At 39.9% G+C, this 72,089-nt stretch overlaps 2 protein-coding genes across 4 annotated transcripts; both read right to left on the reverse strand.

The window, feature by feature from the left end:
* Nucleotides 1–2,684: 2,684 nt before the first annotated feature.
* TICAM2 (TIR domain containing adaptor molecule 2) lies at nt 2,685–20,123 on the reverse strand. 3 transcript variants are annotated; one of them, XM_057540076.1, is made up of 2 exons: nt 19,902–20,123; nt 2,685–6,711 (listed from the first exon to the last, which is right to left on the reverse strand). In XM_057540076.1, the coding sequence occupies exon 2, from the start codon at nt 6,693–6,695 to the stop codon at nt 6,060–6,062; it is 636 nt and encodes a 211-aa protein (XP_057396059.1). In that variant the 5' UTR covers nt 6,696–6,711; nt 19,902–20,123; the 3' UTR covers nt 2,685–6,059. The 3 variants fall into 3 exon arrangements, with proteins under 3 accessions (XP_057396059.1, XP_057396058.1, XP_007192181.2); XM_057540075.1 differs by having other exon boundaries at nt 2,685–6,822; nt 19,902–20,121; XM_007192119.2 differs by lacking the exon at nt 19,902–20,123 and adding an exon at nt 19,776–19,842 and having other exon boundaries at nt 2,685–6,822.
* A 6,524-nt stretch (nt 20,124–26,647) lies between these two features.
* Nucleotides 26,648–48,402, reverse strand: TMED7 (transmembrane p24 trafficking protein 7). Its single transcript, XM_007192118.2, has 3 exons — nt 47,844–48,402; nt 42,425–42,670; nt 26,648–32,798 (listed from the first exon to the last, which is right to left on the reverse strand). Exons 1-3 carry the CDS (start codon nt 48,036–48,038, stop codon nt 32,562–32,564), a joined length of 678 nt encoding a protein of 225 aa, XP_007192180.1. The 5' UTR covers nt 48,039–48,402; the 3' UTR covers nt 26,648–32,561.
* Nucleotides 48,403–72,089: the final 23,687 nt, after the last annotated feature.

Genomic DNA, 72,089 nt, shown 5'->3' on the forward strand with positions numbered 1-72,089 from the left:
ATTCCCAATTAGTTACGAAACTGATTAAACGCAAGTTATTTGCTAACAAAGGCATTCCTATTTATTCACCTCAGAGTAAAGTGACTCAGAATTGACTCTATTTGGAGAGAAGGGAGGCATGCTATACCAAATAAAGGAGCTCTTTTCCCCCAGAACTATTCTGGCTCCTGCCAGAAAGGGAGGGAGATGTGAACCAGGGGAGAGGTTGGAGTAAACAGTTGTGGAAGCCAGGGCACTGGCAAAGCGGAGGGGGGGCCACCACCATCTTTTATTTTCCTCCGCAGGTTAACTTGTTGTGCTTTTCATCAAATCATTTTTGTACTCTGAGTTATTAATTAATGGCACTTTCAAGTATTATTTACTCCATCTCATACCTAATGTGTTAATTGTCAACGCAGGTCGCCAAGTATGACTTGGAATACAAATTTAGGTAAGAATATTGTTCCCATCTAGCCACTAGGTGTTCAAAATCGAACACATTTCTTTCTACTTGGAATCTCCTGAGAAACATCAGTTTCATGGACAAAAACACTGGTCTCTTGTATTCATTCATTCCTTTCAGTCATTGCTTTAAGGACGTCAATTTTCAGATACTATGGTTTCATTTCATCAGGTGCCTGGCAGCTTTCTGAACTCTCCTCCTCACCCTTCAGCCCTTCCCACAAGTACAGAGTACACAGTCATGTTCCGTGACAGCTCATCAGGTGACACAGACCGGGCAATGTTAGAGTGTGATGTGTTGGAGAGGCACAGACACGGGGCTGACACCCAGGGCAGACGTGTTAGATCTCACCTCACCAGCTACGCAGGCCTGTGACTTAGGAATGAGCTGCATGGGTTGGGAGGACCCAAGGAAGTTGTTTCTGTAACTAGTTCCCTTGATCCTTACATGAGGAGGCCTGAGGCTCTGACAGGTTTTGGGTCCACTCCAAGGCTCGACTAAGGCTTTAGGACCTGCAAAACTGAACGAACGACAGGGGACTGAAGTGGAAAACAGCCCTGACTTGCACTGGAAGGGATTAAGCCCAGCAAGCAACCTTGAACTCAGGGCAGAAATCCAGTTAGTCAGGGCAGGAAGGAGCAAAGCAGATGAGTGCTTCTCTCACTACCCCTCCACCCACCCCGAGGGGAAACGATCTAACGAGGCTTCATCCAGCCTGTATTCCCAGCCAAAACAAACTTATCTGGCACTTCCTGAGCCCCAGCAGAGGGCTGAGTTAAAGGGGTGACCCTGCTCAAATGCAAATATATGCAAAATATATCTACCTCTTCTGAGCATCAAGAACAAAAAAGCACAGCTGAAGTCATCCGCACCCCGGCCACTCCCCTGAACCGGCTTCAGAGCTGGCACTTCTAGACTCCACTTTCCCGCTTTTCTAGTCTATGGCCCAACTTCCCTAACTTGTTACAGTCACGGGGCCCCGCTGCCGCGTTTACCCTGCCCCCAGCTTCCTCCACGCCAACAGCTATAGCTCACACACCCCCTGCAGATCAGGGCGCTCCTCTCAATGTTCAGTGCCTGGACGGGAACTGTCCTGCACACGGAAACAAGGCCCAGCATCTCGCTTCCTCTTTGTTTAAAAATCTATTCCTTACAAGCTACAATGGTTCCAAGAACAAGGTTGTGGGTAATTATATTTTCCCTCTGCCCCATCCCATGTTGCAGAGTCAATGTGTGTAGGCCACAACAATAGTTCTAGTAGGATAGAACTGGTATGGTAGTTATGTGTGAGGTACTATGTGAGTACCTCGTAGGTATTATTTCATCTAATCCTCAAAATAACCCTACCAGGGAGGCACTATTATCTTCATTTTTGGATGAGAACACTGAGACCCGGGAAGATTATGTGTCTTGTGTAACATCACAATTTATAGAGGACGCAGGTGGGATTCAAACCCCAATGTTCACTGCAGGACTATTTACAATAGCCAAGACATGGAAGCAACCTAAATGCTCATCGACAGAGGAATGGATAAAGAAGATGTGGTACATACATACAATGGAATACTACTCAGCCATAAAAAAGAATGAAATAATGCCATTTGCAGCAACATGGATAGGCCTAGATATTATCATATTAAGTGAAGTAAGCCGGACAGAGAAAGATAAATATCATATAATATCGCTTATATGTGGAATCTAAAAAAAAAAAAAAACATACAAGTGAACTTATTTCCAAAACAGAAAAAGTCATAGACATAGAAAACAAACTTATGGTTTGTTTTCAAACAGGAAAGGGGAATGGGGGGAGGGATAAATTAGGAGGTTGGGATTAACATATACACACTACTATATATAAAATAACCAACAAGGACCTATGGTATAGCACAGGGAACTCTACTCAATATTCTGTAGTAACCAATATGGGAAAAGAATCTGAAAAAGAATGGATATATGTATATATATAACAATCACTTTGCTGTACACCTGAAACTAACACATTGTAAATCAACTATACTTCAATATAAAATTTAAAAAATTTAAAAAATATATCTGTAAAGATGAAAATGTAAATACTCAAATACCATAGAACTGAGAATACACGGTGAACATCAAAGAAAAAAAAACCAGGGCGTCTGACTCCACAACAGTGTGAGGGAGGGGGGAGGTGATGGGAGTAGTCCACCTGGATGCAGGTGGAGAGAATTTTAAAATAATAATAAAACCAATTAGAAGTCAGATGGCTTTTTATTATCACCATAAGCAATTTTCAACAATGCAGTGAAGAAATATTTTTCCTCACTTGGGTGAACCACTCCCACTGTCTTATTAGGCTGCATGCTTCAATATCTGTGCCTAACATTGGTGCAGCCATAGTACAACTCTAAGGAAAGCCCAGCTGGGACACTGAGGATGGCAGAGCAAAGAGATGGAAAGACCATATGGGTTTTTAAAAAATCACTGTGGTAAAATATACATAAAATTTACCATTTTAACCATACAATTCAGGGGCATTAAATACATTTGCAATGTCATAGAACCACCACCACTACCCTTTTCCAGAACTTTTTCATCATCCCACACAGAAACTTTGTACCCATGAAACATGACTCCCTATTCTTCCCTCCCCGCAGCCCCTGGTCACCTCTCTTTTTTTTCTCTATGAATTTGCCTACTCTAGGTAACTCATATAAATGGAACCGTACAATATGTGTCATTTTGTGTCTGTCTTTTTTCACTTAGCATTGTGTTTTCAAGGTTCATCCACGTTATAGCATGTAACAGAATTTTATTTCTTTTCAAGGTGGCACAATATTCCACTGTATATAAAGAACTGTTGTTTTTTTTAAATAATTAATTTATTTATTTATTTTGGCTGTGTTGGGTCTTCGTTTCTGTGCGAGGGCTTTCTCTAGTTGCGGCGAGCGGGGGCCACTCTTCATCGCGGTGCGCGGGCCTCTCACCATCGCGGCCCCTCTCGTTGTGGAGCACAGGCTCCAGAAGCGCAGACTCAGTAATTGTGGCTCACGGGCCTAGTTGCTCCGCGGCATATGGGATCCTCCCAGACCAGGGCTCGAACCCGTGTCCCCTGCATTGGCAGGCAGACTCTCAACCACTGCGCCACCAGCGAAGCCCAAGAACTGGGTTTTTAATGACACCTTTGAGGCACCATACCTTAGGGGACCTCTTGTTAGGTTAGATAGTAAGTTTTCCTTATAGTGCAAAAGTCACATGGCATTGGCTTTTCTGTTCCTTACAGCTGAAAGAATCCTGACACACAAGGCACAACTCAAGTTCTTCTGTGAAGCTCCAGGCTGGGCAATGAGACCCGCAGACGATCAAAATGGATGCTCTCCAGCATGTGGCAAAATTTTACAGAATTTCCCTGTAAGTCTAAATCTATACACGTGTACATGCGTATACACACACTCACACGACCAGGGCCACACCTTTACCTCTTCTCATCCTCAGTTTAGCTATTTTGATAATCCCTTATTATGACAGTTAATTTCAGCATAGACAGTTATTCAGTACTTAACATTTTTATTCATCATAAAAATATATATATGTAACTCCAAATCGAGTGAGACATTGTGCCTGGTGCTCTGTGGAGGAGTACAGATTGATGCCTCTTTTCAAAACACTTTTCCACAATCTTCACTGGACTTGGAAATAATCAAGCTTATTAGTCAAAGGTAAAAAATAAAAACACTTATTTAAAAATTACCATCCAGCATTAAGGGCTCCAACTTTGGCAGGCAGGCAGGGCAGGTGGTTAATGTTTTATTTGTATATGAAATTGGAGATACAGGAAGCAGTGTGGCAAAAAAAAAAAAAAAAAAGAATGCTTATCATTAGAACTGAAAAAAAAAAGTGAGTAGTACGCTAATATGATAGAAGGGAACTTTAAGTCACCACACAATGAGAAGAATCTCATCTTTGATAAGTACTAGTAGTGGGGGAGGTTTGACTTATTTGCAGGATTACGAAACGTGTTGATTCATGACTATGAAGAGGCGGACTGTAGAAAGCTGTGAGCAGACCCTAGTGTTAGTAGGGGATATGTAGAAGTGGGAATAAAGAGAAAGAAAAACAGGGCAGAATGTTTTTCCTCGAGGGTTCCTAGAAAAAATTTTAAAAATTAAAAAAAAAAAATCTGAGTAAGCACGTATTGTAATATTTTTCTGTGACTATAAAAGTGTAATGGGAAGCATCAGAAATCAATTACTGTAAACATATACAGTAGCCTTTCATTGTGAGCATATATATGAAGCCTCCTGCATCTATTATATTATAAAATCACGTTATACAATTCTACCTTTTTTTTTTGCTTGTTCCCTTTTCTGGTTCCTAGTTATTCACATTCTGGGAGAGGACAAAGGCCTTTACAGATTCATCAATCCAATCCTTTCTTTTCACAGATAAAGGAGGGTAAATAGCTTGCCCACGGTCCCATTCATCCTCAGTGAAAGAGACTGGGCTAGAACCACCAGGTCTCCTGATCCCCATCTGCTGCTTTTCTCATTACAACGTGACCTGATTCACACTCCGCCTCGTCCCTGGTCTGTATCTGATGGTTCTCCCTCAACCTCAGCTGGGGCAGAAGGGTTGTGAAAGACAGGACCCGGTCCTCTTGGGGCCTCGGGTTTGCTATGAGTGTGGGGCACTAGAAGAGGATGCCAGAAAACGCACCTCCCACTTCTATCCCAAGTCTGAAAGTGACCTACAACACACACACACACACACAGAGTCAGGCTCTGTGATCACCTAGCTGAGAAATATTTCCTTGATAGGGCATTGTGTGAGAGACCAATGTTTAACAGCTGCCATAGGAGAGGTTATTGATTTTAAGGGAGAACATATGGCCAAGGATACATACACCTTTCAGAAGCTCCTGGTCACACACAATGACCAACAACGGAGAGCTTCCAGCTCCAGGGGTCATGTCAACACCAGGCACGAAGTCCCTGACCACAATACCATCAAATGGGCCACTAATCAGTGGTGGGAACTGCCTCCAAATATACAAATTCCAGCAGAAAGGAAACACATTTGATTGGATTCTTTTAAAGAGCCCTACCATTCTCGCATCTATTTTGGGTTTCATATTTTTCCGCACTCAACATTCTAAATGTTCTAGTCTGGCTATCCCTATTTCTGGGTGACAACACCGGGAATGCTTTATTGCAACATTCATGAGAGGTGCCTCGAAAGTGAGGGCGGTTGGATCTCTCGAGGCCATTTTTTTCTGCGGTTCCTTTGAGAACAAAATCAAAGTGTTATTGTATTTTTAAAATGTCTATCATAGAAGGTTTTGATCAAGTTCAATACGAGGAATATGAATTTAAAATATCCCTTGTTATAATCATGAACTAGGAAAACTATGAGAGGAAACAGAGTTCTTGAAACTTTGACAATTTCAAGTTTATGGAAACATCGAAAAGTACCACAGTTCTATAGACTGTCCTGCAGAAATTTATCTTTCTTGGACTCCATAAGTTTCTGTAAGAGTAAGGTTCTCTTTCATCTAAACTCTTCCGAGAAATCTGCTTTCTCAAGTGAAGATAAATCATTTGTTTCACAAAACAAGAGCCTGCTGTGTGTTGTGCGTTCCATCTCAGGCAATAAACTGCCTTTGTACCGTATTTCTGGTCTCTTTCCATATAGCTTGCTGTATCCTATACACAGAATCCTGAAAAATCCTTTCCACTTGTGTAGGAAAGCCACGACTTTCTTCCTCCAGGGCGTTGATGGTTCGCAGAGCAAAGGGAGTCCTTTCTCGGGGCAGGGGGTTGTTCAGGGGCCGCATGGGGATGACGGAGTTGTATTTGTGCTGCCGGTTAACAGAGTTCATGAGGGACATATAGAACTGGAACTTACACCAGGTATCTCTTAAAAAGTTTTCGGTCAATAATAAGATTGTCCAGGCAGACCCATTGACAGCATCATCCAAATTCTGTAAATGCTGCCTGCCACATGGCATCTCAGCAAAGATTATTCCAGGTTTGATGCCGAAGTCATTTTCCAGCAGATTCTGGACTCGGAGGGCTTCGTCTGTGTCTTCTTCAGCATGCAGTATCACAAATTTGAGGAACACCTCTTCTTCTTCTTCCTCTTCTGGCATCTCCTCCACTCCCTTGGCTCCCTCCTGCTCCCCTGTTGGCATCTCCGCTGTATTGCTATGAGCAGCAGCATTACTCAGGGAGATTTCTTCAGATTTCTTGGAATCTGACTTGTGATGTCTTTGACTCATATCCACACTGTGGCTTCTACCCCAAGAGAGAGAAAGAGGGCAGGGATCCGTTTTAGACTTTCCGATACCCATTATAAAGATCCAAATCAGAATAGGAAAGCTGTATTTCTCAGCATTTCATTTCATTCTAAAAGGAGAAATAACAAAGCAGAACACCATAAACTTAATCAAAACATTAAAAATGGAAAATTTCATTCACCCCGAAAACCTCAAAAAGATTATAATATAAAGTTCTCTAAGAAAGAATTGCCAAACAGATCATTGGGAAATGAAATCACTGGTCTTTTTTGAGCTTCACAAGGGCTACCACAGGTAGTGAAGGGTAAGTTAAACAGAGGGTCCAGTTTAATATAACAGGAGATATGTGGAAATTTTAAATGGTATTGTAATCACACTATAAACCTCCAAATTAAAATAAATTACTTTGGTATTTTAGAGAAAAGGTACCATATCAACTCTACCCATATGGAGTTTAAATCCAACTTCTCCATAACCAAATTACTGTGTAAGCTAGAAACACGAAAACCTAAAGAAACAGAATATTCCAACATTAAATACAAAATTTATTTTTGTATCAAACACAAATACAAAACAGAATACAGATATCCTAAAGATGGCTAGCAGGCAGCTCTACTGACTCAAGAAGAGAAGATCTGAAATGTCAAACGACTTGTTGCCCAGAATTCACGGGTTCAGAGCTTTTTTGTTTGTCTAGGATCAGGCCGTGTTGTAGTGGGGCTGGTGGAGAAACTATAATAAGGATTGTGAAAAGTAAGGAATATCTCTTCCAGCTAAACTTGGGAATACTTACGAAAACATTTATTCACCTAGGGAGAAATTAACATCTTGGTTTGGAAGTGAAATCTGGAAACAAAGCCTTGTGATTTTCTCCAGTGAAATTAACAAATAATCATTGTAGTCTATACTCGTTCTTTTATTTTAAAACTCCTAAATTCAGAGTGGAAGAATTAGATCAGCTGTGAAAGAAAGGCACTCCATGTGAATCTAATTTAAATAAATCTTCAGATAATGTCGGCAGTGTTGTGAATATAACCCCCAAACAGGCAGTTTCAAGGGGGGGGGTTCTTTTTTATCAAAAGACAGAAAATTTAGAATAATTATAAATTCCATGTTTTCAAACTATGGGCCCATAGGCTATATTCTAAAGCATTTTTATTTATTGTTCATTGGCAAAGACCAGAGTTCAAGAAGAAATTAGAATTTTATTCATTATGACCTAAGTAACATAGCTACGTATGCCAAAATATGTCAGGTTTAGAAGCAACCATTCAGCAAAAATGGTGAAAAACTGTTATGGGAAGAAAAAACAAGGAAAAACACAGAGAATTGTTTTCTAATGTATATAAGGAGTGAAAGGGTTTGCTACTGCCTCTGAATAGTGAAGGAACTGCTGGCTATTGCCTGTCATTTATTCTGTCCGTACTTCAGGTTCTGATCCACGGTACACCGTGCCAGCCACCAAGTGGTAGTCTAAGGCATGACAACCCTCCAGTGCTATTGCTATCCCACTTAATAAACCTAAATGAACTCAGACTCTCTTCGCTGGTTAGGATTAACTGCTGACTTTTTTATTGTATCATGAAAAAAGTTTTACTATGCAGAATTGCGAAAGAAGGTTCCCCTGAATTAAAAAAAAAAAAACTATCCAGAGAAATCTATTAACGTGTCAATTAAAATGATCTTCACTTATTCGTTCAGATAGGTTTGTTAAACCAACTTCACTTCATTATCTTAATCACCAGCTGCTGCAGATGAGTGCATGTGAAGTAATATAAAAGATTTTCACTAGAAAGTGTTGAAAACTTCTAAGGTAAAATGGTGTGTTGAGTCCAAACACAGAATCTTTTGAGATAAATAAAAATAAACAACAAAAGAATTACATTATGAAGAAAAATTACAATTTTACGTCTCATCTTTCTTAAACGCTGGTCAGCAAAAAACAGCAAAATACTCCAGAAATCTATGATGTGCTGTTCCAACTTCCAAGCACTCCTGCCCACCCCCACCCGAAGCAGACCAGCGAGGAGAAAATTAGTGACAATGTCTGAAAACTTCACCATAACCTTCTAATTTGGAGAGGAGAGTCAGGAGGTAGCCAAGGGGAAAAGATGTGGGAAGCTTTGCGCTGGATATCTGCCTTTCCCACCACCACGTGAGTCAGAGATGGGGAAGTGGTCCAGATTCTTCACAGGGGTTCTCAAGGCTGGAAGGAAGGGGGAGAACCTGTGTTCACCCGGAGCTAATTAACTCCATCAACAAAGAGAACAGCAGGAAGGCGGGGAACGCAGAAGGAAATAGGAGAGGGGAGAAGGCTGGCACGGAGAATCCTGCGAAGCCTCTTCCGTGCTCTCCTCCTCCATCAGGGACAGTTAGCATCAGGGTTAAAACACTGAGGTTTCAGCTCCTTCCCCTCAGCGAAGCAGGAGGAGAGTGAAGGTGGCTGCAGGGGAGAGGCACACAGGACCACTGTTCACAGGAATAAAAACGTGTGTGTGTGTGTGTGTGTGTGTGTGTGGACATTTCTTTATTTACTTTTTTAGAAGGGTAAACTTTGAAAATATTTATATGGAAAAGCCCCACTCCCATCCTTGTCTTCCCCATCCATCCTGTTGCCCCCATGGCCTCTTACTGGTGACCGCTTTTATTAGTTTTTCCTATATCCTTCCAATATTTCCTCATGAATACATATATTTTTTCTTTCCTTTTTTTAAAAAAAAGTATTACTGTATATATACACATACACTGCCAAACAGCAGTAAGTAGGTAGGTAGATAGACAGATAGTAGATGGCTTTTTCCCTTAGTAATATAACCTCAGAGCCTTCCATAGCAGCACCCGGAGAACCTCCTCTTATTTACATAATCTTCTAGCATGTGAATGTACCATAACTGTCCCGTTCTTCAATACGTGATTTGTTTCCAGTCTGCTACTATCATGAACAATGCGGCAATGAATAACTTTGTACAAAGGTCATTTATGTGCAAGGTCATCTGCAGAATAATTGCCCCAAACAGGATTTCTGTATCAAAGGACAAATGCATTTGTCATAGTGATAGATTTGGCCAAATCGCTCTCTGTAAGATTGAACCTTTTTTGGTTTTGTTTTGCTTTTCACTTGACAGAATGACACCTCCACCTCCATCCTTTGCCCCAGAAAAGATCTAAGACCAAAACTACCAATTACTATTGACCACAGCCCAACTGAGCTAATCACATCCCTTCAGGGCAACAGAAATGTGGAAAGATACAACCCATCAGGATGGAGCCCTTAAACCGAAGTTCTGAAGGGAAGATCAACAGGTCCAGGATAAGAAGGAAAGAGAGTCCAGAATGTATTCACTGTATATCTGGGCAAACGAAGGTGCCAAAGGAATCCCCCCACATTCAATAGGAGTAAGATGAAAAGAACAGCACGGCATATATGAACACTGGGCAAGTGTGCACAGATGTTACAGGAAATAAGAAAGAAGATAAAGAAGAATCAGAGCATGCAAGAGACAAATAAAAAATTCCATTCTCATTAAGACTACGTGCTCCGGAATCAGACTGCCTGAATGTAAATCCCAGCCCTACTATAAAAAAAACTGCAAGACTTTGTACAAATTATTGTACGTATATCTCTGTGCTTTGATTTCATCATGTGTAAAATGGTGATAATTATAATACCTATCTTTAAGGTTTTTACAAAGATCAAATGGCTTAGAAGAGTGCTCCATAAATGTTAGCAGTTAATATTGTTATTAAATACATAACAAAGAAGCCAAAGAAAACTTTACGGTTTTACTTTAGTAGCAATAAGAGAAGGCAGAACTAAGCTGTGTGCCTACAGGGGGGTGAGTGGATGTGGCAGAGGACACCTGCAGAAGTTCCCTTTGACTGTTTCATTGTTCTCAGTAAAAGAGGAAGCAAAACCCCTTCCTTAGGGCTGCCCCAAACCTCAATCTCATTTTGTAGTATAAATGATACAGGATGGAGCCCATTGGGGTGAGATTACTGTGTCCACAAGGTTATTATTCTTCCTCAGCCCTACCCAATGCTGATTAGTGTCTGTGTGTACTCTTGCTCCCAGCAGAAGACTTCCGTGGCTGGAAGACAGTCAGGGCAGCACCCATTGGGTCCTATCCCAGGACAGCCCCTCTCCATGCAGAAATTTCCCAGGAGGTTCCTCAGGGTGGTTACAGCCATCAGCCCTCTCTCCCCTGTCCCAAACTAAAAAGTGAAACATCAGTGTGAATTTCTCTTTCATACAAAGTTTACTTTCCTCACCAAGACCTTTGTGAGAGTCAACTGTATGTGTCAGCTGGTCTAGGCTATGGTGCCTAGTTGTTTGGCCAAACACCAGTCCAGATGTGGTTCTGAAGGTATTTTTTAGGTGAGACTGACATTTAAAGCAGTAGACTTCAACAGTAAAAATAATGAATCACTATGCTGTATACCTGAAACTAATATAATACTGTATTAATCAACTATATTTCTATTTTTAAAAATAAATAAAGCAGTAGACTTTGAGTAAAGATTACCCTCAATAGTGTGGGTGGAACTTACTCAATAAGTGAAGGCCAGAGCAATACTGAGGTTCCTCAAAGAAGAAGGAATCCTGCCTTGGGACGGCAACGTAGAAATTCCACCTGAGTTTCCAGCCTTCAGACTCAAGACTGCAAAGTCATCTCCTGTCTGTTTCTAGCCCTGCAGATTTGGGACCTGCCAGCCTCGCCAGTCACATGAGCCAATTCCTTAAAATGAATCTCCCACCCTCCCTCCTCTCTCTCTGTAAAACCTATTGGTCCTGTATCTCTGAAAAACCCAAATACAACCCTCCTTAAAAGTTTGTTGCCCTAGAATTAAGAGTTACTGTTTCCATTTAAAAAAAATTTTGACCACTTGGGAAGAGAGGCTCCCAAAAAGCAGTAAGTAAAACAATGATCAGTAATAATTTGATAATAAAATACATATGCATAAACCATTTTCAACCTGTCCATGTGTTTACCACAGAAAAAGCTTATGCGTTTAAATCACTGCCTCTGAAATGTAACACATTTAACAAACATTTAGGCATCTAGTTCTTGGCTCCTTTAGCCCCAGAGAACTTTTTCCTATCTGAATAGCACCATCTTGTGGGAAATACATACAAAATTAATAGTTTCTTTGCTTAATTCAATTAATAAATAGGTTTTGTCATTATTAATCAGGGTTGTTGAAAACTTACTCTGCACCAAGACCTGCTGGGTTTTAGGGATGTGGACCCAGGATAAGCAGATAATTAGGACTCATTGCACTGGTGCTTCATTCAAATAACAGGTGCTACCAGAGCACTCAGGATGGACACACAGTGGGGAGCACTGCATCAGTAAGGCCGAGAGGCGGACGGTTTCCAGGCAGTGGGAGCACCATTTGCAAAAAAAAACACTGAAGCACCAGAGGGCACAGTGTATTAGGATCATTTTGCTGTTACAATAACCTAGATGAGAAAGCAGAGCCCTGAACTAAGGAAGTTATGGTGGAGATGAAGATATGTAAGAGGTGCTAGGGGTTGGGAGGGTGACGGAGAAGGAAGAATCAAGTATGCTTCCCAAGTCTATGCCTTGTTACATTCGCTGAGTCGTTTGCTGAGACAAGCAGGGTGGGGGTTGGATGTAGTTGACCAGTTCATCCAGTTTGGGACACAGGGAGCTTAGGGTGCCTGTGACCTGGAACAGGAGCTGTCCAATGGGTACTTACACATGTAGGTCCGAGGCTGAGGAGAGTATCTCGATGGGAGGTAAAAGCTTGACACTAGCTCAAATCTGTGAGTAACTGAAAACAAGTAGAAAGAAAAGAGAAGGAAGAGAGCTGAAGACAGAATCAATGCCTGAGGGGCACCTGGAGGAGGGGGGGGCCATAAAGGAGAGGGAGGAGTGAGTGGCACCCGGGCAGCAGGAAAATCAGGCACAGAATCCGGAAGCCAAGGCAGGAGAGTACCTCGAGCAGTGGTCAGCGTCCAAGGCATTGAGCCCCTTGAGGTTCTCTGGAGCAGTTACAGGGGATGGTGGGAGTCACCAGTATGCTCAAGAGTCTAGAGGATGAGGATGAGGGGGCGGGGGAGGGGAAAGCTTAGCTAAGAAGGAAAGAAGCCAACAGCTACAAACGAACATAGGGTGGGGAGAGGATTCCATGAAGAGAGGAGAAACTCAGAATGCTTGGAAACGGAGGGAACTGGCTAGTAGAGAGAAAGGATGAAAAGTATGGATGGGAGCTTCTTAGAGCCGAGCTGTTCTCCTCTTGGTCACTGGGCAGCTCTCTCTCCTACTCCCCCTTTCCCTGGGAGAGGAGAGAGGCCACCTAACTCCTGAGGGTGCTAGGTCCCGGGCTAATGTCTGTGATGAATACTGCAGATGACGTGGTGACCTACAGGACTTTGGGTTTTAGCTTCTTGGGAGAAGGTGAGTGCACTTTGCTTTTTTTTATCAGGGATGGCTGCATTATATTGGAAGAGAGCACATTTCTTGCTATCATCGTCTGTAGGTTTAGGTATGGAAAGAAGGGAAGGTACGGATGTCAAGTAGCCAAAGGGGCGTTCTGTAACAGATCCTGCAGATTTGCTCACGCAAAACTTATTCCAACTTCCTTTTAGTGAACCTTCCTGTACTTCCTGTACCACAAGTACTAAAAGCTCCATTTCCTAGACTTCCTTGAAGCTAGGGTTCTGGATGTAATTAAAGTTCTGCCAATCAGATGTACTTACTAGTCTGAGTTAAATATGAAGGGAGGCAGAGCATGAGGCAGTGACTTTGCTGGTTAAGACTCTAGCAGGGTTGGTGTGATTCAGAGCTGGCAGCTTGCTGATCTGGCAGGAGGTTTCGTGGTTGTGGCAAAAGCTCCAGCTCCGGACTTCCCTGGTGGCGCAGTGGTTAAGAATCCGCCTGCCAATGCAGGGGACACGGGTTCAAGGCCTGGTCCGGGAAGATCCCACATGCCGCGGAGCAACTGAGCCCGTGTGCCACAACTACTGAGCCTGCACTCTAGAGGCCACGCACCACAACTACTGAGCCCACATGCCACAACTACTGAAGCCCGTGCTCCGCAACAGGAGAAGCCACCGCAATGAGAAGCCCGCGCACCGCAACGAAGAGTAGCCCCCGCTTCCCGCAACTAGAGAAAGCCCGCACACAGCAAGGAAGACCCAACACAGCCAAAAATAAATAAATAAATAGATTTTTAAAAAGCTCCAGTGCCACTAGACCAGTTCGGTAGGTGGTGGTCTGAGGTAGTCCTAGAAACTCAATCTGGACTCTAGCTCTTCAACTTACCCAGTGATACTGTACATTTTGTAATATCCTCAAATGCACACCTTTCTGCTTAAACTAGCTATAGTAGACTCTGTTCTCTGCAACAAATCTATGATTGATACAACATCCAAATCCAGGCCAGGGAACTACAGCAGGTCAGCAGCAAAACATGGTCTGCCACCTGTTTTTATAAGTAAAGTTTTACTGGAAGACAGCCATGCCCATTCATTTCTGTATTGCCTATGGCAAATTTCATGCTACAGAGGCAGAACTGAATAGTTCCAACAGGAGCCGTGTGGCCTGTATCGCCCATGGTATTTATTGTCAGGACCCAACAGAATAGACCTGAGCCAGCCAGACAAGGAACATGTAGACTTTTCTTTCAGGCTTCTTCACACTGGAAATATTTTATTAAAATAAAATCCCAACTAGGGTGATCAATATCTTCAGGAATAGGATGGGTAGAATTTGAATCCACCTGTTCTTTACTGAAATAACATTATTGAGAGTCAGCTGTCATTTATTTATTTTCTTCTTTTGGGGCTTGCACAGAATCCATAAGGATAGCAAAGGCCCAGTATAAAGGAAAGGATTAATTATCAAATATTACCCATTGATACTTACAGTCTAACTAAGCTAGTGCCTGTATTTTTCATTTTAGGTACCAAAGCTTGCATTAGAAATGTTAGGGATCTGTAGGAGTCTAAAACCCTATATCTTCCCTTCATGGCTCTAGTCACACTACAATTAATTACATGTTTGAGTATCTGCTTAGTTTCTCATCTTTCCCATTAGACTGTAAACTCTATCAGGATAACACCAAATCTGTCTTGCTTGTCACTGTATCTCCAGAGTCTTGCACATAGACAGCATTCAACAATACCTTCTGAATGAATGAATGAATTAGACAATTCCAAACATAAGACCTAACACAGTTTTTCAAGTTGAGAGATAGCTGAACAGATAGTTCTTTATCATCCCTAGCATATAAATTATTGACTCAATCAGAATAGGGACCAGCCTATCCAAATGTATGGATTTTTTAATGAGAAATTACGTTACATTTTTAAAAACGGTGTGAATATAAATATGGTACATTCATTTCAAGATACAGCTCAAGGGTCATATTTGGCTGAATGCATTTCCTTTGATCTCCAGGTTGATTGAGTTAAGTACTCCTCCTCCGGCTGCCCATAATATCCTGCTCATATTTCTTATAATATGTATCACACAGCACTTTTTTTTTTTAATTATTATTATTATTATTTTTAAATTTTATTTATTTATTTATGGCTGTGTTGGGTCTTCGTTTCTGCGCGAGGGCTCTCTCTAGTTGTGGCAAGTGGGGGCCACTCTTCATCGCGGTGCGCGGGCCCCTCACTATCGCGGCCTCTCTTGTTGCGGAGCACAGGCTCCAGACGCGCAGGCTCAGTAGTTGTGGCTCACGGGCCCAGTTGCTCCGCGGCATGTGGGATCCTCCCAGACCAGGGCTCGAACCCGTGTCCCCTGCATTGGCAGGCAGACTCTCAACCACTGCGCCACCAGGGAAGCCCAACGCACAGCACTTTTAACTTGTCTTCCTTGCTGGCCTGGGAGGTAGCTTCCACCTCATTTTCCCAGACTTCTCCACCATGGAAAATGGCGCCATCATTTGCCCAGTTACAACAGCCAGAAACCTCAGGCATCACTGACACTTTCCCCTTCCACTCCTACACTTTCACTTCCAAGCTGTCAGCAAGCCAACCTGCAAAACCCATCTCAAAATGTTCCACTTCCCTCCCCACTGCATTTTCACTCTAGATCAACATCTCTCCCCTAGCCTACTACACGGCTCCTTCCTAATCGGTCTCCTATAGCCACTCTTGGTCAGTCTAATCCATTCTCCACTCAGCAGCCACAACGATCTTTTTTAAGTACATACAACTGATCAAATTACTACCGTTTACACCCCTGCAATGGGTTCCTACTGCTCTTAGAATCAAAATTTCTTAATATGGCAAGAATGCCCTGCAGGATCCGGCTCCTTCAGCTCCAAGCTTATCTCGTGCTTCTCTTCCCTCTGCTCCCCCAGTTCCCTACATGTGTGTCTTTTTTTTGTTTCTCAAACTTGCTCAGCTTTCTCCTGTCACAGGATCTATGGAAACATTTTATTGCAATTCTGAAGTATGAGTTACATGACTATATTTCCTTATTAGAGAACTTGTACATAGTAGCATAGGCTAGCCAACATTCTATTGGAGGTACACAATCAAAATGTTCAAAAAGTAGGGAATGGCAACATCAGCTATGTCATATTCTTCATATGATTGAACCCTATTAAATCATCAAGATGTTTACGAATGTTACGAATTATTTTAACGACATGAGAAAATGCTTCCATAACAGTAAGTGAAAAAAATAGACTATAAAATAAAATATACTGTAAAACTTTGTAAAAACAAACTATAGAGAAAATAGATTGGAATGAAGTATACCAAAAAGTTAACATTGGTTAGCTGTGTATGGTAGATGTGTGAATGTACATGTATCTATATCTATACACCCTTTTTCTACAATGATAATGTAATCTGGAAAAAAAAAGATTTCTTAGTAAATACATTATTCTCTAGATTTTGTTTTTAAATAGAGGTCACGTTCACTTAATGCCTCAAATAGTGTATACCTTACGTGCCATATCTGCACATTTTGGATGGGTTGAGCTCACCTCCAGGTTTAACTCTGTTTGATCTCCTGTTTTTGTTTTTTTATCTATATGCAAATTTTCCAATAGTCTGGATTTGCTAACTCTAAACCCAACAGGGGTCCTCCAATATCTTACTTAATTACACATACCAGAAGGCAGACTATTCATCTCCACAGTACCTAAAACAGGTCCTTGAGCAAGTAAATGTTTAATTAATTTTTAAAAAATTGCTTCTATCAGGTAGAAAAACAAAAATACACAAACTGGTCTTCCCCTGAGCACTGTCTTTTTCATCTGTGGAGCCTGTCTCTTTTCTCAGCTGTTAAGAAGGTCCAGGTCGATGAGTGCTGTCTAATCAACATACAGAAGCTTGGGGCGGGAGATTTGACCATGATTTCACTCATGGCTTTCCTTTAACCCTCCTACTCTTTGTTCCATACTCCAAATCCCTTTATTTTAAAATTTTATTTAATCTTCTATTGTATATGTTTATTCAAGCATCTGAAATCCCAACTCTGAAATGAGAAAAAAATTTTTTTTCTGTTCTTTTAAAAGAGAGGAGGGTATTGGGTTGGCCAAAAAGTTCATTCAGGTTTTTCTGTAAACTTTTTGGCCAGCCTAACGGTACCTATTCTACTGGTAACATCACAGAACTAGTTCCTTGGGATTAAAATAAGAAATAAACATTATGTAAATTAAACGGTCTTTTATTCCCCAACAGCTTTCCGTGAAGATGGTAATATTGCTTTTCATTTCCATTCCCACATATTTTAAAAAGAGAACTGAATCTTGCTATGATTCTTGTTATTCCGACACTGGCTCAGTCACTACACAACTTAAAGACGTGTATAATAGTCTCTGAACAAGTGCCTTCACTTTTCTTCTTCCCATTAAACCTACCTGTTACTGGTACCACTCAACAAGGTTCTGAATCAGAGACTACTGCTTCCCACTGAAGCAAGGAATTGAAAAAAAAATATTGCATAGTCTTTCCAGTAAACAGAGTATTTCCCTTTCATTTTCTATATTTAAGAATGAGAACTAGCCTTAAAGGGCAAACCTTCTCCAAACCGGGAACAACATTTTATAAAAGGGCAAACTTGTACATCTTATCAAAGTGAGACTCAAGAGAGAGCTGCTTGTGCACTTTCAATATTAGAGAGTTCTAGCAACCAGTAAGGATTTAACGGTGCCATAAGCTTCGTGGAATATTAGAGAACAGCGTTCAGTATCTAACAGCCACCAACCCAGAGGGTCAGTGACAAGATGTTACCAGGACTAAGGCAGTAACCCCTGAGACAGTATCTGAACAGGGGAGTGAGGAAAGTGAAGGTGTACAGCCTGCCATGGCCTAGCAGAGGCCTGCTGCAGGCAAGGAGAACAGCAGCAAGATCAGAGCCACTCCAGCTGAGGGCAGGGCGGGGGCAGGGCGGGGACGGGGCGGGGGGGGGGGGGGGGGCGGGGTACGGGTGGGAAGCAGAGGATAAGACCAGGGAAGCAGTCCGGGGTGAGATGACACAGGGCTTTGAGCCATCGTAAGAATTTGGTTTTTATGATTCTGATGAGAAGCCACCAGAAGGTTTTGAAGAGAAGTGAAAGTTCTGATTAGATATTTTTAAAAAACCACTGCTGTTTGGAGAAACACTATAGAGAAGCAAGGGTAGAAGCTGGAAGACCAAATCAGAGTCTTCACAGTTGTCCAGTAAAAGAGAATTGCGGTTTGTGTTAGAGAGGGCACATAATATGTGGTCGAACTGGAGCTATCTTTTCAAGGTAGAGTCAACAGAGTTTGCTGGATGCTTGAATGTAGGGTCAGGGCTGAAAAGAGGAGTCGATGACCATCCCTAGAGTTTCGGCCTCATTGAATGGCAGTAACATTTCCTGTGATAAGGAAGGTAAGTGAGGGGCAAACAGAAGAGGACGGTGTGGGTGTGTATCAGTAATTCTGTTTGGACACACTACATTTAAATGCTGATCAGACTTGCCAGTGGAGATGTTGAGCAAATAGCTAGACACATGCGTCTAGAGCTCAGGACAGAAGTAAAACTAGAAAGAAAAATTTGGAAGTCATCAGCTTATAGATGTTATTTATAGTCATGAAATATGGCTTGGGATAGAAATTGCCTTGGGAGAAAGTTATGGCTCAAAAGAGAATATGGCCAAGAACCAAGCACTGTGGCAGTCTAACAGTGGTTGAGAAGAGAAGGAAAAGCCTGGAGACACAGAAAGAGTGACCAGTGAGGTGAAAGGAAATGCAGAAGAAGGTGGTGGTGACCTGGAAGCCAAATGCAGAAAAAATATCAAGGAGGAGGGAGCGAACAACTGTGTCATAGGAGGTGGAAATGTACACAGACGCTGGATTTCACAAGTGACATGGGGGTGATGGACACAAAAAGGCTGAGATGAGAGTGTGGAGGAGGAAACAGGAGGAGCAGAAATAAAGGCTTGGAGGCAAGTCTTTCAAAGACCTTTTTCTTGTTCTCTTTCTTTTCTTTCTTTCTTTTGTCTTTTTAAGTAAAAGGGAGCAAAGAAATGGGTGGGACCTAGGAGGAGACATTTGGTCTAGCGGGGATTATTTAAAGGCAAGTGATTTATCAGCAGGTATTTGTTAAACGAATAAATTTAAAAATACCACAGGGAGCCAATGATTCAACAGATGAGGTGCAAAACATCCAACATACAGCTGGACATCTGAATAACATTTACTTTGTTTCAGGAGAATGTAAGGCATTATTCTATATATGCCCATCTACTTTCTGATTTCAGTGAGACATAAAATGAAGTTGCTTATCTCTATAACCAACGCACTATTTAAGATTATTTTTAAAGACTTTTAAAACCAAAGTTTACTGCCATGAAAAACTGGAGAGGTCCTAACTAACAAAATTCTGAAAACAAGCTCACAGCTGCCAGCCCAAATTATTTCTATCCAAATTAGCTTTGGGACAAGATCCCAAATCAGCAAACCAAAACCAAAACTTTCAGCACTGGCTCAAGTGTGCCTGGCGGAGGCTCCCACAGAACCTTTAAGCCCTCTGAGACGCTGGGCTTTTTGCTTAGGGTTCTGAGGTTTCTCTAAAAGATAGGTTTCCTAGTCAAAATGAAACTTACAAGACAGGCAGAGAGTTGCGGGGTCCTCCCTTCAGAGCGAGGCAACTCTGCTGGAAGGACGACCGGCTCGCCCACCCCCGCGCCCGCCCGGCCCCCAGCCCACCCGCCCGGGCGCCCGCTACTTGCCGGGGAGGCGGGCGGCGCAGCACCTCCGTCACGGGTCCGTCCTCCTCGCCCGCCGAGCGCTGCGCGACTTCCCGTGGGGGTCGGGAAGGAGAGGCGGCCGGTCCACTGCGCGCCGCAGACCCCGCCCCACGCCCGCGGCCCGGCGCCGCGCGAGGCGGGGCGCGCGGAAGTCAGGGGGCCGCGGAGTCCCCTCCCGTCGGGGACGCGCCGCCACTTAACCCTTGCAGGCCGGCCCCGCCGGAGGGAGTCTGGGCTTTACGAGGCTGGAAGTCTCTGGGCGGCGGGAAGGAGAGGGCGAGAGGGCGGGAGGGCGGAGGAGGGGAACTCGCGCTGCTTTTTTTTTTGTTTTGTTTTTTTTAATGTCCCTTGAGGCCCGACTTGGAGGCCCGGAAGGAAAGGGACTCAGCTGTCTGTTCCTTACAGACGTGAGTGCGGCCGTGGGAGCTGCAGTCGCTGCCTCCGCGCCTACCTAGCGCGCCCAGCATGGATCCTGCAGCGGAGCCCGGGGCTCACAACAGAAGCCCCTAGACTCTAAAGGAAGGAAACAGCCAGTCTCACCCAAACAAACCCTCTAAGACCCTTCCCGAGGTACAGCGACTCTCCGGGTCCTCCAAGTTGGTCCCTTGGCTCTTCCTTTCTCTTTGGGGTTCTCTCACTGACTACTGCTGCAGTCAACCACATCCTGGTTGGGGGTGGTGGCGTATCAGTACCTCCCCACTCTCAACACCAGCCAAAAGCCACCTTGAGAAAGATTCCTTTCTCAGATTCTTTTGAACAGCCGAAATAGACTGGAACTCCGCAGAATAGTTAGGGAGAACAGGAAAGCAACCAAGTAATTCTAAGAAGGATAAAATGCCTGATAAAGCCAAATATGTTATCCTACCATATCTATCTCAGGCTCCCAATCCCAGTCATTCCCAAAGAACCCAGTTCAGAAACCACTTACCCCCCCACCCAACCCCACCCCCCACCTTCTTTTCAGGCACTCCCTACTCACTGCCAAAGGAGGAGAACCCCATTACTAAACGTCAGAGAAGACAATGAATAGTACATTGGAATTGAAGGCCCATACCTGGATCTCAGAGGCTTACTACTGGTAGAGCTAAGTTATTTTCTCTTCCTCTCCCCCCTACTTAGCATGAGGATGGGCCATTGAAGGTGGCACTGGCAGACAGTAATTACTTGGTGAAATGCCCTGTTAAGCATCATGTCAACACAATTCATTATGCACTGACAGCTGGTTTCTCCTCCTCCCTCTGTTTTTTCAGGTAAACAGTGGCCTCCCTGTTACTAAATCTGGTACTTTTTGTTGCCTTCATTTCCCCTTCATTTCCTAATCTCCCTTTGGCAATTGACAAGGTTGATCATTGTCTCCTCCAGATACTCTAGTTCCTTGATATTAACAACCCGTGGGGCCTTCATGCTCATCCTACTTGTTAAAATTCTTCTCTTTCAGTCTCTTCTGCCTGTTCCTCTTCCTCTGGCAACCCTTCATACCACTGCTTTCCAAACTTTTTCATTGAAATATCACTAATGACAAATGCGATAAACATTTACTTCCCCATTCATCACCCACATCACATGCATAAGTGAACCTAAAGTCACTAATGTCAAGGGCAAATGTACTTGAATTGTCTCATTTTATGTTTTAAATTGCTCCAAATTTTGCATTGTTCTTCATAAATATTCACATGTTGTACTAAAAAAAAAATTCAAATTGGTTACAAGTTAAAATTTTTTTCCCCAAATTATCAAGTATACATGTCAAGAAAATGCACCAATCACTTATGCCACAAATATTTAGAGTCTTCTAAAGGCACTAGGGATACAGTGTGAACAAGACAAAGATGGCCCCAGTCCTCATGGAGATTTTGCAGTCTAGAGCAGGAGACAGAGGACAGACGTTGTGTACAATTTCAGATCCATTCATTGAAAAGAATGAATGAATGGAAGAAAGCAGAGTAAAGTGGGGAGGAGTGCTAATTAAGTCAGGAAAGAGATGGCTTCTCTGACATGTGAAACGTTTTTCCTGTGGCTTCATACCCTTGAAACCCTTGGCATTCAATGCTCGTGTTTTCAGGGTCTTGATCCACTGTCCTCTTTCGCTTACTCTACCGTTTCCCTGGATATCTTACATATGTCCATCAGACTCACAGCTCAATCAGTAAGGATATAAATGATTTGAACACGATTAATGAACTTGACCTCATTGACAGATACAGATTATGGCACCCAATACAATTTCACAACACATATTCTTTTCACATACGTATGGAACATTAACAAAATCAGGCCATGTTTTTGGCCATTGAGCAAGTCTCCACAAAGCAAATCAAAACAAATCAAAAGACTGAAATAATATGAACGTGTTCACTAACCACTAATCTGAAAAACAAAAACAAAAACGAGAAAAGCCCCTATATGTCTGGAAATTAAAAGACACATTTCAAAATAAGCCATGGGTCAAAAAATAAATCACAGCAGAAATCATAAAATATTTCAATTTGAATGTTCCTAAAAATACTAAATATCAAAACTTGTGGGATATAGCTAAAATACAATGAGAGGGAAATTACTAGTCTTAAATGGGCGTATCAGAAAACAAAGCCAGGAAGTCAACTGTCTGAACAACCACATCAAGAAATTAGGGAAGAAAAAAAACCCAGGAAATGAAATCCAAATAAAAAGATAGAAATGATAAAAATAAGACCAGAAATTCAAGATTAGAAAAAAAATAACAGAGGATCCACAAGAGCAAAAGATGGTTCTTTGAAAAAGACTAATAAAATGAATAAACAGCTGGTAAAACTAGTCAGCAAAAAAAGAGACAGAAGACACAAATAACAATACTAGAAATAAAAAGGAAACATCACCACAGATCATGACATTTAAAATATGAAAGATATTAACAACTTCATTCCAATAAGCTATTTAGATGAAATGAACTGGGAGAGACAGTTATCCATGTGTCTGTTATGTTCCTCTATGTCTTACTGAGTATGTGCAAGACCCTGACTCCTCTTTACCTGAGCCATTTCTTAGGGTAGCATTTACAGTGAGCAACCTTGAGATATGAGGTACTGTCTCCTTCCAGGGCAGAGAACAAGCTTGCTTACTGCTTGCTACAAAAGTGGTGGATTCCTTAAGCTCAGTGTTCCTCAGATGTGACACAGACCCACTGCATGTGTAGCACAGACCTGGGCCTCGTGTCACCCACAGGGGGCTTGTGAGCAAGAGGAACCACTGCAAATATGCTGATAGTAGTGCCGCTTGCTGTGTCATGAGTAACAAAATCCTTTGTCTCTGATCCAGGAGTTTTGTGTCTTCTGCCAGAATCCATGAAACAGTAATAGGCTAACTTATTAGATTGTTAAGTGGGGTAAAATCAAATCCCAGACCTGACAAAATGGATAGGAGGGACTGCTAGTGACAGTGAAGATAGCATCAAATTCTCTCCCCCCAAAACAAATATAAACTGGACAAAATTGTCAAAAACAATCATTTGAGGGCTCTGGAAATTGACCAAAGGAAAACAACAAATTGAGAATCATTTATTCACTTTAAAAAACTCTGCTGAATTTTGGGTAGGAGTAGTGGGAATCTGCGGCATTCTAACCAGAAGCTGCTTTTATCTCCCAACCCCCATAATACTCCTCAGCTTTGTTGGGGCAACAGTGCTACCAGCATGAGGCCAGCAATGAAAGCCAGGAGCCCCACAGCTGGAGGGAGCCAACTTGACTTGGTAGAGTAGAGGGCAAAAAGTCCATACCCAGTGGTGCTGTCAAGAAAAATTGCAAACTTGGGAGGAAATAAATGGAGAAAAGCCCATAGCTGTTAGCCTGAAGTCGTGATCTCACGTGAGGTGTGCAGCAGACCAGTGGACTGGCCAAAAATTTAACAGGGAGATCCTGGAAATGAGAGAGCCACTGAGGGTCAAGATCAGCGCTTCACTTATCTCTGAGTGACTGGGAGGCTACGTATACACAGGGAGACACAAGCTTACCCCTACAAGCCTGCCCCTGCAGATATCTGCATTTGAACCCTGGTTCTAGCACTAATTGTGTGACCTTTGTCAAGTCAATTTAACTGTTCTGTGCGTCAGTTTCTTAATCTGTAAAATGGGAAAAAGCAGTTTTTTAATATAATTACAATAAATAATTATAATAAATATAATTTATTTACTTGAGAGAAGTAAATAAATTATATTGAATGCGGAACATAGTACAGCAGGCAATAGTATTACAAAAGTATTTACTATTATTACTTCTCAAAATGTGGTTTAAAAACACTTGCCTCAGAATTCTGGAGGGATGTCCAAGATTCAATCCAGGTGTACTGAATCAAAGTCTCAGGTTCAGGGGAAGGAATTTGGATTGTGCCCCGCGACGGGAGGGGCCGCGATAGTGAAAGGCCCGCGCACCGCGATGAAGAGCGGTCCCCGCACCGCGATGAAGAGTGGCCCCCACTTGCCGCAACTGGAGAAAGCCCTCGCACGAACCAAAGACCCAGCACAGCCAAAAATAAATAAATAAATAAATAAATAAATAAATAAATAAATAAAAATTAAAAAAAAAAAAAACCCTTAGCAAACTTAGAAGGGAAATTTCTAAATTCAGTAAAATTACTGTAAACTGTCTACAGGATACCTTGAAAGCATTCCTAGAGAACAGGAACAAAACAAGAATGCCTATTATGGCCACCTCTATTCAGCACTGTACTGGAGGTCCCCGCATATGTAATTAGACAAGAAAAAGAAAGAAAAGAAAAGGTGTGAGGAATAGAAAGAAGAATCTGTCCTGACTTGCAGATGATACAATTATATACACAGAAAATCCAAATGAATATACAAATTACTGGAATTGACAAGAGAATTTAGCAAAATTGCTGAATAGAAGAATCAATTTAAAAGTTGTATTTCCACGTACTAGCAAAAAATAAAAAATTTAAAGATTATAATAGCATCAAAAATATAAAGAAAACAATATTAATTTAACATGGGACTTCCCTGGTGGCGCAGTGGTTGAGAATCTGCCTGCTAATGCAGGGGACACGGGTTCGAGCCCTGGTCTGGGAAGATCCCACATGCCACGGAGCAGCTGGGCCCGTGAGCCACAACTACTGAGCCTGCGCGTCTGGAGCCTGTGCCCCGCAACGGGAGGGGCCGCAATAGTGAAAGGCCCGCGCACCGCGATGAAGAGCGGTCCCCACACCGCGATGAAGAGTGGCCCCCACTTGCCGCAACTAGAGAAAGCCCTCGCACGAACCGAAGACCCAACACAGCCAAAAATAAATAAATAAATAAATAAAGTAGCTATAAAATTTAAAAAAAAAAAAAAAAAAGCTACTCTTTTAAAAAAAAAAAAAAAAAAAAAAGTTGTATTTCCACGTACTAGCAAAAAATAAAAAATTTAAAGATTATAATAGCATCAAAAATATAAAGAAAACAATATTAATTTAACATGGGACTTCCTTGGTGGCACAGTGGTTAAGAATCTGCCTGCCAATGCAGGGGACACAGGTTCAAGCCCTGGTCCGGGAAGATCCCACATGCCGTGGAGAAACTAAGCCCGTGTGCCACAACTACTGAGCCTGCGCTCTAGAGCCTCCGAGCCACAACTACTGAGCTCACGAGCCACAGCTACTGAAGCCTGCGCACCTAGAGCCTGTGCTCTGCAACAGGAGAAGCCACTGCAATGAGGCCCGCGCACCACAATGAAGAGTAGCCCCCACTCGCCACAACTAGAGAAAGCCCGCGCGCAGCAATGAAGACCCAACACAGCCATAAATAAATAAATAAATAAATTTTTAAAAAGATTAATTTAACAAAAATACACAGAATACTTCTATGAAGAAAATTACAAAACTTTATCAAAAGATTTATGGAAGACCACAGCAATGGAAAGATAGGTTCATTCAATGGAAAATGCACTATTACAAAGAAGAAATTGTTCACACACCAAATACAATTCCAATCAAAATCCTAACAGATTTATTTTGTTTTGTTGAAACTTGTGCTAACTCTAAACTTTGTATAAAAATACAAAGGACAGATGACAGCCAAAATCTTGAAGAACAAGGTATAAACACTTGTTTTACCAATATTAAGAATTTTAAAAGCTTTAGTAATTAAGATAATATGTTACGGGTGTATGAACAAACTGATCAATGGAATAAAACAGATAGCCCAGAAACAGACTCAGGTAAATATGGGCATTTAATAGGTGAAAGACTTGGCATGGCAAATCAACAGAGAAAGATGAGTTTTTTAGGGGTGGGGGGGAAACCTGGACACCTACCTTATCCCATATACAAAACTCAATTCAAGTAGAAGACAAAATCATACATATTTTAGAACATAGTATAGGAGAAGATATTCATGACCTCAGGATAGAGAAGTATTTCTTTAACAATACAAAAAACACCAACAATAAGGGAAAAGACTGATATTTCACTAGGAGCAGAAAGATAAACACAAACTGTGAGAAGATATTTGAAATAGTTATAACCAAAGGATTAACCCCCTGAATATATAAAGGAATACTTTTAACCAAAGCATCCAATTATTTTTTTAAATGGGCAAAAAATGTGAACAAGGACTTCACAAAAGAGGAAATCCAAGTGGTAGATAAACCTGTGAGGAAAAAAATAACCTCATAGAAAAGCAAAGTAAGCAGCAATGAGGTATAATAGCATTTTCTTTAAAAATATACACATATATCTACAAAAATAACTGAAACACATCAAAATGCATAATGGAATTATGGGTGGATTTTATTCTGTGAACCATTATTTCTCAAATTCTTAAGTGTTGCTTTTACGACATCACAAACCCCGGAGATTTTCTGAAGTTTTAAAGTCTGACAACACGAATTTGGAATTTTCCATTGTTACTGGTGAAAGCACTGATTGATACAATTGCTTTAGAAAAGTTAGATGTCACCTAGTAAAGATGAAGATATACGTACTCTATCAGCAAACAATTCCAGTCCTAGATGTACTCTCAAGGGATGATACATATGTGCAACAGGACATAATATACAAAAATGTTCATAGTGGCTTTGTTTATAACAGCAAAAAACCTGGAACAATCCAAATGCCATCATAGTAGAAAAGACACATAACTTTGGAATATTTATATGATGGACTACTATGCAGTAATGAAAACTACAGCCATATGCATCAACATGGATGACAGCAAAACAAAGTCACAAAAGAATATGTGTACTACCTAATTCATTAAATAGAATATTCCATTAAACTTTATTTATTAAGGTTTACTTTTGCTTGATTTTTTTAGACATCTTTCAGGAACGTAAACATCAGTACTATTCAAAGTATGGTCCAATGACCATACTGAACTGTCAGTGGCTGATGAAGAGAGAAGCACATGAAGTCAGAGTAAGCATGCATAGAAAGTAAGCATTTGGAAAGGCTGGTAGCAATTTGATATTACCAAAACATTCAAGCACATGATTTTGTATTTACAAAATTATGAGTTTGTGATTACTTGGAAATTTTTTTTAAAGTAGTTTGAGAAGAACTAGTATACATAACTGGTAAAAAGAAAAAGAAAAATTATTTTCTTTACAAGCAGAACATTGGTTATCTCTAGGGAAGAAATTCAGGGATGTGATCAGGAAAGGATACATAGAGCCTTTTATGGTGCTGACAATATTGCATTTCTTAACCTGAGCATTGGTTATTATGAGTATGTGCTTTATAATTTTATTTCTCTTTAAATTGTACATGTTTAATACCCTCTTCTGTATTATCACAAATTTCACAATTTTTAAAAGTTTAAAAATTTGTTATAAACAATACCAATTCTTTAAAAATATATACATTTATCTATGGAAAAACGGAAATACATCAAAGCAGATGGTGGATTATTGGCAGATTTTACTCTTCGAACCATTATTTCTCAAATTCTTGCGTTGTCTTCTCTTTGTAAGGTAGTAGCAGTCACTAGTAATTACCAGCACTAAAAACAGATTATGCCAGGCCTAATATATGTTGATTTCAGCAAGGAATGTAATCATTCTAATGATGCTATCTTATGGGTAAAATGGAGAAATGCAGACAAAAATAGCACATTTGGTGGTTTAGGGACAACATCCCTACATTTTCCTCCAGAATTTGGAAACAACTGAGATGGAGAAGTTATTCAGGAGATCAAACATCACCTTTACTAGTAACAAAGTTAAAGAAAATGTTTTTTTGATCTGTACCGAGGAGTCCACACCCCTGAATTAGAGATTAATTCACTCAATTGCTGGCCTAGCTAGACAACTATGCACCACTCCCCACACCTGGAGAGGACAAAGTGAAATTCCTTGGGGAACAAGTCTTTTGATCTATATGTTTTCTTCCTCCTCTAGCATCCTATAAAGGTCTTAGAACCTTCAAGTCCATTCTGCTTCATGACTTGCTTAACATTAGTTTCTTACATAGCTATCCTGTCTCCCCCGACAATTATGTTCCTGGAGGTCAGATTATCTTACTCATTTTTGAAACTTCTAGCAGACTATTATGTACATGATAGACTTGCATATTTGTTACATACTATTTAAGAGCCCATATGAGTTGAGGCTACAGTAAGAACTTTAAGAACTAAAGAAAGATCAAGTGATTAAATTGGACCAATGACAAAAATATAGCTATTATTTATTAAGGGCTTGTATATGATAGGCACTGACCCTAAGTGTTTTATGAACATCTCATTATAGTAGATATTACCTTAGTAATAAATGAAGAAACAGAAATGCCAAGTTAACAAAATCATTTGCATGAGGTCACACGACCATGATCTGAACTTGACTATGACTCCAAAACCAAAGCACTGAACTGCTATTTTTTTAATTTAAAAAATTTCTTTCTTTCTTTATTTTTGGCTGTGATAGGTCTTCATTGCAGTGTGCGGGCTTCTCATCGCGGTGTCTTGTTGCGGAGCACGCGCTCTAGGCGCCTGAGCTCAGTAGTTGTGGCTCACGGGCTTAGCTGCTCTGTGGCATGTGGGAGGCGTATTCTTAACCACTGTGCCACCAGGGAAGCCCCTGAACTGCTACTGAGGTATACTGAAATCAAGATTGCTAAGTCTTTGGAGATCTATCCTTAAGTGGTGTTTGTAGGTAATTACTGCATAGTGGTTGAGAAAGAGGGGTCTGGAGCCAGACTGCCATGGTTCATATTCCAGATTTTGCTAATTACTAACTGTGATATAGGCAGGTTTCTTAACCTCTCTAGGCCTCCCTTTCCTCATCTGTAAAATGGGAATAATATCCTTACTTCATAGGATTATTGCAAAGATGAAACGTGTCAATACAAGCAAAAGACTTATCACAGCAGCTGGCACAAGCAAAGCATTCAATAAATGTTAACCCATTGGGCTGGCCAAAAATTTCGTTTGGTTAATGAATACGTTGTTCAATTTAGTTCCTGGTGAAAATGAAAAGTGTCTTTTTACTTAAAACCAAACGAACTTTTTAGCCAGCCCAATATATTATTGTTATTTCTCTGCTACTTTTGTACTTGTGCCTAGGAACCAGAACGTCCCCCATAACATTATAAAGGGGGAACAAAGTTGAGAAAACTTGGCATTATACAACCAAAGGTTAATTTACCTAAAAACTAAGAGCTTTTAAGGGAATTGAAGGCTTAACTTCCTTTCACCGAAACTTTCAGTAAGAAAAGGAAAAGTAAGGTTAAAAGTGAGGTGTTTACAGGTTGTATTTCTCTTCTTTAACTTTCTTTCTTGGTCAGTCCCTGAGATGTTCCAATGAAATATCAAATAAATTATCACTTTCTTGCTACAAAACTGTACTCCAAGCTGCAAGTTGATAAGGAGCTTCAAAAAGGTTTAAATCTTGACAGAAATAAGTGAAGTCAGTTTGTTGAAAGATTTTTTTATTCTACAAGAATTGATTGGTGCAATCCTGAAGAACCAACATTTTTAATTTAGAGAAATTTTTCTTTTCAAAAGTAAATGAAAACTCCCTTTGAATAATTTATATATCAATTTGTTTAATTCTTGAAAACAATAGTCATAGGGTCTGCTTTGTCCTATTTAACCATAAATGTTATACATTTACAAACTGAAGCAAAAATGGATAGTACAGAGATTTAAATGAAATCTTTCAAAGAATAAAATTGCTTTTCAGTCCACTGTGTTTTTAAAGATGATTATCATCAAGCCAGGATGAAAGCTGTGAACCCCAAACCATTTGTTTCTTTAATAAAAAATGAATATTTAGATTATTAGCAAAGTAATATCTTAAAATGTATCTTCACACAGTTGGAATTTTAGTATAAACTTGTATATCAAGTCCCTTTCCATTATTTATTCTACTTTAAAAATATATACAGCTAATGATGTTTAAATATGTATTCTGAGCCGTAAGTCCAAACGTAAATATTTGGGAAATTCAAACTGTTGCAACAAGTTATGAAAGGATTAAAGAAAAATGATGAGCTACAAATTATATAGGGGAAGGAAGAAAAAAGTTCTTACTTAATATTCATGTCTAGGTAGATATGTATTTTCTAATTTTTATATACATATCTAGTTGAGTATAGGCAAGCCATCAAACTTTAACCAGTTACAAACAGACTAGACTAAGTCAGTACTATTTTCTACAACAGGTAACAGTGGTGATTTAAAAAATTTTAATATATCTCAATAGTTTCACCGCAAGTTTATCTGTGGTAATAGTCTTTAAATATCATGAAGTTTTGATAGACACAGATTAAATAACTGCATTATCTATGCCAAACTCGGCACACTGATGATACCCAGCTCTGCTGAATTATGGTGTAACTATCTGAATACAACAGAGCAGACAGGCAACCAGAAAAGGACATTTAACATACTCCCATGTTTACCACTTTAACATTAGTGTTTAAAATTTGCAAATCTAGAGGGACACTTAAAAAGCTACAGGACAACTCCAATACAAGAACCCCAATAGATAAATCTGCAGAATCTTAAACTTCAGTTCTTAATCCACTGGTAAATATTGTTGAAGGAGTAGCTATTTGGTCTTCAAAAATTTTAGAACTAAAAGTCTGAAAATACGCTCATCCCTTGCTACACTGTAGCACTTGAAATCAGCAAGCAGGACAACCTGAATTCATTTTGCTCTTACATGCAGCAGTGTGTATGCATCTTAAGACAGCTTAGAATTAAGAGTTAACTTCTAGTCAGTAGTGGTAAGTGACTAGAATTGCTATCCAATCAGTATTCTGTGGTACCACGTATCAAAGTCCTAACAATATGACAGTCACGTTCAGCACTCATCACTTTTAGGTGGGGGATAGAAGCATGGCAAAAAGCAGTTGCAATTTTTTTTTTTCTTAACAGCATAAAAGCTTTAAACACATACAATTTTGCATCATCTTGTATTCTATTCTAGAATACTTGGACTCATTTCAATCAGCTCAATCTATGCAAGTTATAAAACACAAACACAGTCTAAACCCTATAGTCTACAGAAAATGCACTAATGCTCGGATTATCAAATAAGAAACACACACACACGGCATTCTAAATTTTTAAATCATCTTAGGGCTGCTAACCAGAGATTGTACAAATTACATGTGCAAGACAAAAAAACAAAAAAAGAAAGAAAGAAAGAAAAAAACCAAAGTAACTAACTTCTCAGTGCATCACACCCACTAGGATAAAATGTATGGCACTTTTATAATACTATATTACAACTCTCAATTTAAGCTGGGAGTGACTCAGACATTAAAGCCACATATGAGTAAGAACTAGCCGATTCAAATGTTTAAAATGAAACAGATCACCTTTTTTCTTTGTAAAAGCACTGAAAATGTAATATGTGCAGATAACTCACCTAAAAGTCTTCTCATTTCATTTGCCCCCCATTGTAGTGTCTTAAATTGTTCTGTAATTATTCTACCTGTTACAACAGTCTGACATTTAAGGCCTGTGTAAACTCTATTATGTTATTGAAACATACTATTTCCTGTGTGGTAAAAATGTCTTTATGAAAAAAAATAACATATCTGGTTATAGATCATAGAATAAACCCAAACAATAAAAATGACATTTTCCAAGCTACTGAGAAATAAATTAAACCATGATGTATCAATTTAAAATTATATCAATATTAACTAACTAACATTTCTATGGTAGATTTTTTTCCTCATAAAATTAAACAGTGCAGAATAGGGCTTGGGCTGCAGCTAATCACATTTGGTTTTCTTAAAAACAAAACTTTATTTCCTATAAACAACTGAAAGGTAATTTTCTTCCTCCACAACCCATGTAGACATTAAATTGAAGGTTTTAAAAATCTCCACTACTTACAAGAAAAGTATTTTTAAATGGCTAAAAGGAACCAAAATACCAAATCAAAATACTTTAGTGTGCGAAGAGCAGATAGAAACAACCAAGAAAAGAGTAGATCATTGTGTTGAATATTTATGAATAGCCCAAAATAGTCCCAAAGTTTTTCTACCTTTACAAATAAAAAAAGGTGTCCTTTCCACAGCTTGGGGATATGCATCGTACATCCCTCCACAACAAGCGTATGAGTAAGATTCTAAAAATGTTGCCAATATTAAGTTCTTCGGTACCTAAAATTAATTAGAGGACAGCAATATTACAGCGGCAATGGTGGATCAATTCTCAAAACGTAGTTACGATCCAACACGAGTTGTCGTGGTTCTTTTATCCGAGAAAAAGCTTTTCAGAAGAAATACCTGCCCTATGCTCACCACCAGAAGAATGAGGGCTTCTCCTACTGACCAATAGGCCACTCTTGTATTTAGATCCTCAGCTCGGCTTCGGCCTTGAGCCTCTCTCAAACGGAAATGAGTCTGATAGTCAATGACAGATTTCAGAGCTTCGTGAATTGAAACACAGGCAGATTCCATCTAAAGAGAAAGATTTTCAGTTAGTATGTTTTAATACTTTCTGTATAATCCATCTAGCATATTCATCTTTTCTTTTAATTTGATCTCAATTCCTCACCTGACTAACATTCTACTAAACTGGCACTCATTCATTCACTCATTCGTGCGAATGGTCCTGGCAAAGCAACTCTTCTACACATTCTCACTAGGATGACTGGGAAGGCTAGAGATCCCATGAAGCAGCTGCTTGCCCCAAACTGGAACATCCCAACTGTGGCATCTGTTAAGGTGGGAGACGGAACATGAAGCTAACAGTAGGAGAAATACTAAGCAGTTAAGGTTGGTAGCTACCGAATTTCAAGGCCAGGTTTCTTAAAGAGGAAGAATTAGGAAGGGAATGGCAGGTCAGTAAATTTGACCAATTGTAAGAATATGAATCAAAGTCCAAATATATACAAAAACAAACAAAATATGGCATAAAAGTAGTTAGTCAAAGTTATTTCAACTATCTTAAAAGCAGTTGAAACTGAAAAGTGATAGGTCAGAGTAGTAATTTTTTTTTTCACGTTTACCATTTTGCTAAATAAGTCTTCTTCCTCATTCCAGTCAACAAAACCAATATATATGTGCTCAATAGGACATAAGTTTCATTTTCACTGTGTAATGAGTTTGTAGGCCTTCATCTGATGACACCATACCTTTTCCTAAATTACACTAACTGCTTTGCGGTAGGTTAAGAGTGTAATTTTTTTTGTTGTATACGAGTTTAATGTTTTTCTACTGCTAAAAACTTAATCCTGGTGATGAAATATATGCTTTATTATATTATACTTATTTTACATCACAAACCATGTATTAGGTATTTTTTTCAATATTTGTTTGTTGTAATTTTAATAATAGACATTAGAAAATAATTTAAACACTTAATAAAGTTCTACCAAAGTAAGTATGAAAGGAATAGTTATAAAAATATTTCATTAAAAGTTCCTTTAAAAAGTACGAGAGATGAAGACTGGCGCCCCTCACTGCCACCCGCACTGGGCCTGCAGCAGCTCTTCTGTCCTGTGCTGTGGACTCCACACAAGAAACAGTGTTTTCTTTGCTGCTTTAACAGTGGAATTAGATGTTAAGTATGTTGACATCGGTGCCCACTATCCTGGTGAGGTAAGGAACAAAAAGATCTTGGAATGAGGAGACCTACAAGATGGCAGAAGAGTAAGACGCGGAGATCACCTTCCTCCCCACAAATACATCAAAAATACATCTACATGTGGAACAACTCCTACGGAACACCTACTGAATGCCTGCAGAAGACCTCAGACTTCCCAAAAGACAAGAAACTCCCCACGTACCCGGGTAGGGCAAAAGAAAAAAGAAAAAACAGAGACAAAAGAATAGGGATGGGACCTATACCTCTGGGAGGGAGCTGTGAAGGAGGAAAAGTTTCCACACACTAGGAAGCCCCTTCACTGGTGGGGACAGCGTGGGGGGAAGCTTCAGAGCCACGGAGGAGAGCACAGCAACAGGGGTGCAGAGGGCAAAGCGGAGAGATTCCCGCACAGAGGATCAGTGCCAGCCAGCACTCACCAGCCTGAGAGGCTTGTCTGCTCATCCGCCAGGGTGGGTGGGGGCTGGGAGCTGAGACTCAGGCTTCGGAGGTCAGACCCCAGGGAGAGGACTAGGGTTGGCTGCGTGAACACAGCCTGAAGGGGGCTAGTGCGCCACAGCTAGCTGGGAGGGAGTCCAGGAAAAAGTCTGGAGCTGCCAGAGACCATTGTTGCGGGGTGTACAAGGAGAGGGGATTCAGAGCGCCGCCTAAACGAGCTTCAGAGACGGGTGTGAGCTGCGGCTATCAGCGTGGACCCCAGAGATGGGCATGAGATGCTAAGGGTGCTGCTGCAGCCACCAAGAAGTCTTGGTGTGCAAGCAAAGGTCACTATCCACACCGCCCCTCTTGGGAGGCTGTGCAGCCCGCCACTGCCAGGGTCCCGTGACCCAGGGACAACTTCCCTGGGAGAACACATGGCCTGCCTCAGGCAGCTGCAATGTTACACTGGCCTCTGCCGCTGCAGGCTTGTCCTGCAAACCAATTATGACTACCATACCCCTCCCTCTCCCCAGCCTGAATGAGCAAGAGAGCCCTAATCAGCTGCTGCTTTAACCCCGTCCTGTCTGGGCGGGAACACACACCGGAGGGCAACCTACACACAGAGGCGGGGCCAAAACCAAAGCTAAACCCCAGGAGCTGTTCGAACAAAGAAGAGAAAGGGAAATTTCTCTGTGCAGCCTCAGGAGCAGCGGATTAAATCGCCACAACCAACTTGATGTATCCTGCATCTGTGGAATATCTGAATAGACAATGAATGTTCTCAAAATTGAGGCGGTGGACCTTGGGAGCAACTGTAGACTTGGGGTTTGCTTTCTGTGTCTGATTTGTTTTTGGTTTTATCTTTATATTAGCTTTAGTGCTTGTTATCACTGCTGGATCTGTTTATAGGTTTGGTTGCTCTCTTCCTTTTATTTATTTTTATTAATTTTTTAAATTTAATTTTATTTTTATCCCTTTTTTTCTCTTTTTCTGAGGGTGTATGTGTATGCTTCTTTGTGTGACTTCGTCTATTTAGGTTTGCTTTTACCATTTGGTTTGAGGTTCTATCTGTTAGGTTTTTCTCTCTTCCTTTTCTTCCAAGCTGTGTGGCTGCCAGGGTCTTGGTGCTCTGGCCGGGTGTCAGGCCTGAGCCTCCGAGGTGGGAGAGCCGAGTCCAGGACACTGGACCACCAGAGACCTCCTAGCCCCACGTAATACCAATCGGTGAGAGCTCTCCCAGAGATGTCCGTCTCAACACTAAGACCCAGCTCCACCCAACAGCCAGCAAGCTCCAGTGCTGGACACCCCATGCCAAACAACTAGCAAGACAGGAACACAACGCCACCCATTAGCAGAGAAGCTGCCTAAAGTCATACTAAGTTCACAGACACGCCAAAACATACCACTGGACACAGCCCTGCCCACCAAAAGATCCAGCCCCACCCACCAGAGCACACACACCACTCCCCTCCACCAGGAAGTCTACAAAAGCCACTGAACCCCTCACCCGCTGTGGGCAGACACCAAAAATAACGGGAACTACGGACCTGCAGCCTGCGAAAAGTTAAACAAAATGAGAAGACAGAGAAATATGCAGCAGATGAAGGAGCAAGGTAAAAACCCACCAGACCAAACAAATGAAGAGGAAATAGGCAGCCTACGTGAAAAAGAATTCAGAGTAATGATAGTAAAGATGATCCAAAATCTTGGCAATAGAATGGAGAAAATATAAGAAACGCTTAATGAGGACCTAGAAGAACTAAAGTGCAAGCAAACAATGATGAGGAACACAATAAATGAAATTAAAAATATTCTAGAAGGAATCAATAGCAGAATAACTGAGGCAGAAGGACGGATAAGTGACCTGGAAGATAAAATAGTGGAAGTAACTGCCGCAGAGCAGAATAAAGAAAAAAGAATGAAAAGAATTGACGACAGTCTCAGAGACCTCTGGGATAACATTAAACGCACCAACATTGGAATTATAGGGGTTCCAGAAGAAGAAGAGAAAAAGAAAGGGTCTGAGAAAATATTTGAAGGGATTATAGTCGAAAACTTTCCTAACATTGGAAAGGAAATAGTCAAACAAGTCCAGGAAGCGCAGAGAGTCCCATACAGGATAAATTCAAGGAGAAACACGCCAAGACACATATTAATCCAACTAACGAAAATTAAATACAAAGAAAAATTATTAAAAGCAGCAAGGGAAAAGCAACAAATAACATACAAGGGAATCCCCATAAGGTTAACAGCTGATCTTTCAGCACAAACTCTGCAAGCCAGAAGGGAGTGGCAGGACACATCTAAAGTGATGAAAAGGAAAAACCTACAACCAAGATTACTCTACCCAGCAAGGATCTCATTCAGATTTGACAGAGAAATTAAAACCTTTACAGACAAGCAAAAGCTAAGAGAATTCAGCACCACCAAACCAGCTTTACAACAAATGCTAAAGGAAGTTCTCTAGGCAGGAAACACAACAGAAGGAAAAGACCTACAAATACAAACCCAAAACAATCAAGAAAATGACGATAGGAAAATACGTATCGATAATTACCTTGTATCGATAATTACCTTAAATGTAAATGGATTAAATGCCCCAACCAAAAGACACAGACTGGCTGAATGGACACAAAAACAAAACCCATATATATGCTGTCTACAAGAGATTCACTTCAGACCTAGGAACACATACAGACTGAAAGTGAGGGGATGGAAAAAGATATTCCATGCAAATGGAAATCAAAAGAAAGTTGGACTAGCAATTCTCGTATCAGACAAAATAGACTTTAAAATAAAGACTATTACAAGAGACAAAGATGGACACTACGTAACAATCAAGGGATCAATCCAAGAAGATATAACAACTGTAAACATTTATGCACCCAACACAGGAGCACCTCAATACATAAGGTAAATGCTAACAACCATAAAAGGGGAAATTGACAGTAACTACAAATCGACAGTAACTACAAATTACTGTAACTACTACAATAATAGTAGGGGACTTCACACCCCATTTTCACCAATGGACAGATCATCCAAAATGAAAATAAGGAAACACAGCTTTAAATGAAACATTAGACCAGATGGACATAACTGACATTTATAGGACATTCCATCCAAAAACGACAGAATATACTTTCTTCTAAGTGCTCATGGAACATTCTCCAGGATAGATCATATCTTGGGTGACAAAACAGGGCTTGGTAAATTTAAGAAAATTGAAATCGTATCAAGTATCTTTTCCGACCACACGCTATGAGACTACATATCAATTACAGGACAAAAACTGTAAAAAGTACAAACACATGGAGGCTAAACAATACACTACTAAATAACCAAGAAATCACTGAAGAAATCAAAGGGGAAATCAAAAAATACCTAGAAACAAATGACAATGAAAACACGATGACCCAAAACCTATGGGATGCAGCAAAAGCAGTTCTAAGAGGGAAGTTTATAGCTATACAAGCCTACTTCAAGAAACAAGAAACATCTCCAATAAACAACCTAACCTTACACCTAAAGCAGTTAGAGAAAGAAGAACAGAAAACCCCCAGAGTTAGCAGAAGGAAAGAAATCATAAAGATCAGACCAGAAATAAATGAAAAAGAAATGAAGGAAATAGCAAAGATCAATAAAAGTAAAAGCTGGTTCTTTGAGAAGATAAACAAAATTGATAAACCATTAGCCAGACTCATCAAGAAAAAAAGGGAGAAGGCTCAAATCAACAGAATGAGAAATGAAAAAAGAAGTAACAACTGACTCTGCAGAAACACAAAGGATCATGAGAGACTACTACAAGCAAGTATATGCCAATAAAATGGACAACCTGGAAGAAATGTACAAATTCTTAGAAAAATACAACCTTCCAAGACTGAACCAGGAAGAAACAGAAAATATGAACAGACCAATCACAAGCACTGAAATTGAAACTGTGATTAAAAATCTTCCAACAAACAAAAGCCCAGGACCAGATGGCGTCACAGGTGAATTCTATCAAACATTTAGAGAAGAGCTAACACTCATCCTTCTTAAACTCTTCCCAAAAATTGCAGAGGGAGGAACACTCCCAAACTCATTCTATGAGGCCACCATCACCCTGATACCAAAACCAGACAAAGATGTCACAGAAAAAGAAAACTACAGACCAATACCACTGACGAACATAGATGCAAAAATCCTCAACAAAACAGTAGCAAACAGAATCCAACAGCACATTAAAAGGATCATACAAAATGATCAAGTGGGATTTATCCCAGAAACACAAGGATTCTTCAGTATACACAAATAAATCAATGTGATACACCATATTAACAAACTGAAGAATAAAAACCATATGATCATCTCAATAGATGCACAAAAAGTTTTTGACAAAATTCAACACCTATTTATGATACAAACTCTCCAGAAAGTGGGCATAGAGGGAACCTACCTCAACATAATAAAGGCCATATATGAGAAACCCACAGCCAACATCGTTCTCAATGGTAAAAAACTGAAACCATTTCCTCTAAGATCAGGAACAAGAAAAGGTTGCCCAATCTCACCACTATTATTCAACATAGTTTCGGAAGTTTTAGCCACAGCAATCAAAGAAGAAAAAGAAATTAAAGGAATCCAAATCAGAAAAGAAGAAGTGAAACTGTCACTGTTTGCAGATGACATGACACTATACATAGAGAATCCTAAAGATGCTACCAGAAAACTACTAGAGCTAATCAATGAATTTGGAAAAGTAGCAAGATACAAAATTAACGCACAGAAATCTCTTGCATTCCTATACACTAATGACGAAAAATCTGAAAGAGAAATTAAGGAAACACTCCCATTTACCACTGCAACAAAAAGAATAAAATACCTAGGAATAAACCTACCTAGGGAGACAAAAGACCTGTATGCAGAAAACTATAAGACACTGATGAAAGAAATTAAAGGCGATAAAAACAGGTGGAGAGATATACCATGTTCTTGGATTGGAAGAATCAATACTGTGAAAATGACTATATTACCTAAAGCAATCTACAGATTCAATGCAATCCCTATCAAACTACCAATGGCATTTTTCATAGAACTAGAACAAAAAATTTCACAATTTGTATGGAAACACAAAAGACCCCTGATAGCCAAAGCAATCTTGATAAAGAAAAATGGAGCTGGAGGAATCAGGTTCCCGGACTTCAGACTACACTATAAAGCTACAGTAATCAAGACAGTATGCTAGTGGCACAAAAACAGAAATATAGATCAACGGAACAGGATAGAAAGCCCAGATATAAACCCATGCACATATGGTTACCTTATCTTTGATAAAGGAGGCAAGAGAATACAATGGATAAAAGACAGCCTGTTCAATAAGTGGTGCTGGGAAAACTGGACAGCTACATGTAAAAGAATGAAATTAGAACACTTCCTAACACCAAACACAAAAAGAAACTCAAGATGGATTAAAAACCTAAACGTAAGGCCAGACACTATAAAACTCTTAGAGGAAAACATAGCAGAACACTCTATGACATAAATCACAGCAACATCCTTTTTGACCCACCATCTAGAGAAATGGAAATTAAACCAAAAATAAACAAACGGGACCTAATGAAACTTAAAAGCTTTTGCACAGCAAAGGAAACCATAAACAAGATGAAAAAACAACCCTCAGAATGGGAGAAAATATTTGCCAACGAAGCAACTGACAAAGGATTAATCTCCAAAATTTACAAGCAGCTCATGCAGCTCAATATCAAAAAACAAACAACCCAATCCAAAAATGGGCAGAAGACCTAAACAGACATTTCTCCAAAGAAGATATACAGATGGTCAACAAACACATGAAAGGATGCTCAACATCATTAATCATTAGAGAAATGCAAATCAAAACTACAATGAGGTATCGGCTCACACTGGTCAGCATGGGCATCATCAAAAAATGTACAAACAATAAATGCTGGAGAGGGTGTGGAGAAAAAGGAACCCTCTTACACTGCTGGTGGGAATGTAAACTGATACAGCCACTATGGAGAACAGTATGCAGGTTCCTTAAAAAGCTAAAAACAGAACTACCATATGACCCAGCAACCCCACTACTGGGCATATACCCTGGGAAAACCATAACTCAAAAAAACACACATGTACTCCAATGTTCACTGCAGCACTATTTACAATAGCCAGGTCATGGAAACAACCTAAATGTCCACTGACTGATAAATGGATAAAGAAGATGTGGTACATATATATAATGGAATATTACTCGGCCATAAAAAGGAACGAAGTTGGACCATCTGTAGATATGGATGGCCCTGGAGTCTGTCATACAGAGTGAAGTCAGTCAGAAAGAGAAAAATAAATATCATATATTAATCGATATATTCCACGCATGTATGTGGAATCTAGAAAAATGGTACAGATGAACCTATTTCTAGGGCAGGAATAGAGATGCAGACGTAGAGAACAGACATGTGGACACAGTTGAGGGGGGGTTAGGGGGGATGAACTGGGAGATTAGGTTTGACATAAATACACTACCATGTGTAAAACAGATAGCTAGTGGGAACCTGTGGTATAGCACAGGGAGCTCAGCTTGGTGCTCTGTGATGACCTAGAAGGGATGAGGGGTATGGGAGGGAGGTCCAAGAGGAGGGGATATATATATATATATATTTACACACACATACAGCTGATTCACTTCGTTGTACAGCAGAAATTAACACAACAATTAAAAAAAAGAATAGAATAAAATGTGATACAAATAAAGGAGATTAAGCGGTCCTAAAAGCATTTATCCACGTAGGTTTTTATCTATCTATCTATTTTGGCTGCACCAGGTCTCAGTTGTGGCACGTGTGATCCTCGTTGCGACATGTGGGATCTTTTTTAGTTGCGGCATGCGGACTTCTTAGCTGTGATATGGCGTGCGGGCTTCTAAGTTGTGGCATGAGGGCTCCTCAGTTGCAGCATGCAAACTCTTAGTTGTGGCATGCATGCGGGATCTAGTTCCCTGACCAGGGATTGAACCTGGGCCCTCTGCATTGGGAGCATGAAGTCTTACCCACTGGACCACTAGGGAAGTCCCTGCTTAGGTTTTTAAAGCAAACTGTCTTACTTTACAAATTAAAATTTATTAAGGTTAAGTTATAAACAATGGCCCCAAAGAAAAATCTTTTTACAAAGTGCTGTTCACACATGATGCAAAAATAAAGAGAACATTTCTAAAAATAAGAACATTTGAACACATCTTATTAATGCTTACAATAGGTTTATGAATTAAGGCTCTTACACATTCTTAAAAACTGCCTCTATCGCTACATGATTTTGGCCAGGAGACTACCTGGAACCTGGAAACAATGAAATCCAATTTAAGGTTTTAATAAGAAGGTGATAAATAATTCCTTTGAATACCGAACTATCTTTTAGACATACTCTAAGCTCAAAATGTATCTGAACTAGAAATAAAACAGCCCTTCTCATCACCTGAGCAGTATTTGTTCACTGACTCTAAATTTCTTTTGCTATCTTTCCCTCATTAAGCTATTCTTCAAAATAAAACCCAATTTAGCTACCTTAACTATTTTTGTTAGATGACTTACTATTAATCTTTACTACTTTACCTTCAGTTACAGCAAAAGTTACTGTAACAGCAGTTTGAGTAACACTAAATACTGGTATAAAAGTATATATATATTAAGGCATCATTTTTGCTTCCAGTTATACCAACCTGCTAAGTTATGGTAGCAACATTCCTCCATGAATTACAGAAAATGCTTCATAATGCTGGAGTACTGTTTAGACTTTTAAGCTTCCTTTGCCATTGATGTTTCTACCTAAGTGATCCCCCTATTTTAATGTCTATTTTCTTTTCATAAAATCCTTTAACACTGGTCTTCACTAAAAAAGTCTGAAGTTCTCTGTGAAATGCCTAATCTACTGGAAGAGTTAAGATAGTTCTTAAAGGTTGCGTTAAAGTCACAAAATCTGTGTTCCATCAATGAGTTAATGGATATTAAATTATGCTTTTTTTCCCTTTAAACATATCAATGTTGTGTTACTGACTTTTTATTACCTGGGTAAGAGCACTGACTCGGTTCTCACTAGGAAACAAAGGTGGGTCTTCTCCAACTTGAAAATCAAAATACACGGTTTTATGTGTGAAAGTAGAAAATTCATTGCTGAAGCAAAATTTGTATGTCCCATTTTTGGAGGCTGTGAAGGTAAAACTATCATACTGTTTCTTCATCTCTTTGTATAACACATTACCATCAGGATCTTCTAATCGACAATCTACATCATAGTGACCACCAGTAATCACCTACAAAAGAGAAAAAAACAAAAAATGAAGAGATCACTGCAACTAACAAGTTTGAGAAATCAACCAGGTTTCCTGTTGAAATGGCTATAAGGTTTTTTTACCATCACAGGCAATTTTACATTTCTTGATTTCTACCAGTGGATGTAACTTGGGAGGCAGATTTCAGTTCAACTAAAGTTTTACAGAAACTGAACAAATTTCCTCATGACAGGAGAGAGGGAACTAACCAACAAGCCAGACAACTGTTCTAGTTACTATAGGCCTCTTACATCACTTAGTTCTCCCAACAACCCTACAAGACAGTATTTTTCCCTCAATTTGACAAACTGAGAAACTGAGTTAAAATAAGTAACCTACCCAAGATTTTTCACCTAGTAAGAGGTTGAATGCCAGATTCATATGCTTGACCCTTAAGCTTACTGCCATGTAATATCTTCCTTCCCAAAATTTTTTCATCTAGTTTCCTATTAGCATCATCCAAGCACTCTCAGATAGTACAGTGAAGCACTTAAGTAGGTCAGTCCTTAGCCTAACACCCCATGCATACTTCTTTTATAGAACTTAAACTCATTTTACTGCCAAATTACAAACAGACTATGTTTAAGTTCTTTTATAGGTCAGTTATATGGAATTTGATACATACTTTGTTTTGAATTACATTTTGAACAGAACAGACTTGTGGCCTATTCCAAGAGTATATCATTATTTACAAACTTGTTTCCAAGAGAAACATAAATGATTAAACTACATTGTTTTAACCCCTGTGATTAAAGCAAAACCGAAACAGAACAACACGAAAGCAAATAAATGTTTTGTTCATCTGCATAGTCTGTGTTTAAGGGAAAGCATATGAAAGGAAAGCCAGGGGTAGGTGAAAAGCTTCTGAAGAGGATTTTGGAGCTATTTTCAAAGGCTTATGCTTAATCAGTTACAATTTGAGCCATTTGAGTTATACAAATGAAGAGAAGAGGGAGACATTTTTCCTGAGGTTACTTGGCAAGCATAAGAGAGGAAGAAGGAAAAGGATTAAAGAGGAGAAAAAACTCCTTATATGAGAAAACACTGACTGGGAAAAAGAGGGAGAGGAGACAGGAGAAGAAACATAGGGTGCCTGTATCCACCTGAGGTAATGAGGAAGAGACATTGGGTTTGGGGGTTTCCAACCACCATGAGATATATTTTCAAGCTTGAACCCTCTGGGTTAGCATAATATTGACATTCTACATTTGTGGAACACAGAGATCAAACTTTGGACTTCAGAGAAGATTGATTATTTATATGACCTTTTGTCACTAAAGAGATATGATAAATAACTGAACTATGTTAAAAGATCATTTTGATAATTAAATGAAATATAACTAGGCACTTAGGAAACCGTAAAATACGCAAATATTAACATACAGATAAAACGTTTGACATAAAACAGTGTCTTATCAATTGGGCATTTACCCCTCCCCACCAAAAGTCGACAACCTTTCTTCTAGGTGAAATAATGACTTCACTTTATATATCCAATTATTCATACTTAACCATAGTACTCTGAATAATCAAAACATACATACAAACAAAAATACAGAACCAGAACTGATCATCATGCCACTTTTCTTCTATCAAACTTTAAAACAAATAATCTTACTTCAGATAAAAATAGCCCTTACGACTTATCTGGTCATGTAAGAAAGAAACTGGGGATCATCTCAAATTATGTGTCTACCTGTCCAGTTAGTCACAGAAACCTCTCGATACTATTGCCTCTCTCAGATTCACCCCATCTCTTCCATCCACAATCCACAATCCAGACGGGACTAGTGGCTCAACTTCCTAAAAGGTCTTCCCATAATCCAAACTCTCCTCCCTCTAATGCAGGGTCTCTTAACCTCAGGTATTAGATGGTCTGGGGCTGGGTAAGTCTTCCTCTCAGGGGGCTGTGTTGCCCTGCGCACCGTCGCGTATTTACCAGCATCTGCAGTCTCTAACCGCTAGATGACAGCAATGCCTCCCTCCCCACATGTCTCAAAACCTTCTGATAATTCCTGTGGCCTACAGAAAAATCCAAACCTGTTAACAACAGCATACCACACCCCTGTACCCCCTCAAGGAAGTCTCAGCACCTTTTACACCCTTTCTCACTCTATGTTCCAAAAATACCAGAATGCCAGAACTTCTCTGAACAAGTCTCTGCTCTACATCTGCACTAATAGTGACAAATTACACGGGGTTTGTTTGCTGAAGAAGAATCACAGGACCCAAAATGACTATACTTATAAATCTACAGTTTATGAGAGAGAGAGAGAATACAATATAAACCATCACAGCCAAAAGCTGTCTCACAGCAAGAGGACAGAAGAGATCAGGTATGGGCTCCTTTGTTCTCCCTCTGTGAGGGATGTGGCCAGAAATATACCCTCTCAGATCAGGAACCACCGAAGTGTGCAAGGAACACCTTGGAATCAGTGAGCCCAAAGTAGAGTCTTGACTGGGTTTTTTTATATTTTGCTTTTCACATAAGCATATTTCTGCCGTGTAACTATTCTCAGTAGCAGACTCTCCGGGGGTCTCACTGAGACCAAGTACAAATCATCAATCTCACTGTCATCAATGAACAATGCTGACAAACTGGCACAAACCTCCCCCCTAAAGCCCTCAGACCCACAGTTGCAAAGCAACACTACGATTTAGTATTTTCAGTGCCGACTCAGGTTAATTTTCAGGCTTGCTGGAATTAAGTCTCACAAACATAACATATCTGCTGAGGAAGTCCCTCCCCCATCTGCCACCCTGTAGAGTAACTTCTATTTATCCCTCTAGACTCAGCTCATACATCAGACCCTCAGCTAAATTTCCCCTGATGATCCTCCGTCTTCAGCCAGCACTATACCTAGTGTGTACTTTCATTATTGCATTTAACATTACATGACTATGTGTCTATGTAAGATCTCTGAGGTCAAGTTCAGCCTTATTTGTCTTTGGGAGGTAGTAAAATAAAGTGGTTAAGAGCTTAACCTGGGAGGGAGGGAGACACAAGAGGGAAGAGATATGGGGATATATGTATACGTATAGCTGATTCACTTTGTTATAAAGCAGAAACTAACACATCATCGTAAAGCAATTATACTCCAATAAAGACGTTAAAAAAAAAAACTTAACCTGGAACTGCATACTGATTCTGCTACCTGTTACATTTTGTAACCTTGGGTCTCAACTTACCGAAGCCTCAGTTTCTTCATCAGTAAAAAAAATAATAAAAACTCTCTAATAAACCCATCTCATATCGAGTTGCCCTGAGAATTTTTTTTTTTTTTTTTTTTTTATTTATTTTTGGCTGTGCTGGGTCTTCGGTTCGTGCGAGGGCTTTCTCTAGTTGCGGCAAGTGGGGGCCACTCTTCATCGCGGTGCGGGGACCGCTCTTCATCGCGGTGCGCGGGCCTTTCACTATCGCGGCCCCTCCCGTTGCGGGGCACAGGCTCCAGACGCGCAGGCTCAGCAGCTGTGGCTCACGGGCCCAGCTGCTCCGTGGCATGTGGGATCTTCCCAGACCAGGGCTCGAACCCGTGTCTCCTGCATTAGCAGGCAGATTCTCAACCACTGCGCCACCAGGGAAGCCCGCCCTGAGAATTAATACACCTGAAACGCTTGCTATACTGTCTGCCACATAATAAACAGTAATTTTTTAGCCCGCAAGAGTAGTAGAGTAGTACTCTCACCAACAAGCACAGCACCTGCACGTAGAAGTCAAGAAATGTTTGTTAAATTCAAACAAATAAAATTTTCACTGACACTTTATATTACAATTCCTGCTATCATCTTTTCTGTCCCCTGGTCCTAACCCATGAAGTTAAGCAAGCCTAAGAGCCATCCTTGGCCTCCCTCCCTCACTCGCTGTAGCCAAATCATCACCAAGTTCTGTTGCTTTTACCTAAAAAGTGTTTCTCATCCTTTCACTTTTCTCCTTCCCCAGTGCTACCACCCTAATCTCAGCCTGGACCACTACAATAGCCTCCTAATCAGTCTTCCACATCTACTTGGCAATACTCCTTAATACCTTCTCTACCTGCACAAGTTAATATCTGTACAGCTACCAAGAATACTTAGAACTTGTCACTGCACTGCTTACAACCCTATGATGGCTTCTCATACTCTTAAGAAAAACTAAAATCCTTTACCCGGCCAGCTGGGCACTACATGGTCTGGCCCCTGCTGACCTCCCTTCTTCTGGCTCCTTATTCCCAGGTACAGTGGACCTCTCTGTGTTCTTCAAATTCCCAGTCACTGTTACCACAGTGACCTTGCCAAGGCCATTCCCTCTTCCCCCTCACCAAAGCATTTACAACTCATCTTTTCCAGTTCAGCATCAAATCACTTCCTAAAGGAAGCCTTCACAGATTCCAATGACCAGACCGTATATCACCTATTCTCTGCTCTTAAAGCACAATTGTGATGAATGAACCGGTACTAATTAAGAAAAGAACCCTAGGATAGGTAGGGAATCAAGAATGATGGCAGCGACCCTATATGTTCACTTCTCTATCACCAGCACCTAGTACTCAATAGCTGTTCAAACATGTTAAGTCTACCAACAAAAAAAGAAACAGTAAAGACTGTTCTAACCAATTTAAGAAACTACGTTCTGTTAAATAGGCACTTTTATATAATCCCCCAAATGAAAAGGGGCCTCTCATTTATCACAGCAATTCCTTCTACAAATCCTTTGGCAGATGGTCATCTGGTCTCGAATAGGGCTCTTGCAACGACAGGGACCACATTAACCAATAATCCTAATATCGATGGAAAAACTGAAAAGCAATGGAGTTAGATACCGGCAGCACTTGAAATCTGATTAAAGTGGAGGTGCGGATTAGAGAGTGGCGGACTGACGTTGGGCACTATGGAACAGGAATACTTTTTTTTTTTAAAGGAAACTCTTAAAGAAAAAAGTTCAAAATGAAGGACATTAGACAAAAGACGGAAAAATCACAGCCACAGGAAGCATTTCTGGAATTTATATATCTTAACATCTGGTCTTAAATGTCTAATGCGCAAGGTTTCGGACAGGAAAGCCAAATGGCCTGCATCAGCTACCTAGATGTGATTCCTGAATCAGCCAAAGAATGAGAAAACAGCCTCGACCCTGGAACCGCGAGCTGGGGCCCGCGACCGCCTGAGCCCGTAGTACCTGGAACTCGAGTGTGCACTTGGTGCCCTGCGTGATGTCCTCGTAGAAACACTGCTTGGCATTGTCGGGCAGCTCGAACGTGATCTCAGAGGCGCCGCAGGGCCCCGGCACCAGCAACAGCAGCAACGCGAGCAGCCTACAGCCCCAACGGCCCGCGGCGGCAGCCCAGCGCTGCGCGGACCCCAGCCGGGGCATCCCGAAGCGGCGGCGGCGGCCTCAACCGAGCTGCGGGGGGACGCGGGGTCAGGTCTGCACGAACTCACGGCGCGCGGCAGGCCTCACCCCAAACGGCACCGCGAAGACGCACCGCAGAGTTGCTCCGAGCCCTGAGAGATTCGAGATGCGCAGTGAGTCGCTGCTCACGGGGTAGGGACCAGGGCCTAGACGCCAAAACGAGCTGGGGAGCGGAGATAAAGACGGCAGAAAACAAGCGGAAAAGACTTGAGATAGCCGGAAGCGGGGACAAGAGACGGGGGAAAGAGGCGGGGCCTGCGGCACCTGCTCCAGCGACCCGGATGTGCTCTCCCCCGGCCGCGGGGAGAGACGTTGGAGTGTGTACGTGGAAGCTCGCAAGGCGTCAGCTAGGCCTCCGACAGCGCCTGGGCCGAGAGGCGTGGCCAGTATGGTGAACGTGGCGGGGCGGGGCCAGGAGAAGGGGTGTGGCCTGTGGTAGGAGCTGCCAGTCCGTGAGTGTTTCTGCGAGAGCTGAACGCAGGGGTACTCAGAGGGAGTGAGGAAGAGCCCATATTGCCCTAGAGGGCTAATCACCGGTGGTAGAGCGCTTTGCAATTTGCAGAGAGTTTTCTTGTAAATAATAAGTTTGGGGGGAAGCAGCTTTGCTAGGAGCGCGAATTCTGTGACCACCAGACTATAGGAGTTCTAATCCCTGCTCTGCTGGTTACTGGCTGTGTGACCTTAGACCAGCTGCTTAACCTCTCTGCTTCAATCTTTGAATCTGAAAAATGAGAAAAATAATAGTACCTAGCCCAGAGGGTTACTACAAGGCTTCACTATTTGAAAAAAGCCCTAGAAGAGTGGTTGTCATACAGGAAGCATCATACAGTAAGCATGTACGTAGGACCCAGGCAGGGAAGTCAGAGGGTGGTGGGAAGGCCGGGTGGGGAGGTGGAAGTGTTTGATGAGGGGGGGGGTGATGAAGGACCTTTAATGGCTTCAGGTGCCCAAAGCCTCTTCAGGGGGGAAGGAGCCCCCAGGAGAGTAGATTTGGGGGAGATTGCACCTTCCTGAGACCAAGTGAAACAGAGCAGGACCCTATGGGGCCTTCCCAGGACAGACAACCCCATGCCCTAACCGCCCCAACGATGCCATGTCCTCAGCCTGCCTTTTGTCTGTAGAAAAACTTGAGTCAAAGAATAAATTTAATCAAGAAGTAAAAAACTGCAGAAGCAAAAGAAAACGGTCAAACAAGACAAAACAGCAATAGTCATTAAACAATGTCAAGGACATTTAGTTCCTTCTCAAGGGCTATAGATAATATTCTGAACCATATCCTTTGAGCAGCTGTCTTGTAGAGAATGTAATCCCCACCAGGTGGAAGAAATTAACTACATGATGACCAGACTGTAGCCATGACATAAGCTACCACAATTCCGAGAACTGGCCTCAAAGAAATGGGAACAAACTGACCCTGGAACTGAAGACTAACTGTACTTAAAACAGTCGAGGTGGGGCTTCCCTGGTGGCGCGGTGGTTGAGCGTCTGCCTGTCAGTGCAGGGGACACGGGTTCGAGCCCTGGTCTGGGAGGATCCCACATGCCGCGGAGCGACTGGGCCCGTGAGCCACAACTACTGAGCCTGCGCGTCTGGAGCCTGTGCTCCGCAACAAGAGAGGCCGCGATAGTGAGAGGCCTGCGCACCGCGATGAAGAGTGGCCCCCGCTTGCCACACCTGGAGAAAGCTCTCGCGCAGAAATGAAGACCTAACACAGCCATAAATAAATAAATAAATTAAAAAAAAAACAAAACAAAAAACAAAAAACAATCGAGGTGACGCTGGTCAGACCACTGCATGACTAATTGCAGGACAACTGTCAGAGGTGACTGTGCTGTTTCTGCATGTAACCCCCTCCCTCCACCTATACACACCTGAAACTCCCCTTTAAAAGGTCTTGCCCACTGATTGATTGTCAGTGGAGAGTTGGCCTTCGGAGGTTGCCGGCCTCTGAAATAAAGCAAACTTTCCTTTCCAACCAATCTTGCCTCTCGATTATTGGCTTTCGAGCGGCGAGCAGCTGAACCCCGCTTTCGGTAACGCTAGGCCAGAAAAAGAAGTAGTTTTTTGGTGTGTCTGTGAGTGGAAAGAAGACTGAATTTCAAAGTAGAAAGCTTGGGTTCTATTTTCTAACTCTTGGCAAGAAACATTGCACTTTTAAATCTCCATTTCTTCATGCATCAAGTGGCAATACAAACAAAGAATGAATGAATGAATAAGATTAAGACCATAATGCGATACAGTACACACCACCAGAGAGGCAGATAGACAAATTTTTAAAACTACAACAATACCAGCTGTTGGCGAGCAAATAGGACAAGATCCCTCATACATCGCTGGTGGAAATGTAAATTGGCCCAACGGCTTTGGAAAACAATGTGGCATTATCTAATAAAGTGGAAGATACATATATGGCCTAGAAATTCCACTTTGCATATACTTTAAAGTATGTACTTTACAGCAGTGGTTCTCAAAGTGTGCTCCAAAGACCTTTGGGAGACTTTGAAACCCCTTCAGAGGATCTGAGATTATCTACGGGAGGTTGGATTTCCATCATACATCTCAACCAAAACAACATACAACATATCGAATGTAAAAGCAGATGAACACCCAGCTTCTTGTATGAATCTAGATATTAAAGAGATTCACACAAATGTAAAGCAATGTGACCCTTATCACTACTAAATTTTCATTTGGACAATATTTCTCTTTTTCATGTTAAAATGTGTTATCTATGTTAACATATGTAAAAGGTGAAATTATGTACCCCCAAAAAACATATGTCCAAATCCTAACTTCCAGACCCTGTGAATTCGACCTTACTTGGAAATAGGGTTTTTGAAATATAATTAAGTTAAGCATCTCAAGATGCAATCATCTTGGATTTAGAGTGGACCCTAAATCCAGTGACTGGTGTCCTTATCAGAGAAAGGAGAGGGAGAACGGAGACACACAAACACAGACACACAGGGAGAATGCCAAGTGAAGACAAAAAGATTGGAGTGATGCATCTACAAGCCAAGGAATGCCAAGGATTGCCCACAGCCACCAGCAGGTAGGAGAAAGGCATGGAACAGATTCTCCCTCAGAGCCCTCCAGGAGGAACTGCCCTGGCAATACTTTAATTTCAGACTTCCGGCCTCCTCAACTGTGAGAGAATACTTTTCTGTTGTTTTAAAACACCACATTAGTGGCAGTTTGTTATGGCAGTCTCAGGAAATGAACATAACATGTAATGGGTTTATTATTGTTATTTTGTTTATTTTTAATTGAAGTATACTTGACATACAAATTATGTCAGTTTCAGGTGTGCAACATAATGCTCTGACAATCAAGTACATTGCAAAATGATCACCACACATCCAGTAACCATTTGTCACCCTACAAAATTGTTACAGTATTATTGACTATACTCCCTATGCTGTATATTACATCCCAATGACTCATTTATTTTATAACTGGAAGTTTGTGTCTCTTAATCCCCTTCACCTATTTCATCCAACACCCACCTACCTCCCCTCTGGCAACCACCAGTTTGTACTTTGTATCTATGTCTGTTTCTGTTTTGTTTGTTCCTTTGTTTTGTTTTTAGATTCCACATATAAGTGAGATCATATAGTACTTGTGATTCTCTGACTTATTTCATTTGGATGACTGCCCTCTGGGTCCATCCATATTGTTGCAAATGGCACAATTTCATTCTTTTTTATGGCTAATATTCCATCGTGTATATATTATTGTTATTTTAAATAAATTATTCAATAAATATTTTGTGTCTCAGATCTCTATAATTTAAATTTTTCATTAAATAATTTTTATTAATTTATTTTATTTTATCTGATTTTTAAGATTCTGGAATCAAAAATTTGAGAACGACTTATGCACAGGTATACCACTATACATATGCAAGAATACTTAAAGCCAAAGTCTAATAATAGTCCCAAACTGGAAACAGCACAAATATCCATAAATTTGAGTGCGGTCTGAAATGCAACATTACATAGCAATGAAAATGAATAGATTATAGCTGCACAAGACAACATGGGGAATCTTATAAACACAATGAAAAAGAAACTAGGCAAAAAAAGAAATTATATAGAACATAAAGGCTGACGTCAGGCAAAACTAAATGATACTGTTTCCCCTAATACACAGTGAAACTATCCAAAGAAGCAAGGGAATGATTATCTCAGAAGTCAGGACAGTGGGGAAGGATAGGGTGATAGTTGAGAAGCAAACTGGGTGGAGAATGGGGCAGCTTCTTTGGTGTTGACAATGATCATTTTCATAGCCTAGGGGGTGGTTACATATATTTTCACTTTATAATTACTTGTTAAACTTATTTATTTTTATATGCTTTTCTGCATGTGTGTTATATTTCACAATAAAAGAAGGAAGACTTAATATGCTGGATGCATCAGTTAGCCATTATTGTGGGAAAAAACACCTCAAAGTGTGGCTTAAACAATATGTATTTATTACTGCTTGAGAGACTATAGGTCAGCTGATGGGTCTGCTCTCAGGTGGGCTCAAGCATCGTCTCCGGTCAGCTGGGGGTTGGGTAGGCAGCTGTGCTTATCTTGGTTGGGTTTGCTCATATTTGGGTGGGACAGCTGGTTATAGGCTGGTCTAGAATGGCCTTGGCTAAGACAACCGGGCTCCCCTCTGTGTAGTAGTCTCTCATACTCCAGCAGGCTAGCCCTGGGCGGTGCACGTGGCAGTTACAGAGTTCCGAGAGAATGTGCAAGGCTTCTAGAGGCCTAGGCTCAGAAATGGGCCCTGTCACTTTTGCTTCATTCTATTAACCAAAGCCAATCACAAGGCCAACCCAGATTCAAGGGACAGGGAGGAGCTGTAAAGACATTGTGTCAGTCAGGGCTCCATTAAAAGAAGCAGGACCACTAGAAGAACAAACAACAATAACAAATATATAAATGAGTGTGTGTGTGTATGTGTGTATATATATACATATATATATATATGTATATATATTTGATATTGAATATAAATATATTTAATATTTCTATAAATGTAAATATATGTGGATAGACATAAGATAAGTTGACTCTAAGAATTTGACTTTATTAATTGTGGGAGCGGGTTAAACAGTCTATGGGAGGCTGTGGCTTCTTCGTCTGGTTCTGGAGCCTGAAGTCTGTAGATAAAGAAGTCAAAAAGGAAAGATGGATATGAAGTGGAAAAAGAAACTGGGCCTGTGAGGACGGGCCACAACCCACATCACTTTCTCACTCCCTCCAAGCGTCAGATTTCAGTGATGCGGGATCTGCAGGAAAAGCTGGTGTTCTTCTTTACGCACCTGGCTCAGAATCAGAGAAGATTCAGGTGTAAAAAGGGATATCGTGGCTGCTTCATCCCTTCTGTCTTTCAGAATGTCTCTTGTGGTTCACTAACCTCCAACTATGTAGGGAATGGAATTCTAGGAAAGACTAGTTGTACTTTAGCTAATTTAATACACTACAAATCCACCATAGACACTTTGCAAAAGTGTTGGGGGAGGTAGGTGTGAGAGAAGAATTTTGTTGATTTTTGCAATCAATCTACTCCACTGGATAAAGACAGAAAATGAAGAAATCTATATTCTTGTCCTTGGAAGGCTCATAACCTAGAAAGTAGAAATTTAATTGTGTTCCAGATTTTTAGTTTATCTTTTCACTTCTCAGGATTAATCTAAGAATCAGAAAGAGTATATATGTGGAAAAGCTTCATAAAATACACAAGTTAATATCATCTTTATGTCAGGTATACCTCCTTACTAGGGACTACAAAATATTATATAAAAAAAAAATTAACCATGATTTGTTTAGCTTACGGCGGTAACACAGCAATGCAAATTTTGACTCAATCATAGTCTTTGAGCCCACATAACGTAGGAAGTATAATGTAGTGTAAGCTTGGGGAAATGACCTACCCTTTCTGATACCTAATTTCTTCATCCATAAAAAGGAGGTAATTATACCTATTTTGTAGGTGGCTGGGAGGACTGAATGAGATGAGATAATATCCATAACAGTGCATGAAATGCAGTAGAGATTCTCTATATAATTCTCCTTCAAAACGTTACTATTAAAAAAAACCTTTATTTTTCTTATTAATCCTATAGATGGGGGGGGGGCTCCTCTTATTTCTGTATGTTAAAGTATTAGATCAGATTAAGTAATTAGATTATAAATAACATAAATCTAAAATCAAAGTTTCAAATGACAAGGTTTAGGCAGAGGTAAGGGACATTGCTGTGACCTCCTTGGCATCAGCGTCAGATACAGATCGGGGAAGCTCTAGGATTAAGCATTTGGCCTCGCAGAGATGAAGATGGCGGTTTAGGCAGCCCCTGACATAAGGGAGCAGGGACCAAAAATGTCAGGATCTTCACGATTCTCCCTACAGCCTGCATTCCTCTTTATCTGACTCTGAAATATTCCTGAAAACATGTTGGATAGAAACTTAAGCACTAGAGTCAGCCTCTAATTCTAGTATTTTTAGAGGTAGTCTATATTCTAGTATTTTATTTTATTATTATTTTTTTAAATTTATTTTATTTATTTTTGGCTGTGTGGGGTCTTTGTTGCTATGCGCGGGCTTTCTCTAGTTGCGGTGAGCGGGGGCTACTCTTTGTTTCGGTGTGTGGGCTTCTCATTGTGGTGGCTTCTCTTGTTGCGGAGCATGGGCTCTAGGCGCACAGGCTTCGGTAGTTGTGGCACACGGGCTCAGCAGTTGTGACGCGCAGGCTCAGTAATTGCGGCGCATGGGCGTAGTTGCTCTGCGGCATGTGGGATCTTCCCGGACCAGGGCTCAAACCCGTGTCCCCTGCATTGGCAAGTGGATTCTTAACCACTGCACCACCAGGGAAGCCCCTATTCTAGTATTTTAAATGGGAAAAATAATCATGCATTCCATATTCATACAAAAAATCCAACTAATTTTCCTAAATATCACTAACTACACTCTTTAACTTATATAACATTCCATTCATTATATCTACATGAGATAAGTATTTAAAATACTGATCATCCTATCACTTATATGTGGAACCTGAAATATGACACAAATGCACTTATCTACAAAACAGAAACAGACTCACAGACATAGAGAACAGACCTGTGGTTGCCAAGGGGGAAGGGGGTGGGGAAGGGATGGAGTGGGAGTTTGGGATTAGCAGATGCAAACTATTATACATAGAATGTATAAACAACAAGGTCCTACTATATAGCACAGGGAACTATATTCAATATTCTGTGATAAACCATAATGGAAAAGAATTTTTTAAAGAAAGTATACTTTTGTATAACTGAATTACTTTGTTGTACAGCAGAAATTGACACAACATTGTAAATCAACTGTACTTCAATAGAAAAAAATTTTAAAAATAAAATACTAATCATCCCATTATTCAACACTTGATGGGCTTATCAATGGTATGTTTGTATGCAGCTCTCAAAGATAGTATACAGTATCAGGTTTAAGTTGTGTCTTCCTTCTACATTGCAACGAACGTGCACTGTAATGTGAATGAACAAGGACGAATTATGTTAAAAATACATACTAAATCTTGGAAAGTAAAATTTTTATAAAATGAGGCAATTTAAAAAATAGTTCCTTTGCAATTGCCCAAGTGAGCTTCAGTGATGGGAGGGAAGGGGGACTGTGGTCTTGGTAGAGGTTTGGTGATGGGTGAAAGTTGAGAGAGAGTGAGCTAGTGAAGGAGTGAAGTAATGCAGTACATGCCACAGGTGTGTCCAGGTCTAAATTCAAGATATAGTTAGACAGTCTTCTCAACTTGGCAACTGAGGCTCAATGCCAAGGATTCTCAATTGAAAATCCTCACCTGAATCAAAAGGACAAAACCTAAATTGGCAGTAAAACAGCTACTCAAAATGGATAACATTCCCTTATCTTGCAGTTATGCAGCTCCCAATAATAAGATGGTACGTGGGAATGCATTTCTGAATGTAATACTTCTGTTCGTGCTATAATCACAGTTAATTACAACACCAATCATTTCCTGTGCGTGAGCTAAAATATCTTTCAAACATCTGGCACAGAGTATTCAGAGTTGCTCTTCTTCCCCTTTCTCTTTTTCTGACTAACAGTGAGCCTTAAGTTGAACAAGTTTCCTTTAAGTTCTTCAACATTGTCCCTATGTAACTATAGCCATATAAATATAAGGTTAGAGTTATATAAATGCATATACTTAGCAATAAATACATTTGATTAGCAGCATCTGTGATTTTTTTTTGCTTTCAGTTGATCACTTCCCCAAAATGTTGATACTTAGCAACTAATTGGCAGGGTTGATTTCCTGGAAGACATTTTTACTTAATGTCTCAGTGCATTTGGGTACACTGCTACAGACTGGGTAGCTTATAAACAACAGAACTTTGTTTGTCATAGTTCTGGAGGCTGGGAAGTCCAAGATCAAGGTGCCAGCATGGTTGCCCTCTAGTGAAGCTCTCCCTGGCTCATAGCCAGCATCTTCTCACTGTGTCCTCACAAGATGGAAGGACCTAGGGAGATCTGTGGAGTCTCTTTTGTAAGAGCACTAATCCCATTCATGAGGGCTCCATCCTCATGACCTAATCACTCCCCCACCTCCTAGTATCATCACTTCTGGAGGTTAGGATTTCAACATATGAATTTTGGGGGGGTACAAAAACATTCAAATCATAGCCCTTAGTAATGTGAAGATGATATCTACAATGTACAACCCATGTAAACAGGGACAGCAAGGATCCATCCTATCTGGAAAAGGTCTGAGCTAGGGCTACAGTGCACTCTGCATCCTCTGCTCCAGATGCGTACCTAACATACATATTTTGGCTGGCAGATGCATGTAGATTTATTACAGTGGGTTTTGATTTAGAGTGAATTTGGAGTAAAATTGTTTGCAATCTTCAGATGGTGAGAATTCAGCAAGTGAGGGATGCCTGTATTTTTGCCCAAGCCCCATAGATTGCTCCCTAGTAAAGACTTAGCTGGTATCTGTGATGTTTAAGAGAAAGTCAAATGGGCACATTAATTCATTATTCTTCACAGTTCCTTAATCTATTTGAAGAGATAGACACAGAGATAAGCAGAAGGGGTACTTATTCAGACTCTTGTGAATACCCAAATCTGTGAGTACTATTAAGGCATATAATTTTTCCACAGGAGGCAATAAATTTGAAATTTAAAAATTGATGTCACCTCTTCAGAATCTTGCTGAGATTAACTGCCTACTTGATAGCGAATAAAGAACAAAACCACAAGGAAATCAATCCTGTTGGCCAATCATGTAAATCATATTTGTGTCTCAAGGAAAGAACAGATTCAGAAGCCACTGAGTCTCTCACCAATGGCTGAATGGAAAACACGGAATCTTTGGAAGCCAGGAATCCACTCCACTATATTGTCAGCTCACCAGAAAGCTGTAGTCAGACCATGTTTTTCCCTCTCCAAAGTAATTTCTCAACATTGTAGAGTTAGGATTTCAAGTTATGAGCATGTTATGGGGCAATATTTTAAATATGCATTTGAAAAATGTTTTTGTACTTTAAAAAATTGAAGTTGAAGACAGTGACAAATACACCACCTTCCTTGGGAACATCAGTTCTGCATTCTCCAAAATGCAGGAAGCAATGGAGGAAGAGGCTCCACTTGTAAATGGGCAAGCGGCCCTCTAACACACTCTGAGGTTTTCAGATTCACCTCTCACCCTCAACGCCCTACCAACACCATACTGACCGCTAGGGGGTGCTGCTCCCTTTCTAATACTTCTGCTCGGGTACAACCATTCAATTGTTTCTTTTTCATCTGGAATTTACAGCTGAAATATTTAAGCAAAAACTTTGCTCAAGGGACCAGGATAACAAAAGAAAGATGAGGATGAAAAGTGGTTAGTGAATGTATTACAAAACTTCTGGAAAGTCATGTTAACAGGTTTGGACTTTTTCCCAGGGCAATGCCAAACCACTGAAAAATTTTAAGCGTGAAAGAAGCTAATTAAAGTTGTATTGTCAAAAGAGCATTCTGGCTGCCATATAAAGACTGGATTAGAGAGGTGAAAATATTGAAACAAGGAGACCAATTGAAAGACTATTATAGTACCCAAGATAAAAGATGGTAGTGACCAGAAATAAAATAGTGTGTCTGGTGATGGCTCACTGGCACCTGTTGCAATGGGTGTAGGATGGAAGAGGATATGAGTCAGTACAGTAGGAGATGAAGAGATACTGGACAGGAACAACTGAGTAGAATTCAGAAGATGCTGTGGGAAAAAATGAAAGAGCAATTTGACTGACTGACCTGATGGATTTTCTCTGAGATTGAGGAAAGCGTTCCCTAACTGAAGCCAAGCTACTCAGCTATTCAGAGACATCCTGGTGATGCAAAAGAAACTAAAGCAGCCTGGCAGTAGAAAGCAGAGAGCAATCATTTCTGGGAAGACAGAAATGTGGCATTCTATAAATGAGCACCTCTGTTTTCTAGGCACTGTGCTAGGTGTTTGAAATACACAGAAGTCAAGCATCCTTATTTTTATTATAATTTCCTCCTTAAAAAAATCACATTACAAGACAGAGAATTGTCTTCCCTTTGCTCCATTATTTGGCACATAATAGGTGGTAAATAAATATTGGCTGAAGGGATGGGTGGATAGAGAATACAAATGATAATTGTTTGGATACACAGCACTATTCAGAACCGAGCTCTTTCCTTTTCTATTGTGGCAATCTTATTTTAGCCATTTGAAAATATTAGGATTATATATGTGTCATTTTCCAACAACTATATTGACTAGGTTACCCTTAATCAGATAATAATCATCGTTTTCATTTGCAGGGATATCGCAGTTGGAAACAAAATTGCATTGACAAATGCAGAGGAACAGTTCCAGATAGGTGGTCAGGGCAGGAAGCAATTGGAGAGAACCTTAGTTCATTTGCATTGAGCTTAACTGGCAAGGCTTACAACACATAGTGTCTTACGTATCATATTATATAATTGGGTAGCAAGAACTAATAATAAAACAATGTCTTTTAGCTTAACATTGGCACCTGGAAAATTCAGCCCTGGTCTTGCTGAATGAGACAGATGATGCGTGTAATTAAGAACAGCCTAGTTAGAGTTTCCTTTGAAAAGGTCATCCTCTAAGACCCTATAAACTACAAATTACTCAGGATTATACTGCTATATAAGACACATTAAACAGAAAGCAACTTCCAGGTTAGGATGCTCTCTTACAGGATATGGCATATGCCTTAAATAAGCAGCCAATACATGGTGCATCTTCCTCCACAGTTAGATTGCATGGGTCTGGGAACCAAGCAACATGTAACATATGCAAAAATTCATATCATATACTAGGCCACAAGGCGGGGCTTAATAAATTCTTAAGAATTGATGTCATATAACTTGTTTTCCAGAAAGAGTGCAGCAAAGTTAGAAACTAACAATAAAAAGAGAGAAGAAACCCTCATATGTTTTGGAAGTTTTAGACACACATTACAAAAAAATTCATGGGTGCTGTAAGGCAAGAAGAAATAAAAGGTGTAGAGTTTGGAAAGGAAGTAATAAAATTGTCATTATTTACACCTAACCTGAATGTGTATGTAGAAAATCTAAACTACCCCTCACCACACCAAAAACTTATTTAAATTCATATGTGGATTTAGTAAGGTTACTGGATGCAAGGTCAACATGCAAAAATCAATTGTATTTCTATATGATATTAATAATGAATATCAGAATACAAAATTTTTAAAATACCATTTTTGACAGCTAAAAAATGGTATTTTGGCTGTCAAAAATAGTATTGATAGCCAAAAAAAGTCAAACGTCCAGAAATTAACTCTGAGAAAAAAAAAATTCAATGAGTAATTTAAAGCAGGCCTAAGTAAACAGAGAGATATGCCACTTTCATGGATTGGAAGACTAAATATTGATTAAACATCACTCCTATCCACGTAGAGAACAGACTTGTGGTTGCCAAGGGGTAGGGTGGGAGGGAGAGGGATGGACTGGGAGTTTGGGGTTTGTAGGTGCAAACTATTACATTTAGAATGGATAAGCAACAAGGTCCTAATGTATAGCACAGGGAACTATATTCAATATCCTGTGATAAACAATAGCAGAAAAGAATATAAAAAAAGAATGTACATATGTGTATAACTGAGTCACTTTGCTGTACAGCAGAGATTGGCACAGCACTGTAAATCAACTATAGGTCAATTAAAAAAAATTTTTAAATATCAGTTCTATTCAAATTGATCTAGATTCGATGTAATCTCAACCAAAATCTCAACAGGTTTTTTTTGTTTGCTTGTGGAAATTGACAAGCTGATTTAAAAATTCATATGGTAATGCAAAGAATCTAGAATGACCAAATCAATCTTGCAGGCGAAAAAAGTTTGAGGATTTAGACTACCAGATTTTAAGACTTATCATAAAGCATATTAAATAAGACAATATGATATAGGCACATGGATATTAAACAATGGAAACAAAATGAGAGTCTACAACAGACTCACAGAAAAATACCACTGCAATTCTTTGGGGGTAGGGGAGAGTTATCTTTTCAATATTCTTTTCAATAAATGGTGTTGGATCAGTTGGATAACTATATGGAAAAGAAAATGAACTTTGATTCCTATATAATACCATATACAAAAATTAATATGAAATGGGTAATAAACTTAAATGTGAAAGGTAAAACAATGAAGCTCTTAGAAGAAAATATCTTCATGATCTTGGGGTGAGCAAAAATTTCCTAAATAGGACATAGTAAGCACTATCACTGAAAGAGAAAAATTAGATTTCATTGAGTTATAAACTTATATTCATCAAAAGATATCATTTAGAGAGTGAAAATACTGGAATAAGAAATTCACAGTAAATATAACTGATAGAGGATTCATAATCAGAGTGTATGAAGAATTCTTACAACTCAAGGAGAGGAAGACAATTAATCCAATTTAGAAATAGACAGAAGTTCTGAAAAAATAGTTCATAAAACAAGGTATGCAAATGGTCAATAAGCATATAATAAAGGTGTTCAACATTATAGTCAGCAGGGAAATGCAGACTAAAATGACTTGAGATATTACATACACAACCAGAATAGCTAAAATTAAAAAAGAAAAATGGACAATATCAAATATTGAAGGGATGTGAAATGATCAAAACTCTCACACATTACTGGTGGAAGTGTACACTGGTAATAACCACCATGGAAAACTGTTTGGAAGTATCTAATAAAGCTAAAATATGCTTACCCCATGACCAGCAATTCTTCTGTTAGCTATATATCCAAGAGAAATGAGTACATATGTCCACCAAAAGACATTTATAAGAACATCCATAGTAGTTTTATTCATAATAGCTCCAAATTAGAAACCTAAATATGCATCAAGAGTAGAATAGACGAGGGACTTCCCTGGTGGTCCAGTGGGTAAGACTCTGTGCTCCCAATGCAGGGGGCCTGGGTATGATCCCTGATCAGGGGACTAGATCCCGCATGCATGCCGCAACTAAAGAGTTCATATGCCACAACTAGGAGTCCACATGCTGCAACTAAGATGTCCACATGCTGCAACTAAGAGAGCACATGCCACAGCGAGGATCCCACATGCCGCAATTAAGATCCAGAGCAGCCAAAATAAATAAATAAAATAAATAAATATTAAAAACAAAAGAGTAGAATAGACAAATGAGTATATTTGTTCCCAGTAATGGAGAGGAAAGAAAAATTAATCATTGCCACAACATGGATAAATCTCACAGTTATAAAATGGAATACATGATTCCAATTCAGATGATGTTCAAAAAGAGGTAAAACTAATCCATGAAATTAAAATCAACAGTAGTTACCTCTAGGGATGTATTTATGGGGAAGGGGCATAAGGGACCTCTTTGGGATGCTAGAAATGTTCTATATCTTGATCTAAGCAGTGGCTACACAGGTGTATACATACATAAATTTTATTGGGTTACTCACTTAAGAATTGTGTACTTTATGTATAGTATACCTCCATAACAAAATTTTTTAAAAGTTGTGGGTTAAAGAAAACAATTATAATGAAAATTATAAAATATTTGGAACCGAATGATACAGAAAGCACTACATGTCAAAACTTGGGGTTAACAGCTAATGCAGAACTTAGAGGGTAATTTATAGCCTTAACTGCATATATTAGAAAACAAGAAAGATGGAAAATTAATGAGCTATTCAAGTAAAAATTTGCTAGAAAAAGAACCATACAGAAATTCTAAAGAAAATTGAAGGAAATATATTTAAAGCAGAAATTAATGTAATAGAAAACAAAAATAGTAGCACAGAAGAGGAGAAATGCATTGAGAGGAAGCAATAAACAGAAGTCAATAGAGAAAAAAAAATGAAGAGCAGAAATGAGTTAGTAGCTACAGGGCAGAAGAAACGGAAGCACCAAAATGGATGAGTCCTACTATCTACTCTGTGATTCTAGGATGTGGTAATTTCTAGAGTGGATGTTCTGTTCCAGGGTTGTAGTCAGACTACTGGAGCTACAGCAGTTAGGGAACTATACTTCATTTCTCCATGAAGATGGTTGAGATTGTTTTCTGCCCTCCCTTATTTTCACATGAATTCTTGCAATGAAATTTTATCATTAGAGGTAGCTTGAACTTGTCTCTAATTCTTGCAACCTGTTGTGTTTACCTGACCAACCTCCTTTCCCTCTTCTTTTGCTAACAGCATACCATTGAGCCTTCCAGGAACCACTCCAAACACTTTCTGATTACATACAGTTTTGTTTCCTGAGATACTGACACAATCTTCCAGTTCTATGTAGGGCCCATGATCCAGGCATGGTTAAGTAAAGCACAGCCTTACAGGAGATTGATGCAGGGATGGGCACCTGCTCAGTCAAGCCCGTCAGTATCATTCCCATGATTTTTCTGAAACCACTGAGAAGAAGACAATCTCTTTCCCAGAGGTTACTAGCCTGGTTGAATGAAGCCTGGAGTTGATGATGACCACCTTTCCAACACAATGAGAAGAATGCCTTGCTTGAGAATGAAGCCAACGTAGAGGAAAGCAGAGCAGAGATGGAGAATGAGAGAAGGTGTAGGAGTGACTGCTAACAATATTGTTGGAGGTCCTGGATCCAGCAGGGTTTGGACCCATAATCGATTGCTTTTTTGCTAAAACTATTTTTTTTTCTAGATATCTGCACTTGCAACCCAATGTCCTAATAGCAACTGTTGACCAATACAAAAACAATCTATCTCAACTACTTTTTTTTTTTTTTTTGTATCATTGCTCCTTCAGCAACCCACAGGATCTCTGTATACATTTTCCCTTAATGTTACAATTATTTTTTCCATTCAAATTAGTGCTTATAAGATGGTTTCAATATTATGCATCAACATGTATAAAATTTTTGCCAATTGCATGAGTTTTTATTGGAACTTTTAGGAGATTCAGCCAGTGGTTTAAGTTTAAATTTGGGAGATGAATAAAATAATTTGGCAGGGCCCATGTACATTCAGTAGTTTTAGTACAAATATAGCTTCCCTGAAGAATCATTCTCCCTTCTTCCATGGAGCCTCCTGGGCATAGGCTGCTAAAATGAGATTTATAATTACTGGCACAATCAAAATGCTCAGAGAGATCAGGGCTCTTAGAAACTGTGTTGAACTCTCATTATTTTTCAGATATTTAGAATTCAACCCTTCTGAGTGCTATCCTCAATTTCCCCACAAAATTCATGAGTAGAGGAAATAAAAATCTCAGCAATAGCAACAGATCCAGCAGAATAAATGCTGAGCTAATCTCCATTTCACCCTGGGATCTGCTCCCAGGCCGAGCCCTTGTCTAATACTCACTGTGTGTGCCTTCTCTCATGAATGTGCTCTCCTCCAGAAAAAAGCCTGCATTCCCACACCATAAAGGCTGAAAGGATTCTCTGGTGCTTTCAAAGCACACAACATGACACTAAGAAAGCTTGCAGTTTTCATTGTTATGGTTTTCAGTTCCAGTTTTAATAGCGTGAATTTTGATAGCAGATCTTTCTTCTTAGTTAACGCTAATCAGAGGTTAATCAGACAGAACTTTAGAGACTGCAGATGACTGGATTATTCTTCCCTCTAAATTAGAGTCTTAACTAATGAAATGTACAGCCATTCAAACAACAATCCTGCAGTCCCCAGGCAAACAAGTTCTCTCACAAGAGCTTTGATAGGTTTTGTGTATGTGATTTTCCCCCCTCTGCCTCTGGACTAAGCAAGATGCATTCCCATTTTAAGAGGTGCTGAAAATGAACTACTTTTTCAGCAGACAAGCAATAGGAGTATTTCTTTTGGCTTGCTGCCTGGCTCATTTTATTTCTAAACACTGATGTTGTTGCATCAATTAAGGTGATATGCCAAATCAGATTTACAAACATTTAATTATTGGAATAAATTCAGATAAGACTAAATCTAAAGTTCTCCAAAGGACTGAAAAACAAGAAACATATCTGTCTCCCACCTGGAGTATCTAGGCCTTAATATTTGCAAGTAACTTTTGCTAAAAATAATTTCATTTTTACTGATGCTCACCAATATCACTGGTGTCTAGCATAAATATATCTTGAATAACTGAATCAATGAATGGACTGAATTCTAGTTCATCAGGGAAAATTTCACTTTCTTTTTATATCATACTCTGGCATTTAAAACAAACTTTTCATTATTTGTATAATTTTAACAACTTTGGTTTGCAAATAGTTAACAATGAAATCTTTGCTGATTGAGGTCATAAACAGAAACTTTTGATTTATCACATGTTCAGATGTCTTCCTTTTCAGGAATTTTTCCTTCCTTACATTTTGTCCCAGAAACCTAATGGGTAATGACTGAAAAGGAAAATTCAATATTTATCTTCTCTTTTAGGATTGGCCAGTAATTTGGTAGCCTGAGAGAATTTCCCTGTTCATTGATTGGCGGAATTCTTATGGATGGGTAAACAGTTCTTTGTGAGATGCTGATCTGCAAAATCAAGTCAGACAGAGTGTCAAATAAGAGGCAAAATTCCATTTCCCCTGAGGGCCAATGTGGTCTGAAGAAACAGAGCAAAAGTTTCCCGAGCTTTTACTTTGCTCTACTCATCAGGTCCAAATATGCTCTCCTCTATAATTTATCTCCTTAATTCCACCGTGAATTTTTAATCCAGAAAGAAAACTTTTTCAAGCAGTTTTAAGTTATTTGTTTGTTCAACCATCTGTTTCTTTTGCATGGTAATTGCCTTTTAGAGTGAGGATTAGGCCTGTGGTGTGTGTGTGTGTGTGTGTGTGTGTGTGTGTGTGTTGATTTTCAATGAACACATTTGTTTATCCAGCTTTATTTTTTGGTCTGTGGAAATACTTTTTTTAAATTGAAGTCTAGTTGATTTACAATGTTGTGTTAGTTTCAGGTGTACAGCAAAGTGATTCAGTTATATTTACATATACATATGTCCATTCTTTTTCAGATTCTTTTCCCATATAGGTTATTACAGAATATTGAATAGAGTTCCCTGTGCTATACAGTAGACCCTTGTTGTTTATCTATTTTATATATAGTAGTGTGTATATGTACATCTCAACCTCCTAATTTATACCCTACCTTTCCCCTTTGATAACCATAACTTTGTTTGCTATGTCTGTAGTTCTATTTCTGTTTTGTATATAAGTTCATTTGTAACATTTTGTTATTGTTTACCCAGTTTTAGAGCAGCATTCCTTGCTTTAACTGTTTCAGTAACTTCCAAAATCTATCACTATAAGGCTTTCTAAGAGTACAACTTGTGCAAGCAGGCACTCAACCCATACACATTTTAGGCTTTATTTAGAAAACAAAATCTGGACACACTATCCTTTCAGGCATTAGAGTTCTGTCTTGATCTTTTTGAAGCATCAAAGTCAAACACTGTGGTCGTGACCACAGTTTCTCTCTGCTGTTATGCCACTAGCATCATATTTTCTCTTACCCATCCTCGCTTGAGGATCAACTCTGATTCCTACAAAATGAGTGATTTTTTTAGTATTTATTCCATGTAAATTATGACTTCATTTTAAGAATTAAAATTACTTTTATGAAATATGAATGTTTTCTTCTCCTCCACCACAACTTTGTTATTGCCATATTCCAGCCTCCTGGTCTCTCTCCTGTGAGGTCTTTGCACTTGGCTCAGTCTTCATCTCTAGCTGACCACATCCTGAAATGTCTGACTCTCCATCACCAATCAAATATCCTAGCTTCTGAGTTCCTCATCCTTCTCAATGTCAGGCATCTTCATCTATAGCTCACAAAAACAGTTCCCATGGGCCATACTCTGTCATAATTTAAAGCTGATCTTCAGTGATATACCCTAAATATTAACAGAGTAACCTCTGTCAATAATCTCTTATTCTTGTAGCTCACCCTTTTCTCCCAATATATCTAATCTTATCCATGTCCAGTCCTCTGAGCCGTTTAGTTTTCTTCCAATTTACCATCTTCCCCTTGATGGCATTTTTGGTCCATTGCAGTATTTGCTGACTTGTCTTCATGTCCTTCTGTTTTACTGGACTCAAAACCACAGCCCAGGATCCATGCCATCCTATTTTTCATCTGTTCCTATTCATAGGTGGGTGCATATGGTGGACAAGATTGTACAACATTATAGATGAGAAACACTGGTAAATAATTGTCTCCAATCATAATCCTGAGCCCTCTTTTACCTCTGGCCTCAGTCAGTAGATGACTTTTTTCCTGACTTCATTGAGAAAATCCAAGTCATTGCATAAGTATGCCCTCAAATGACCAACCTTGCCCCCTCCAAATGCATCTTACTTGCACATTCTTATCTCCTTTCAGGCTATCTCAGTAAAAGAGGCTCCTTCCTCCTGAAAAGGGGTAATCTCTCCACTTTAGCTTTTTTTTTTTTTTTTTTTGACCACTCTGCACAGCATGCGGTATCTTAGTTCCCTGACCAGGGATCAAACTCCCTGCAGTGGAAGCACAGAGTATTAACCACTAGACCACCAGGGAAATCCCTCTCCATTTTAGCTTTTTATCCTGTCCCATTACTCCTCTCTTTCCCATCACTTGCCTACTCCATGAGCTCCTTCTTCTTCAGCAAATATTTACTAAACATTTAGTTCTTTCTTTGCACCACACTCCCACTACCTTCTTCTGGGAAAATTCCTGCCTTTCTTGAGAAATGCCTCTGACCCCTTACCTAACCAGGTAGCTCAGCACCACTGGCCATGTTCTCACGTAATCTTACGTGCCAGTCACAGCTGATTCTCAAGGAAAAGTTTCTATATCAGCCCTGGGAATAAGCTGAAGGTGAGACCCCAAGGACATGAGCATTCATTCACAGGTGCCATGCCTTTGGAAAAGTATTAACGCTCTTCGCTCTGAGAGGCTGGGTTGAATTGGTTTGTTGTTCTAAACAAGGGAGAGAAAAAAACCAAAAGCAGGGAGAATAGGAGGATCAGGATGAACAGACAAAATGGGGGCTGGCTGGGACCAGGTGGAGAGTGTTGGTGAAACTCCAAGGTTGGGGAGGGAGAGGGGCAGGCAGAAGGGGAAGGAAGGGAGTGGAGAAAGTGGTAGGCGAAGAACATTTTAAGAATGAGAAACCTAATCCTCTATTTGCAAGTGTTTGTGTGGCTGTCGTTTCACTCTTCCTCCATCTTCCTACACATCTTCCCAAAACATCTTTCTGAGGGGATTTTGTTGTTGATGGTGGGATTTAAAGAGGTATTGAATTTCTCATCTGCATTGCTGTTATGCAGCACAGAGGCCTCTCACATGGAAGAGAGAATCAAAAGAAAGAGATCATGAGATTGTGAAATGTGTCCACCTGCATCCCACCCGTGAAACTTATAGAAATCATGAGAAGAGCTTGGACTTCCATGTGATTGGGGTTCAAGTCAACTTTACCATTTTTTCTGAAAGGTCAGGGGGAAGGCCCTGCTGACACTGGGTTATATGTTATATTTCCAAGTAGATAAATGGCAATGCATGTGCAGTTGTAAAGCAAAGCAATGATTCTCAAAATAAGATTTGCCAAACACTAATGGGATTTGGGATTCCTCTTTGTGCAAGTCCTATTTTTTTTTTTATTATGAGTGACTAGTGCACAATTATATAGACTTATTTTACTAAGTGAATACTAAAATTAACTGGTTAGCAGAGTTTACTGGAGACTAATACAAGACACCTGGCTACCACTGAGTACCATAAAATTCCCTTTGTACCTGATGCACAGAAAGAACAGAATTTCCATAATTATCAGACTGAACCATATTATCTCTTTCAACAATACTGACATGAGTGGGTCACGGTTTTCATTGCTGCTGTTCCTGAAATAATGAATACAAATTAATGATTTTTACTTTTGTGTATCATTTTGTTTTTATGTATGGTAATTTTTGTGTAATTGCTGCAATGTTACCATCTTTATTTTAAGTCTTTGTTATCACCAAGTTCTTTTTTCCAGCAGGAGATGGGAACAGCTTGGGTAGGTAGGCTGCAATGCCTTTTGTCCTGACTATGTTGGCAGATTTCCAAGCAATTTTAAAACCACTAGTCTTAGGGGCTTTCAGTAATGCCTCTGTAAGCAGCTTTTCATTCTGTGCTTCCAAGAGATGGATGCTAGAGGATGGGAAAGTTGTGCTCACTTTCACTTTGGAAAGGTTGGCAGCCTCATTCTGATGCATCCATTTATTTGTGTCTCTAGGGTCAGTAGTGATGTCTCCTCTTTTATTCCTAATTTTATTAACTTGAGTCTTCTCTAAATTTTTTAATAAATTAATTTATTTAGTTTATTTTATTTTTGGCTGCATTGGGTCTTCTTTGCTTCTAGCAGGCTTTCTCTAGTTGTGGCGAGCCGGGGCTACTCTTTGTTGCAGTGCGTGGCTTCTCATTGCAGTGGCTTCTCTTGTTGCTGAGCTTGGGCTGTAGGCATCTGGGCTTCAGTAGTTGTGGCACACAGTCTCAGCAGTTGTGGCTCACGGGCTCTAGAGCAGAGGCTCAGTAGTTGTAGCACACGGGCTTAGCTGCTCCATGGCATGTGGGATCTTCCCGGACCAGGGCTTGAACCCGTGTCCCCTGCATTGGCAGGTAGATTCTTAACCACTGTGCCACCAGGGAAGCCCTCTAATTTTTTCTTGGTCAGTCTAGCTAAAGATTTACCAATTTTTATTAAAGTTTTCAAAGAACCAACTTTTGGTTTTGTTGATTTTTCTCTACTTTGTTTCTATTCTCTACCTGATTAATTTCCATTCAAATCTTTATTATTTTCTTCCTTTTCCCTGCTTTAGGTTTACTTTGTTCTTAAGTGTATTAAAGTGGAAGGTTAGGCTATTGATGTGAGATCTCACTTATTTTTTTAATTAAAATTTTTTTTTCTTCCAGTTTTATTGAGGTATAATTGATATACAGCACTGGAAAAGTTTAAGGTGTAGAGCAAAATGATTTGACATATACATCATGTGAGATCTTATTTTTTTAATATAAACATTTACACCTATAAATTTCTAAGTACTACTTCAGCAGCATCCCATAAGTTTTAGTACGTTGTGTCTTCATTTTCACTCATCTCAAAATATTTTTAAGTTTCTCTTGTGACTTCTTTGACTAGGACTATGTTGTTTAATTTCCATATATTTGAGAATTTTCCCAATTTTTTCTGTTATTGGTTTCTAATTTCATTCCACTGTGATTAGAGAACACACTTTGTCATTTCAATACTTTTAAATTTATTGAAGCTTCTTTTATGGCCTAGCATATAGTTTATACTAAAGAATGTTCCATGAACTCTTGTTAAGAATATATATTCTGATACTGTTGAGTGGAGTAGTCAATAGATATCTATTAGGTGTAGTTGGTTTTTAGCATTGTTCAAGTCTTTTATTTTCTGCTTATCCTCTGCTGAGGTGTTCTCTGCATTATTTTTTTTTTTCAGAGACAAGTGACTATTATTCACAGCATAGCAAGCAACATACACATCAGCATAAGCATCAGGGAACTATGGTTCCCTCAGCCCCAGTTCCCAAAGGACATTGTGAAGGGGGTCAGGTGATACCTGCAGAAGTAATAGGGTACATAATAGGGGAAAAATCCCAAACTTAAGGTACCTGAGCCTTTTATGATGGGCAGTAAGTCTGTCTGATCTTTGCTCCAGAGAGAGACATTATCTTGTTCACTGGAGAGTAAATAAATCTACCTTTTGCTCCAAGGAAAACATTATTTCTATCTTCCAAGACTATTCACAAACTTCCTTGAAGAGATAGCTCTGAAAAAAGGCAGTTAGTACATCTGCAAGGCATGTAGAAATGTGAGGCCCGTGAAGAATTGTTTCTCAACATTTACCTAAGTCTTTCTCATCACTAAAAAACACTCCCTGGCTCCCTTTCCCCTCCAATTACTACCTATCGTTATTGTTTCTTCCACAACCAAATATCTCAGAGTGTTTCCATTTTGTCTTCACCCAGTCACTTCTCAAGCCATTGCATTTTTAATTTCACTGCCACTCTTGAATACAAGACCCTTTGCCATTCTGATCTGACATGTACTTTCAGAAACTTTCACACTTATAACAACACTCTCCTTGAGATACTTTCTTCCCCTTGCTTTCTTAAGATGAAATGCCTGCACCTTTCTTCTTCTTCCTTCTCGTTACTCTCCTCTCCTCCTTTTATTGAGATATAAATTTACATATCAAAAAATTCACCAAAGTGTACAATTCAGTGGTTTTTAGTATACTCACTATATTGTGCAATTGTCACCACTATCTAATTCCAGAACATTTTCCTCATCCACAAAAGAAACCCCCTACCTATTAGCAGTCAGTCTCAATTCCCTTCTTCCCCTATTCCTGGAAACCATTAATCTGCTTCCTGTCTCTATAGATTTGCCTATTCTGAACATTTCATATAAATGGAATCATGCAATATGTAGATATGGTCTTTTGTGACTGGCTTCTTTCATTTAGCAAGGTGCTTTCAAAGTTCATTCACCTTATAGCATGTACTGATATTCTTTTTTTATGGTTGAATAATATTGCATTATATAGATACACCACATTTTGTTATCCATTCATAAGTTGATGGATATTTCGGTTGTTTCCATCTTTTGGCCATTATGAATAATGCTGCTATGAACATTTGTGTACAAATTTTTATGTGAGCATATATTTCAATTCTCTTGGGTTATACCCATTATTGAAAATAGAATATTGAAATCTCTATCTACTATCGTTGAATAGTCAGTGTTTGCTCCATGTATTTTGGTTCCTGTTATTAGGTGCATATATTTATAATTATTATATCTTCCTGACGGATTGACCTGTTTATTATTATAAAATGTCTATCTTTATTTTTGGTAACATTTTTTGTTTCACTGTCTATTTTGTCTGATATTATTATAGCCACTGCAGGTTTCTTTAATTGCTATTTGCATGGTATAAATATATTTTTTACCCTTTTACTTTCAACCTATTTGTATCTTTGAATCTAAAGTATGTTTACTGTAGACAACACATAGTTGGATCTTGCTTTTTTCTTAATCCAGTTTGACAGTCTCTGCCATCTGATATTCTACTTTTTTTTCCCTACATGCATCATGTCTTCTTTGTTCCACTGTTCCTTCTTACTGCTTTCTTTTGCATTAAGGACATATTTTTAGCTTTTTTTTGGCTGCGTCGAGTCTTAGTTGCGGCACATGGGATCTTCGCTGAGGCATGCGGGATCTTTCATTGAGGCACATGGGCTCTTTGTTGTGGTGTGCCTGCTTCTCTCTAGTCATGGCCTGTGGGTTTTCTCTTCTCTAGTTGTGGTGCGCAAGCTCCAGTGTGCATGGGCTCTGTAGTTGTGGCACGTGGACTCCAGGGCACGTGGGCTCTGTAGTTTGCAGCACACAGGCTTTCCTGTCGAGGCGCGTGAGCTCAGTAGTTGTGGTGTGTGGGCTTAGTTGCCCCATGGCATGTGGGATCTTAGTTCCCTGACCAGGGATCGAACCCACATCCCCTGCATT

The sequence above is a fragment of the Balaenoptera acutorostrata genome, chromosome 2 (genome assembly GCF_949987535.1).
Source record: "Balaenoptera acutorostrata chromosome 2, mBalAcu1.1, whole genome shotgun sequence".
Lineage (NCBI taxonomy): Eukaryota > Metazoa > Chordata > Mammalia > Artiodactyla > Balaenopteridae > Balaenoptera > Balaenoptera acutorostrata.

Coding starts and splice junctions, on each gene's coding strand:
- TICAM2 (XM_057540075.1), bottom strand. CDS start 6,767: ATGGGTATCGGAAAGTCTAAAACGGATCCCTGCCCTCTTTCTCTCTCT.
- TMED7 (XM_007192118.2), bottom strand. CDS start 48,038: ATGCCCCGGCTGGGGTCCGCGCAGCGCTGGGCTGCCGCCGCGGGCCGT. Junction 42,671..47,843: donor AGTGCACACTCGAGTTCCAG/GTACTACGGGCT, acceptor TCTCTTTTGTAG/GTGATTACTGGTGGTCACTA. Junction 32,799..42,424: donor GAGTCAGTGCTCTTACCCAG/GTAATAAAAAGT, acceptor CTTTCTCTTTAG/ATGGAATCTGCCTGTGTTTC.